This window comes from Pinus tabuliformis, chromosome Q, assembly GCF_031772625.1.
Source record: "Pinus tabuliformis cultivar Carrire ecotype Pingquan chromosome Q, CPIR1, whole genome shotgun sequence".
Taxonomy (NCBI): domain Eukaryota; kingdom Viridiplantae; phylum Streptophyta; class Pinopsida; order Pinales; family Pinaceae; genus Pinus; species Pinus tabuliformis.
The window spans coordinates 1159805976-1159878064 of NC_142296.1; positions in this window are offsets into that span (position 1 = coordinate 1159805976).

A 72089-nucleotide genomic window follows, 5' to 3' on the forward strand; every position below is an offset into this window, starting at 1 on the left:
AATTAATGCTAATAATTCTTCACTATTCCCTTGGAATTCCTTCAAACTAATTTTTCAAACCAATCTTATGCAAAATTTAAAAAAAAAACTACACACGTTTTTTTCACTTTGTAAGATCTTGATATTGAATCTGTTGTATCTCTATAACTATCAATCTCGAATATTTGAAATCTTGTCCTGAGGTATCCCTTTGATTCCTCTTTTTAACCCCATAAGTCTGATCAAGATTGGATTCTCCAAGCAAGAGTTATGCCAAATCTCCCATCGTGACCTGATTATAGACTAGTTCAGTAGAGAGAACTTGTATGACATGCCATGTGTCACTATTTCAAAATTAGTACCTAAAATGAATACACCGAAAACTACAGGTCGTCCTCTTTCTGAAAATTCTTACGAAATTTCAATCTAATGCTCAAAACAATAGTTATGACGATTTTCCCTAGGTCACCTGTTTGGAATGTAATTCGAGAGTCTGCAAAAACCCTAACTTCCTAAGATCATATATTCGCAAATATAGCGAGCCAAGCTTTGAAATTCAAACCTAAAGTTCAAAATGCTTTCAGCTCAAATGGTTTTTGTTTTTAGCTTCTGAAACGTCGCAGAAAAAATGTTATAGCGAAAATTCCACGATGATCTGTTTAGAGTAGCAAAACCCTTAAATCTAAAGCTCTAATACCAAATGTTAGGAAACCAGCTCACAAAAAGATAGAAAAGATAGATCAACGCCTTAGAATTAAGCCTCTTCGAGGGGTAAACCCCCTTGACATTACACAAATGAACAATTCTTGGATGATGCAAATGACTAAACCTCCCTTCTATATATAGGAGTCTAAGGGGTCACAATATAATCAAGCCTACATAACAGTAATAACATAAGGGCACAAAAATAACAATAATGGGTTTCTATGGGGCATACTAATAAAAATATGGGGACAATAGGGGCACAATAATAACAATAAGGGATACAATGACAATAGCAACGGGGGAATCACTAGTATTAGAGGGGCCTAACAGCCTAGGAGCTAGAAGACCCTTCCTGAACTAATAAGCGCTGAGCATCTTGGATCTTAGCGAAAATATGAGGCAAACGATCTCCATTGCATAACTTGCATGGAAATTTTTTTTCTTACTCTTTTTTACCCTCTCCAGCATCATTGTCGGGTTTGTTTTCATTACCCTTTCCATCCTGGTTCCTTTTCCTACTTCGTCCTTTCTTCTTCCCATCAGATTGTTAGTTTCCTTTGGGGTTAGAAGTTTGGATGGCATTTATAGATGTAGGTTGAGAAGGCATAGGCACTGATGGTCATGCCTACATAGAAGAAGCAGTTTGTAAAGACAACTATTACAATTGATTTAATAGGTTAGCTGTGTTAGCATCGATTGATACAACTAGCCTGTCAACATGGGGACTTGGCTTCACCTTGGCTATATCAAATTCAAACCTAGGAGCATCAAGAAATTTTTTTTGAAGAACCCTAGATTGACAATATATAAGTTCTAACTACTGGGCTCTAAAAATAGCCTGTTCCTCGGTGAACACACCGGAGAGGGATAAATCCTTAGAGATGTCAGGTTGTAAAGATTTAAGGAACCATTCAAGAAGGAATTCTTGTGGAATATCATCTTTAATGAGACTCTTCATTCTCCTACATTCCTAGATGTGATTTGAAATGTGGGTCGTCTGGTCCTAGTGAAAATTAGCTAATAGCTCAATTCCAACATCATAGCGGATAGGCAACTGAAAATGGTTCAAAAATATTATATCCAAATTGTTAAAAGAAGCAAAGGTGTGCCTAGGTAGTTCAATGTACCAATTAGCCTCATTTCCAGTTAGGGTACATTGGAATAATCTCAACCTGATTGAATCATCTATCAAGGAGTTTGATGAACACCATAAGTGGAAAGTGGTTACATGGTCACCCAGATCTTCACCAGTCTTCCCTTCAAATTTAGGTATATCTGAGGGAAGTTTGGTTGGGACCAGAGGGCAGGTAAAATTATATCTAATCAGATCATTAGTCAATTTAGAAAGATCTGTAAAATTTAACATTGACATAAAAGGTAGTCGCGGAGGACCCTGAGGATTCCACTCGGTTTGGGTGGAATTCCCAATGTTCTAAAAAGAATACCCTAGATTTGTGAAGGCACAAGGTTGCCTAAAGTAATTTCTAGACCCACCTGAACCATAAGGAGCTCCTTATGGTCTAGAAAAAAACTAGGTTTTGACCAACTCCTGCTGAAAAAACTAGAGAGGTGTTAAAAGGAGCAAAGAGCCCTTGGCAAGGGTTCCATGCATGAGCATAGGTAGAAAAGTTCAAGAATGAACTGACAGAAGAATACGGCATATTCCCTTGTTGTCCAAAGTAATACTGATTCCCGGCTCCAAGTCCACTAACCGCAGGGTTTTTCCACCCTTGAAAAGGATTATAACTTTGACTCGTAGAGGGAAAAGGTATTGATTCTAAAGATGGCTTGGAATGTCGTATATGACCACTCCCAAAATGGAAACCCTGAAAGAAGATGACCCACTTTCCATGGAATTCATAGACGTGGAGGAAGCCGATGGAATACTTAACGAAACCGAAGGAATTGCGCTGGTTAGCATTCCAAAAGGGAAAAAGCCAATGCTAGAGGCAAAATCTTGGGTGCCCCCACTCGAAGATGGAATGGAGGTAGAGCCAAGTATAGTAGTTCTAGGAGTAACGAAAGGTATAGAAATCATTCCTCCTCCTTGTATGGATACAAGAGTTTGCATACTAGTAGCACTCATGGTGGACGCCATGTTCCCAGCAGTGGTCATCGAAGGAAAAGATCGAAATAAACCTGGGCTTGAAGGCCTGTCGGTCGGAGTCCTGACATATAATAAAACGTCCGAGTAATCGAGAGGAAGAGGAGAATTAGGATTCAAAAGAGACTCAGGAAGTTCTTCGACCTCAATAACTTCTTTCGACTGGAAAAGGACTCTCGAAAGAACTGGAGTGTTCCTCTCCAACTCTCTACTTGTACCAAGTCTATCTTGTGAATCAATAACTCCAATCGGAGGATCAATCTTCGATGTGTCTGCTGCCACTGATTGAAAATAACTGGAAGAATTGCTCCTATGCCTTCAAGGAGAAGGCTTAGCACTCATAGGTGAAAGCCCATGAAGCCTCCTAGATTGACGAACTGGTCGATCAACCACTTTTAATTATTTTTAAGAAATCTAATTAAAGACTCAAAAAATTTGTAAAGCTAGGACAACTAGGAGCAAAGATCACTCTCTATAAAATCCCTAAAGATATAGTCAATCAAACTACTTCCAATTATTTTCGCTTTGGGTTATGAGGGTCAAACACCAAAATACAAGAAATTGAAAATCAAGGACCTTCCAAAAATAGTCTGGGGTAATGGTGGCTCGTGCCTACTAGCGAAGGTAACAAGAACAGTTATGCTGACCTCTAGACAACATCCTTTGTTGGTGCAAGCACCCAAGCTTCACAAGGGTACCCTCCAGAAGTACTGATGAATGTGATGCAACATTTGCCTCATGTGCCACAGGATTCCCCTCCACAACCACTTATGTGATCCCTGGGAAAGGCAACTATGGGCACCAGTCCGTATCAAAATCTAGGCGGAACAGTTGTGAGGGGGGATCCAACAAGTAGGAGAGGGGGTATCTATCTTCCTTGTCTTCACTCTCCCTCGTTCTTAACTCCCAGTCACAGATCTTTCCTGGTATTTCTAACGACACTGGATTTTGCTCGTTATTCAACTTCTATGTTTGATAATTTGAGCAGCCTTGGAGAGTTAACTCTCCACTCACCTATTCCAAGGCCCTAAAGAACTTAAACTTGTTGGCGTTTGTTGATGACAAATTAAGAAGTTCTAGTTCTTTTTATTAAATCGCTTGATTTTAGAGGGTTGTTCTTTAAGTCAAGAGTATAATGAGAGTTAAACTGATGATGTTTTCGACACAAAAGAAACCAATAGAAACTTAACTATATGCATGTAGTTATTTTATTTCGATGAAAAGGGGTTTCTACTTGGTTCTATGAAAAACTTATATAAAATATATATATATAAAAAAAAAAACACTTTTCTTTTTCTTTTCTTTTCATAAACACTCCACACACACTCAAAATCTAAAAATACTAAGAATACTTATGATGCAAACTAATCTAATTCAAATTTAAATGACGATGCAAGATCCTATGAATACTCACACTATAAGAAAAAGTTCTTCTTTATAAGGTCAATAAGCCAACTTGACAATGAAGAGGGCAAAAATTTAAAAACAAATTTCCCTCAAAACCAAGCAAACAAATTGAAAAAGAACACAATTGCTCAAAAACAAAACCAAAAGAAACCAAAAAACCAAAAGCTTGGAAAGAAAAAGAAAGGCAAAAGCTATGTTTTTTTCTTTTTCTTTTAAGGAAACTAAAGAAATTTTTGAGGTCACAAAAAGAACTACTAAATTCCAAATATCAAGAAACAAGCACAAGGAGTCCTTACACTTCGCAAGTTATAAAACTCATTAATAAATGAAACTTGAAACAAGAAGGACTACAAATTCGTACAAAATGATCTGAATAGTAGCAAAAGACTTCAACAAACTGACAAAATGTCAAAAAGAAAACTCTCAAGATTTCCAAAGAGACACTCAAAAAGGCATGAAAAACCACAAGGTCAACCAAAAGGGAAATCCAAGCAAAGAAAATTGAAATCCGGGTTATAAAAAAAATCAAAACCAATTTCTTGTTCTGGAAAACTAGAACATCCAAGAACTTCAAACAAAAGCCTTGAACCCAAGACCCAAAACAAAACCCTACTCAAAAAGAAATCCTAGGCCAACTAGGCTTTTCACTAAGAAGGAGATTCGAAATCGAAAACTTGCAAGAGAACTAAGTTCTACAGACTGTGGATGACCAGAAAGTAGCAAAAGTTACCAGGCAACAAACCTAACTAAGCAAAATATTTTGAAAAAACAATTCAAAATTATGTATACGCGACTATGTAAAGACACAGGGGCGTGCAAAAGCATTTCAAACATAGGAAACTCATGTATACGCAAGTCTAATTGAGGAAATGAGCATGTATATGCGACTGTACTCCAAGAAAAGTGTGTATAAAAGACTCAATCAAGAAAAACAAAAAATCAAGGCCTGATACAGAAGATCAGACTTGATGCCTAGTAAGATAATAAGTTAATGACACTGTAAAAACAAGCAATCAAGAAAATAAACCCTAATCGAGAACAAACAACACAAACTAGGGAAAACAAGAATGTTTTCCCTAGTGCAGTCGCCGATTCTATTGCAGGTGGGAACACCCTAGGGTTTTGGGTTGAAAACCACAACAGAGTGGAGGGCATACAACAAAAAGAAATGCTCAGACAAACAATTTAAATGCTTAAACTACTAAACTAGGAAGAAGTTTCCTTACCTGAAGGTCTTACGTTTGGGTAGATCCCACAGGGTTTAAACCCTTTGCTTCTTTTGATGCCTTTGAAACCTATAAATTATCGAAAAAACGCATATGCAATAATAGTAACAAAAAGCATGTTCGTGATATATACGTTAGATCATATACAAAAATGAACAATTACACATTAATACATGGTTTATAAATAAATCACAACATGGATCAATGCATAAACACGATAAATATCAGGAACAGAACAATATTTATTTATTGATGTAAGCTAAATGAAAGGTGGAAAACTACAACCTAAGTCTTCCTCTAGCTCCAAGAAGAACTGTCATCCGGATCCGTCCTGTCATGGCCTGAGCAATCTTCCTCCATCAATATACATAAGGATATCATAAGAGGGATGAAGGATATATCAAAAGAGGAAACAAGGGTTTCCTAAAGTTAGGGGAGTGCAGGAGGCACGGGGATTTCTTCAGACTCGACCATGGATAAATCAACTATAATATCAATATCTCATCTCTCTTCCCCTTAGGCCTTACCATGGAGGTTTATTTATACTTCTCCAAATTAGTTTTTTCAGCTGGGAAACAGTTGGGCCACGGGCTTCAGTCAGTGAGTAACAGGTAAAACCCGTAAACTTCACATGAATTTAAGGAGATTTATTATTTTTAAGTGTTTTAAGACATATACGTGGGTTGGGTATATACTAAGCCACGTGTACACGCTTTTAACATAGAGCAACATAGTGTATAAGAAATAAAACATTGTTTTTTAGAATTTGGACCAAGTATGGAAAGGAAGGGTTGCCCTAGGCCATAACCGGAGCATCAGACCTACCAAGGGTGGTAAATGGTGTTATAACACACAAGTATTTGAAATAATTATGCATCGATGAATACAATGATGGATCAGGATCATGAGACCTGAAATGACTTTCCATTGTATGATCTACTCATGGATTGACTAGATCTAAGTATTGATGCATGTTTTTATCTCTGAATATTATGATCTACATCTTTCTGAAGTTCTGAATAGCTACACAATTTTAGGTCAAAATTTGTAGATCTGTACGTAGGTTGGTCTCGGTGAAGTCGCTTATACACGCGAGTTCGCTTCTTCAAAGTTGTGTATATAAAGGAATGGTTTTCGTTCATAAATGATTGATCAACCTGATCAATGTTGTTATATCTCTGTTATCTATCAATGATGTCCTCATGTTGACCTGGGTTGAGTGATAATGTCTAAAGTAGAATTGATTGAATGATGAAGTTGAATTTGGTTGCATCTTGATTGGTTTAAAAGATTATTAATGCTACTAACTGAATGAGGGTTATGTAAGCTAATAGAATATTTCAGAATAACTATGGTCAACTCTATGTCTGATTCAGAATTACAAGTTTTTAGTATATTGAGAACTGTAAATAAGTTGCTCTCCAGAAAAGTGCATATACACACAGGTTTCCTTAAGTAAATTAGCGTATACATGTTGGCATATGAATGATCAGGGTTGCATTTGATTATGTGTGTTGATGCAGTATTCTGAGTTTAGTTTTTTGTTCTAGTTATAGTGATCTCGTTGTTATGTTTGAATTAAGATGGTATTTTCTTTAGTTGATCTACAAGTTACGATGTATTAAAGCAGGAGGATCTAGTGTGGAAATTTATGAAACGCGGTCCAAGGATTTTTCTGTGGGTTGGAACCTTCAGTGAGGAAGTTGAAGCTTCCTACTAGTAGTAGATGGTAATGAGATCAAGGGGTTGGAGCTCCCTTCTAGTAGGAGATGGAGAATGAGTGAAGGTTGCAGCCTTTAATAGGTGGGTCTTTGCGTAATGGCATGAGTCTGCACCAGTACAAGAATGTAAGAAGTTTTTTATATTAATGAGTTTGAAGACTGAGAGGATAGCAACATTGGTTTTCTCCCACATTGGGTTTCCACCTTAGTGTTCATGTGTGTTTTTTATGTGTGATACTTTATTTCTATTCTTAATTCACCTTCTTACTGCTTATCAAATTCCTGATAAATCTCTTACATTCTAGTTTAAGTTTAACAGATAAAGCATTAGTTGTTTTACAAGCTTACTAAGCATACGCTAGTTTATTTTACAATAGTCGTGGACATACGTGAGTTGGGTTCATTAAAGTCACATATATATTTCATAAAAGAAAATTATCATTGTGATTTTTTTAAAAACTGATTCACCCACCCTCTCAATATTTTTCCCAAAAATTGGAATCAAAGCAAGTCCTTCAAAAGAAGTTTGATTGCTTGAAGGAAGATCTACCAAGATGAGCAATCAAGATGGAACAACATCTATTAGACCACCACTCTTCAATGGAAATAATTTAATATATTGGAAGACAAGAACCAAATCATATCTTCAGTCCCTTGGAGCAGATGTTTGGGAAATTGTGGAAGGAGGCTACCAACATCCAGCCGTAGTTCCCACAGATGCAGCATAAAAGAAGACATATGAAACCAATGCCAAAATTGTCAATGCATTATTTGGAAGTTCGACATAATCATAATTTGTCAAAGTTATGCAGTTAAACACAACAAAATAAATATGGGATAGAACCATTCAAATCTATGAAGGCGATACCAAGGTAAAATGTCCTAATCTCCAAACTCTCATAATTCAATATGAAACTCTCAGAACAGATAATGATTAAAGTATTGCTAATTTCTTTCTACTTATAGATGATATTGTAAATCGCATGAAAAATCTGGGTGAATAAGTAAAGGACATCACTTTAGTAGAGAAAATATTAGGATCTCTAACTCCTAAATTCGAGTCAAAAGTGTCTACCATTGAAGAGAAGTAGGATCTGCACACTCTTACTGTTGTTCAACTTCACGAGATCCTGGCTGCTTTTGAAATGAGGAAAGAGGTCCCTCAGAAGTTAGAGAAGTCGCATTTAAAGCATTTGCAAAAGGAAAATAAAAGGAAGAACACAAGGAATTGGGATATGTATCAGAAGAAGACGAGGTGAACTTTGTAAAGAAACTTCAACTAGGCACCGAAGGTTCAGAGGTAAGCTTCCCTTCAAATGTTTTGCTTGTGGTATATTTGGTCATTATGCTGCTAAGTGTCCTCATAAAAACAACCATGAAAAAGGGAAGGATATTGCAATAGGTAATTGGAGACAGTTTTACAATAGAATAAGTTATTATACTCATGAAGATAGTGATGGCTTGTCAAATAGTGAAGAAGGAGAATCTGATCAAGATCTTAAATTACTCATGGCTTTTGAGAAAAATACTAATGAGTCTAATGATAAATTTGTGGATGATTTAGAGGAAAAATATTTCTTTGAAGATATTACTCAACTCATAGAAAAGGAAAAGCATAATGAAAAGTTAGAATGTGAAGTAGTAAGTCTAAGAAAGGAACTTGAGAAAATAAAAACTTTGAATCTTAGATTTTCTAAAGGGTCTGAAACCTTAGATGAAATTATCAAGGAACAATTCTCTCCTCTTATGAAGACATGTATTGGATACACTAAAGAAACATCTCAAATATAAAAGTCTTTAGCCACCACCAGAAGCTATCTAAATGCAACAAAAACTAGTTAGCAAAGCTTCAATCCTCAGCAAAAGGCATTCCACGGGTAAATCATGTTCACTCTAATCCAAGGATGCACAACAATAGAAGCACCAGTCAAAAGGTAAACAACACTAGACGATTCTAGATCACAGAAATTTCTTCATTAATGAACAATGTTTCTCATGTCATAATTTTGGTCATAAGGCTTCTCAATGTGTTGCATACAAAACCATCATGACAAGAGAAGAAAGAAAACAAAGGAATGAGGCAGGAGTCAAGAAGAACACTTATAATAACTTCTCAACTCTTATATATGATATTGAATGTTCATTTTGCGATGACTTTGGACATGAAGAATCTGAATGCAGGAGCAAATTACAACCAACATCACAAAAAGAGAAAATATCAATAAAGTCTAAGGTATGGAAAAGGAAGGAGTTAAATTCTAAAAGTTGTGACATAGAATTGTTTGTAGAAGGACAAGAAAATCAATGATACATTGATAGTGGATTTTCAAAACACATGACAGATGATAAATATAAACTTATTTCATACAATGCTTTAGAGAAATAAAATAATGTTACTTTTGGAAATGATTCACCTGTTGTCATTAAGGGTAAAGGTTCTGTTTTTCTAAAATAAAAGGTTAAAGCTAGTAATGTTATGTATGTTGATGGATTAAATGTTAATTTGTTGAGTGTTCGCCAAATGTGTGACCAAGGAAATGAGGTGGTATTCCGATCAAAATAATGTGTGGTTCGTGAACTTGACACAGGAAAGACCATAATAAAAGGAACAAGAACCCCAAGCAATCTGTATGTATTGAAAGGTGGCCAAGAAAAGTGTTACCTAGGCAAGGTAGAGGAAAGCTGGTTATGGCAGAGAAGGTTGGGACATCTAAGCTTCTCTCAAATAAGAAAATCAAGCAGGCTCAAATTTGTTTGTGATATAGGCAACATCACCCTACCAGAAATTACCATATGTAAGTCATGTCAATTCAATAAGAAAACTAGAGTTCAATTCAAAGCCAAATAAGGATCAACAAGTAAGCCTCTTGAACTTATACATACTGATTTGTGTGGACCAGTAAGTAAAAATTCACCTTGTGGAGAACAATACTATATCTTATTCATTAATGATTTTTCTAGAATGTATTGTATCGGTTTATTGAAACACAAATACGAAGAATTTGATAAATTTACAGTATTCAAAGCATTAGTTGAAAATGAATTAGATCTAAAAATTAAATGTCTCATATTTGACCGAGGAGGAGAATACATATCACATGAATTCTTTGATTTTTGTGAACAACATTGCATAAAAATATAATTTTATGTAGCTAAGACTCCTCAACAAAATGGTGTGGCAGAAAGAATGAATAGAATTGTTCAAAAAATGGCTCATTCTATGCTTGATGATGTTACAGGGAAAAGTGTCTATTTAGAACTACTCTATCCCACTAAGGTGTGACAGCTACCTTAGAAACAAACAGAGAAAAACTACTTTTGTATTTCCTTTATGAATTATAGATAGAGAGGACTAGAAAGAACCAACCTGTGTCTTGTGCTAATCCTTTGATCCAATCCCTCTCTTCTTTGATGGTCTCCAGCTACCTGCTCCCTTGCATGCCCAGCTTCACAAAGTACCTGTAAGATCACAGAAGCAGAGCACTATACAAAGACATGGATCTATATTCATAAACAACTTAGGATCAGATTTAAGTTAACCATACAAATGTAACTAGCATCAATGATACAAAAGCATGGAGGAAAACTCAAACAGTTTTTATTGATAAACAAGAAAAGATCCAGGAGGAGTTACAACCTGTGGTTCCGACCCAGCATCAACCTCCCAGCAAAGAAGCCCCTCTTCACCTCAAACAAAGCATAAATCACCCAACAATCTGATGTTTGTCTCTAGAAACCAACAGCAATTCCTTACAATATGCAAAATTCCAGCCTCTGGATCTCTGGGATGAGGGATCCATATATAGATATGTGTAAGGAGGATGAGTTAGCTTGTGATTTGATTAGTGTCTTCTCTCTGTCAGTTCTTGATTCCACTTGGAGACTGAGGGCCTCTTACTCATCCTTGGTCGAATTCAGTGAGGCAAGTGTCACAGGAGAAGATTCTGGAAGCTTCCATTGCCTCTCCACCTCGCGGAATGACACTGCCATTTGTCATTTCTCGCCCATCGCACCCTACAGAAGGGAGTTTTGAAATGCAACGCACCCTCACAGTGTATTTAGGTGCAATGCAACGCACTTAGCCAGTGGAGCAGCTGAAATGATCCTGTTTTGACCAATTCTGAGTAGTTTCTGGTAGAGAACTTCTGGGAGAAGCAGTAATCTGTTGACCTTGTTCCTTTAGGGGTTAGAACAACACTTTTAGGGACTTAGGATCCCTTGGTTTATGGACATTTCATGCTTGGTGTTGTAGGGCACAAAAATGTCTATAACAGATGAGTTTGGAACTCCTAACACCTTCTGGGGTGAATCTGCACATACCACAGTAAATATTATCAACAAGGCTCATATTCATGTGAATAGTGATAAAACTCTATATGAACTCTGGTATGGTAAGCCTCCCACTATAAATAATTTTAGAGTTTTTGGAAGCAAATGTTTCATAAAAATTAATGATGAAAAACTTGGTAAGTTTGAAGCTAGATAAGATGAAGGAATACTTCTTGGTTACTCATCTAGAAGCAAAGGATACAAATGTTACAATAAGAGACTTTGGAAAATTAGTGAATGCATTGATGTTGTGATTGATGAAGCATGAAAAAATCCCAAAAAGGTAACATCAGCCAAAGAGGATGATGATTATGAATGATTTCCCACATCAAAATACAATGATATAGAAGAAGAAATTAATGAAGCAGTAGAAGAAGACACATCAGACAAAAAAAGGCTCCATCCATGTATGCTCAAAAGAATCATCTCAAAACTAAAATTCTAGGAGAAAATGAATTTGGGGTACAAACAAGAAGAAACCTTGTAGGATCTTCTAGTTATCTAGCTTTATTATGCACCATTGAACCAAAAAATGTAAATCAAGCTAGTAAATATGAATGTTGGGTTAAGGACATGAATGAAGAACTTGATCAAATTGAAAAGAATGATACTTGGGAATTGGTTCCAAGGCCTCATGATACAAATTTTAATGGGACAAAATGGATATTCAAAAATAATTTGAATGAAAATGGAGAGGATATTAGGAACAAAGCTAGACTTGTTTGTAAAGGTTATGCTCAATAAGAAGGTGTAGACTTTGAAGAAATATTTGCACTAGTAGCTAGACTTGGAGCCATAAGAATGTTTCTTGCACTTTCAAGTTTTCAAAATTTCAAATTTTATCAAATGGATGTAAAATTTTCTTTTGTTAATGGAGATCTAGAAGAAGAAGTATATATTGAACAACCAGAAGGATTCATTTTGGGGAATGATGAAAACCTTGTATGCAAACTCAAAAAGGATTTATATGGGCTAAAACAAGCTCTGCGGCTATGGTATTATTGTCTTGACAAATATCTTCAACAACAAGGTTTCACAAAAGGATCTACATAGAACAACTTGTACACAAAAATTGAGGGTGATAAATTGCTAATTATTGTTGTTTATGTTGATGATATCATCTTTGGCAGTAATGAAGAATCTATGAGTCAAAACTTTGCTTCTGTTATGCAGCAAGAATTTGAAATGTCTTTACTTAGGGAACTAACCTATTTTCTTGGTCTACAAGTGCAACAAGCAAAATATGGCATCTTTCTCTCACAAACGAAATATCTCAAGCAGATCCTGAAGAAGTATGGGATGGAAGATTGCAAGCCTATATGTACTCCAATGATGACAGGATGCAGCATAAGTTCTAATTATGATTCTCCCACTATAAACCAACCAGAGTACATGTTTATGATTGGAAGTAAAATTTATCTAACAGGTACTAGACCAGATATCATGCATGCAATGAGGACTGTTGGACGTTTCCAAGCCAATCCAAAGGAGTCACATCTTCAAGCAATAAAGAGAATATTCAAATATCTCCAAGGAACCCAAGACCTTGATCTATGGTATCCTAAAGATGTAGATCTTACCCTTCATGCACACACAAATGCAGATTGGGCGGGGAATGTTGATGACCAGAAAAGAACTAGTGGAGGTGAATTTTACATGGGGCCCCGATTGGTATCTTGATTCAACAAGAAACAAAGTTCCATTGCCTTATCTACAGTAGAAGCAGAATATGTGGCTACATCTTGTTGCACAGAACTTCTCTGGATGATGCAAACATTAAAGATATACAAATCAAATTTTCTCCACCCATCTCCATCCTATGTGATAATACAAGTGTTATCAGTATTTCGAAAAATCCTGTTATGCACTCCAAGACCAAGCATATTCCAATTAAGTATGACTTTCTACAAGAACAAGTGCTTCAAAAAAAGGTTAAATTGGAGTATGTTCCCTCCAAAGAACAAGTTGCTAATATATTCACTAAAACTATTCCCAAAGAAGCATTTGAATATCTCAGACAGAGACTGGGAGTTGTCTCTGCCTCATTTTTTTGTTAATCTAGTCTGCTTAGTCTATAGGTGAAATTTCAGAAGGTTTCTTTCTGTACGCAGGTTTCATGAAGTATAGTCATGTATATATGCGATTTTCTTTGTAGACAGTCATGAACGTTTTTATCTGATAGAAAAATAGTGGGACGAACTCAAGATCGGCCTCTGACATGCTACTGACAACTATGATTTTATTTTTTGGTCTAATGTTGATGGGTATAGTTTGTTGATATGGTATTGAGTTATGCTTTTCTTATTGATATTTATCTAATTGATGAAGATGGTTTGATGAATGAGTTCTTGACAATGAACAGGTAGCACAGTTTTAGGGGGAGCATTAGCCTTGCAGAATATAATGCATTGTTGGTATTATGGTTGTTGAATTATGCTACTATTAAGATCTTTTGGTCTCAGTTATTAATGTCATATCTGTCATTTGATGTAAAGGTCATGTGGAGAGCTATGATGTAATAATTTTCATATTCAGTCATGTATGGACTTTTGAGGTCATGTAAAATATGTAATCCCACTTGGTTGGGTGTTAGTGTCAAAAATATAATCCCACTTGGTTGGGTGGTTGAGTCAAATGTCTATCTCCACTTGGTTGGGTGATTGATGTAAGTATGAGTCCTTGGTGATAGGAAGGTCATAATCAGTTGAGATATAAAGTCATGTTCTTCATTTAAAAATATTTCTAAAGATTCAGCATGTGCTCAGAGGAAGCATGGACAGTATAGTGAAAATCAGATCCAAAGGGGGAGCTTTGGTCTGCCCTTTTCCCTTGATGTCAAAGGGGGAGAGTATCTTGGTGTTTGACTAATAGTTAATTGATGTATATAACATGTTTCTATAGGTTGAGGTGAACAACACCAACATGGCTTCCATCAAGTCCAAAGGGGGAGATTGTTAGCATTATGCTGCATGTGTTGTCCTTGATGGAAACTCACTTGTAACAGAACAAGTATATGGTAACTAGATGAATCCACAGGCCAGTTTAGAGGTGACAACATGATGGAACAGAATAACAAAATGATGGGAAAAAGGTTTACAAATCAAAATCAAAATTTTGATAAAGGTGAATATTTGAAGATCCATACGCGGGTTCATCAAGGCTATGTTGTGTATGCATGCAGGTTTGGTGAAGCAAAGTCACGTACAGTTTTTGCACCATGGTATTCTAAATACCAGGGGTCTTTACCATGGTATTGGGCCATAGTAATGAGTGCAACAACAGATATTGAACCCGTGAAAGAATACCATCGGCATAACTAAGGTTTTGACCCATGGTATTGGCTAAGGCTCTAACTATATAAATAGGTGAATATCAAAGTGATAACTATGCATGTGACATGGTTTTTGATGAATACTTCAATATGAAGTATATTTTCATTGTAAGGGCCATAGTTGACACATAGATCTAAAATAATTATGCACTGATGAATACAATGATGGTTCAGGATCATGAGACCTGAAATGACTTTCCATTGTATTATCTACTCATGGATTGACTAGATCTAAGTATTGACGCATGTTTTTATCTTTGAATATTATGATCTGCATCTTTCTGAATTTCTGAAGTGTTGCGCAATTTTAGGTCAAAATTTGCAAATCTCTATGCAATTTGGTCTCGATGAAGTTGTGTATACACGCAGGTTCGCTTCTTCAAAGTCGCGTATATAAAGGAAGGGTTTTTGTTTATAAATGACTGATCAACCTGATCAGTGCTGCTATATCTCTGTTGTCTATCAATGATTTCCTCATGTTGATCTGGGTTGATTGATAATTTCTGAAGTAGAATTGAATGAATGATGAAGTTAAATTTGGTTACATGTTGATTGGTTGAAAAGATTATTGATGTTTCTAACTATATGAGGATTCTGTAAGCTAATAAAATATTTCATAATAACTATGGTCAACTCTTTTTCTGACTCAGAATTATAAGATTTTAGTATATTGAGATCTGTACATAGGTTTCTCTACAGAAAAGCGCATATACATGCGGGTTACCTTAAGTAAAGTAGTCTATGCATGTTGGCATATGAATGATCAGGGTTGCAGTTGATTCTGTGTGTTGATGTAGTATCCTGAGTTCAGTTGTGTGTTCAGGTTATAGTGATCTCATTGTTATGTTTAATTAATTTTTTATTTACTTTCGTTGATCTAAAATTTGTGATGTATTAAAGCAGGAGGATCCAGTGTGAAAATTAATGAAACGTGGTCCACAAACGTTGCTGAGGGTTGGAGCCTTCAGTGAGGAAGTCGACTCTTCCTCCCAATAGTAGATGGTAATCAGATGAGGGGGTTGGAGTTCCCTTCCAGTAGGAGATAGAGAATGAGTGAAGGTTGTAGCCTTCAGCAACTGGGTGCCTGTGTATTGGCATGAGTTTGCACCAGTACAATAATGTAAGAAGTTTTTGATATTAATAAATTTGAAGACTGAGACGACAGCGACGATGGTTTTCTCCCACATTGGGTTTCCATCTTAAATCCTAGTGTTAAAGAGTGTTTCTTATGTGTGATACTTTATTTTAGTTCTTACTATACATGCTTACTACTTATCAAATGCCTGATAAATCTCTTACATTATGGTTTAATTTTAATAGATAAAGAATTAGTTGTTTTACAAGCTTACTAAGCATATGCTAGTTTTTTTTACAACAGTCACGTACATATGTGAGTTGGGTTCAGTGAAGCTGTGTATATATTTCAGAAAAGAAAATTATCATTGTGAGTTTTTAAAATACTGATTCACCCCCCTCTCAGTATTTTTCCCAACAGAATGCCCTTCTTTAGACTGACGTGTCACTTCTAGGGTCGACTTGTGCTTGGAGGCTCATAGGACTTTTGACTTTCTAGACTCAAAATCAATATCTTTTTCATGTTACAATTTTCCCAAAAGGGTCTTATATAATTGAAAATGACTCTCTTGACTCAATAAAATTATTCTTTTGACATGAAAAACCATAGAAGCATGAAGAAAATGCTTAACCTAGATGACCATCAAAATGGAGCATAAAAGCGTTGCTTAAAATAATTTTTTTCTTTCCTTTTTCTTTTAACATAAAATATACATAATGACTTGAGTACATTGACCATTATGAAGACTGAAACTAGTTACATTTTCCAACATTCCCTCTTAACTAGGGAGGTATTCGTAATTGTACAATTGGTACAAGGTTATTCTCAAATTGAATAGTTCTCATAAGAAGAGTTGGAATGGTAAGCCATCTTTAAGCATCAACATCAAGACAAACATTGTTGACATATTAAGGCCTTAACTTGACAAGATCTTTCTTATATAAGAGCATAATATTGAGAGGCTTTATGTGAGATACCACACTACCTTTACAAGGTACATACCCCATATGAATATTCACTAGGTATGTCCCTTTAGGACTATTCTTATCTTTGATTCCCAATCCTCAAAGAATATTTGTCCTCTTCGACCACTCTTGTCTTGGATACCTCTCCAATTCTCAAAGAGTGTCAATCCACTTCCTATCTTGTATTTTATATCCTCAAGGAAATCACTGATGCTTATCCAATCCTCCATCCACCATTCTTTCTCCATGGCCTTCACTTAGACGTATGATTGTTAGTCTTGGCCTAGTGCATGACACATGAAGAAGATAATACAAATGTGATGTTTATCATCACCCCCTCTCAACCAAAGAGGAGATCCCTATTCAAGATTTATTTAGGGAATAGATCCTTACTCATTCACAAATAATAAGGAGACTTTATACCACCTCTAAAGTATAGAGGATATTCTTTCACTTCCTTTCAATTGGGAAGTCATAACCACAAGCTCTCTAGCTTGTTTCCATAAGTGTATCAACTACCATTTTTTCATAGAGATAGTTGCATGGCTCCTTCTTTCCTTTGTATCTTGACATATTGAGATTTCTTACTTCCTCGATGTTGTGGAGCCATCTTCTTCCTTCAATCTTGTGATATGATTTTGGCCATCAATCTTACATATCACTTTCCTCTAGTCATGATCAGTGAAGGAATTATGTTGAGATTCATCAGACTTCAAGATAGTCATAGCTCCCTCTTAAACATGAAATTTATCTTTGTTGATGTAGAAAGATGAACAATAGGTTATATTCTTGCACTGCTACCTTTAATTCCGAGATTATAATAATAAAATCTTGTGTTCAAAATCCTTTAAGGATTACCGAAAATAGTCACTTAACCCTTATCTTCTTTGAATTGATTTTTAACATCAACAGTTGAAATTTCTTCAACTATCATCATGTATTTCAACATCCTTCTAGGTAGAAAAATAGTATGTTAACTACATAACAAAATCAAAATATTAATATTAGACTTACCTTATCATGATGGCCTCTTAATTAAATCCTTTGAGATCAATATCCTTTCACATGATCCATCTCCATAAGAATCTTTTTCCATGCATTTATTTTAATTAGGGTGCCCATGGATAGAACTTGATTACCAAGCTACAACATCTTCCTTGGATTTTTTATTGTTAACTCCCTTTCTTTCTTCTGAAGACAATATATGATGTTGATCAATATTGTCATATTTGAGCCATGCAATCTTGTGAGAGAGACTTGATCTCCATCCATTCCAAAGCACATCAAATTTCTTCCTTAAAGAATCATACAACCATAAGGAAGACTTACCAAGAACACTTTTATATTCGACTCTTTCCGCAATATTATTGTAGATATGAACCTTACCCTAGAGAAGAGTTACTTAAAATATGCATAAGTTTGATTCCATACAATCATTTGGCCATCCTTTCTTAAATGATATTACTTCTTGTAACTATCAGAGATAGGCTCCTTTTCCCATGAGTAGAAATATTTTCATTATGCCCTTAACACTGTAATTTGACCATCTGCATTCCTTCATCTTTTAGAACTATTGTTTCCATACTATATGCAATATATACTAGTTATATCATAATTCTCTTTCCAAGAACCTTCCAAAATGATGGTTCTTATAGGATCTTGATGATCCCTTTTTGCAAAATGACTAATGTTAACATGATGTTAGAAAATGCTTGGATGAACAATTATATGCAATGTGGTTCCAATCTTCTCACTATTTTTAATCTATATTATTTTTCCCAAATAAATTAATCAAGTATATTCTAATGTCGCTACGATCATGTGCCTCTATCTATGATCCCCTGCTTTTACAAAAACAAATACTTCTTCTAGAGAATGCAACAATGCATGATACTCTAATTTTTATTTAATAAAAGAAAGACAAATTTCATAAATAACATTGTATGGAGCTTCCTTCAATATTAAAGATCCTTGGGATCTTCTCCTTTCAACGTCTTCTCAAGTTATCCCTTCTCTTCAGTTATGTGAGCTTCACTTCTTTCCTTTCTTTTGTTGCTCTGCTTGTTTGGACAATCTCCCTTAAAGTGACCATACTCATTTCATCCAAAGCATTGAACCTTGGACATACCTATCTTTTTCTTAGACTTTCCAAACTTCCCTTTCTTTCTTCAACTTCTTGGACCTTGCAATAAAGGCTTGAGTTTTTTCATTTGATTTGGTGTCATGCTTTGCCTTGATCCTAGATTCTTCCAAGATACATTGAGCCCATAACTCATTAAAGGGTGTAGTATGCTTTTTAGAGTAGATATTAGATGCAAAATTTCTCCAATCAGGTGGCAAAGCATATAATACACAAATGGTCATTTCAGAGTTGGAAACAGTTTACCCCAAGCCCTTGCAAATGATCTCTTATTTGTCATATATTCATGAGAAAAGTGGCCATGCATTCATCCTTTGACTTCCTTATTCTCTATATTTTATTTATCAAGGTAATATTTTGACCCGATGTACTTATATAGTACGACTTTACCAACTTATCATACATAGCCTTGGATTTCTTCAAGTCAGCAACAAAGGAAATAAGGTTATCTTTTATAGATTCAATAATGATTCTTTGTGCCCTTACTTCTCCCTTATTGTATTTTGCTAACTCTTGAGTCTTCTCTTTTTCTAGTACAACTACTTCACCAAGGACATATCCCATGACTTCATTTTTTGTGAGTGCCAAGTCAATGCTCTTCTTCCATGTAAGAAATTTGGTTGATCCAATGAGCTTGTTGCTTTCATTACAAAATTTAGCCATATGGTCTGTAGATTGAGACATAGAAGACAATATGATGCTTACTTGTCAACCAAGATTCCTCCTTGATGATGTATCTGACTATCTTGATGCTTTCAATACCCTCAAGGAGACTTCAAAGATGCCCTAGAATGATGACTTCTAGGATGATAATCCCAATATTTTTTTTATGCTTTTTTTCCTTCAAATATGTCTTATAATGAGTATTTCAAGAGAGAGAGATCAAAATTATTTCTCAATATAGAGCAACCTTCCTTTAGGATGTTCCTCCAAAATAAAAGATCCTTTAAGAGAAATAAATGTTCTTCTTTATATGAGGGATTAATAGTAGTCTTTCTTCCTTAAATGAGAGCTTGATCCTTCACGAGATGATGAGATCCTTGATGTAGTGATCTTCATTCTAGGTTTTGTTCTTCTTTGTGTCCTTCTAAAAATGATTACCAAGTAATCCCTTCTTATGTCCATAAGATGGTGTTCTAGATGCCTTCTCTTTGTTCGCCTTAGCTTTGATACCGTGTTAGAGAATGTAGTAGGGAAACTATTAATTAAACTTCTCCTTAGCCTTAATGATTGATTGTGAACTTTATTTATCTTCTTGTGTTTATTTATTAGATCTTTTTCATTAAACAATTATCGCGAGAAAAAACAATAAAATACAATGGACACAAGAATTAGGCTCCAAGCTAAGGAAAAACCCCAAGGGAAACCCAAAAAATATCTTCTCTTCTTATAGAATCGACTTCAAAAGAGAAAACCAAGATCGAAGACCCTAGAACAAGTCCTCCTCCAAGAACCTATTCACCCCTCCAAGAATCCCTTCAATTAGGTTAGAGATCAACCAAATTAACAAATATCAATTCTGCTTCAACCAACTTCCATGTCCAACTTCGATCCCCAACTTCGACTTTACAATTTTGACCTACAATCTTTTACCTTGTAGTAGCTGCAGAAACACCATATTCTCTACATGTGAGTGAAAGATGACCCAAAAACATATTTTTCTTATTCTTCTTGATTTCTCCTTTCTTCCTTGACCTTTGCTCTAGCTTTCTTGACGTTCCTAGCTTCATATCAAACATCTTCTTGACAGATCGAATTGGTGACTAAATATGGTCGAATCTACTTCTATTTATAGGCTTTTTTTGAGGTCGAATACCCTTCATTAGGCCGAATTATCACTTCCAGGGCCAACTTATGCTTGGAGGCTCATAGGTCTTTCTAGACTCAAAATCAATATCTTTTTCATGTTACAAATTTCCCAAAAAGGATCTTATACAATTGACAAGGACTCTCTTAACTTAAGAAAATTATTCTTTTGACACAAAAAACCCTAGAAGCGTGAAGAACATTCTTGACCTAGATGACCATCATAATGGAGCATGAAACCCATGCTTAAAATATATATTTTTTTCTTTTTTTTCTTGTAACATAAAATATATAATAATGACTTAAGTACATGGAACAATTATGAATACTGAAACTAGTTACATTTTTCAACAATAACATCATATTAACCTTAGAAATTATGTATAGAGAACAATAAACATCAACAATGCAATGAAATAGTAAAGAACAATAGAAGAAAATCATACACAATAGAGACACCAGCATTTAGGTTAGAGACAAGGGCAAAACCCCACAAGGGGGAAAACCCAACCATATTATTCTTCTATTAATTATTTATCAAAGTTCGGTTGAGGTACAAAGTAAAATGGTATACATTAATCAAATCAACCCTCTTAGGGCCAACCCAAGTTAGTTCATAACTTCGTTTGTGAATTGAATGATCTGATCTCTAGAGAGTTACTACCATATCACTACCTAGTGCCATCATCATGTATTATAAGAGAAATTTTGTTGACATCAAGGTCACTTCCATCAAGTTAATAAGAACATTGGTTACTGTCATATATCAATGCCACTTCCATACATATAGATCATTGTCTCACCTTGTATCTACCATTGTTTCATTGTATGTGGTTCACTATCCATACATCATATTGCAAGCCACAAGAGCTCAAGATATGATTCATAACATAGATGCAAGCCATAACATAAGATATATGACTCATAACATAAAGGTATGCAAAACATAAAGGGTATGAGAACCATAAAATAGGAAATCCTCTACACAAATGTGTGCCATAACAATGAACATGTGAGCCTCTAAAATGTAGAGCATTCTTGTGTGCCATATATAATATATAATGATCCCCATAGAAGTGTTGGCCACTGAGAAGAATAACGAGCCACAATTAGACTATGAGAAACATCAAGAAGTTAATGTGAGCCTTAGATGAACCATAGAGAATGGCAAGCCAGAGTATAAATAATGCAGACCACAAGAACATACATGTGAGCTACTGAAACATAGTGATGATGCCAATCGTTGCCACTGTTCATAATGATGTCACCATTCATAGACATGCCACTATGCAATGAGCACATGAAAACACTGTGTATCATAGAGTCATACTATGTATATGATGCCATTATGTGATGATCAATATCACATAGACGTGCCAATCCAGGAAACCAATGTGTATATGATGCCACTGTGCGATAAGAAATGTCACAGAATCATGCCATAGGAAACTAAACATATATGACGCCACTGTGTGATGAGAAATATCACAGATTCATGACATAGAGTTGTGCCATAGTAAACTAATGTGTATATCATGCCACTGTGTGATGAGAAATGTCATAGAGTTGTGCCACAGTAAACCAACGTGTATATGATTCCACTGTGCGATGAGTAATGTCACAGAGTCATGCCATAGGAAACCAATGCATAAATGATGCCACTGTGTGATCAGTAATGTCACGGAGCCATGCCAAAGGAAACCAATGTGTATATGATGCCATTGTGTGATAAGCAATGTCACAAAGTCATGCCAAATATAATAGCCATTAGAGTGTATTTTTCGTGCGATCTAGTGAGAAGAACATGCGAGACAAAGTCATTATAGCCATGTGAGACATTTTTATGTAACATAAATCATAGCGAGCTAAGGTATGCGATCAGTATAGCAAGCCAGAGAGTGACTATACGATCCTTAGAGAAATTGCCATATAATTATAGATTCAAATTATCCATATGGATGAACATATATCCTATAAGCCATACCATCGCATTATTATATAGGCATTTTATTCATGTAATAGGTCAACCACAAATAAAGCCGAATTTAGATACTTGGAGGGAAACATAATTAAAATGTATTTCTCTTAAATATTTATTTTCCAAATTCATTGATGATTCTTTAATGTTTATTTTCTTAACTAGGTTTTGCCACCTTAATTAATTCCTTTAACCAATTTAAATTCTTTCTTTGGGGTGAGATAGGTTTCTCTTGGGGTCTTAGGGTTTCTGTTAGGTCCCTATAATACTAGTGATGCCCCACATTAATATTGTAGTTGTATCCCTTATTAATATTGTTGTGCCCCTATTGTCCCCATATTGTTATTACTGTGCCCCATAGAATCCCTCTATTGTTATTTTTGTGCCCTTATATTATTATTGTTAGCTTGGCTTGGTTATATTGTGACCCCTTAGACTCCTATATATAGAAAGGAGGTTTTGTCATTTGAATCATCCAAGAATTTTTCATTTATGTAATGTAAAGGAGGTTGCCCCCTCGAAGAGGCTGAATTCTAAGGCATTAATCTATCTTTTCTATCTTTTTGTGAGCTAGTTTCATAACATTTGGTATCAGAGCTTTGGATTCTAGGGTTTCGCTGCTCCAAATAGGTCATCGTGGCATTTTCGCTATAAATTTTTTCTGCGACATTTCAAAAGTGAAAAAAAAAAACCCCATTTGAGACTAAATCACACTGAACCTCAGGTCTGAATTTAAGAACTTTTCATGCTATATTTGCGGAGATATGATTTGAGGAAGTTGGTCTTTTGCAGACTCCTGAATTACATTCCAAACAGGTGACCTGGGGAAAATCGTCATAACTTTCTCTCTGAGAATCGAATTGAAATTTTGTAAGAATGTACAGAAAGAGGACCGACTGTCGTTTCTTATATATATTTTTTAGAGCCAAAGGTCAAAACAGTGACACGTGGAACTTCATACAAGTTCGCTCTTCTGGAAAGGTCTATAATCAGGTCATCATGGGAGATTGTGCATAAATCTTCCTTGGAGAATCCAATTGGGATCAGACTGGTGGCATTGGAAAGAGCACACAGAGGGCTACTACAAATCTCAATTTCAGAACTGGGTGATCTGAATTTAAAGAGATACATCAAAGCTCCTACAAAGTGAAAAAATGTGTGTAGTTTTTTCTAAATTTTTGCATAAGCTTGGTTTGAAAAATTAGTTTGAAGGAATTCAAAGGGCATAGTAAAGCATTGTTATCGGTAATTGATGCCATGAGGAAAGAAAATGCAAACACCTAGTAAGCAACCTTAAAGCTCTAGTATGAGGCATGAAGAAGAGGAAGAAATGCAACATGATATATCAAAATTATGAGACCAAGTGCAACAAGTGTCACTTGCACAAAAAGTAATAGAATCTAAGATGGATGGTTTAAAGAAAGATGTAGAAGCTAAGATGGATGGTTTAAATAAAGGAGTAGAAGCTAAGATGGATTTTTTAAAGAAAGTTGTAGAAGCTAAGATGGATGGCATGGAAGTTAAGATGAATGGCATGGACGCTAAAATAGATGGCATGGATGATAAGATGGAAGAATTGAAGATAAATATGAATAAGTTGCTACAAGAAATGGTCACTACTGGTGAAAGGGAAGTAAAGGAAACTCTTGATAAAAACAAAAGAAATGTTAATCATGATCCCATAGACTCTAATGTTGGATCGAAGACCCACCATATTCCAAAAGTCGATATGAGGAAGTTTGATGGCAAGGATCCCGCAACATGGATATTACAAAGGGAGCAATATTTCGATCTCAATAATGTGAAAAACACACAAAAGGTACGTATTTCAACTTTATATTTGGAACCAAATTAGTTTGTATGGTATCAATGGCTTTGCTCTCGTAAACAAATTATCACTTGGGCAATTTTTACGGAAGAATTGACAGCACATTATGAGGACACAAAAAGCAACACTTTTTTTAGCCAATTGATAAGTCTCAAACAAAAGGGTTCAATAATGGAGCACATTGAGGAGTTCCAAAAATTGAACATAAGGGTAAAAAATATTCCAGAGGAGCATAGGATTGATGTGTTCATAGGGACTTTAAAGGATAATATCCAACATGATGTCCACCTTTGGGAACTTGATTCATTAGAGAAGGCATTTAGGTTAGCAAGGAAAATGGAAAGCAAAATTATGGCAACCAGGAAGCATACCACTCACAACTATAAAGATGGAAGTGTTGCTGCCCCTAGCCTTCCACAACCTATAAGGTTGACACCACAACAATTGGAAGAAAAAAGAGCAAAAGAGCTTTGTTACAGTTGTGATAGCAAATACACTAAAGGTCATAAGTGTGCTAAGAAGAAATTATTCTGCATAGATTGTGAAGGGGAAGAAGAAAAGGAGCAAGAAAGGTCAAAAGAAGAGGATATACTCCAGGAACAAACCCTAGATAAAGAAGAAATGAATCTGACCATATCTTGTAATGCATTGGTTGTAATTACTACTCCTCAAACCATCAAGATAGAAGGACAAATCAAGAAGGAAAAGGTAATAGTGTTGATTGATTCAGGAAGTGCCCACAATTTTATTCATTGCAAGATAGCAAAAGAATTGAATTTCTTCCTATATCCAGCACCAGAGTGTCAAGTGATGGTTGCAAATGGAGGAACAATAAATTGCTCTGGAAAGTGCCATAATATCAAGCTATCCATGGGAGAATATGTATTGAAAAGCCCAATGCTTTCCATTCCAATGGGAGGTGCTGATGTTATACTAGGATTCCAATGGCTACAATCCTTGGGTACAATAGCTTTTAACTTTCAAGAAATTTTCATGAAATTTTATGCAGAAGGAAAGGAAGTTGAATTAAGGGGTATTGCAGGGAGACTGAGCTAGATAATAAGCTCTAACGGTATGACAAAGCTTCTAAAAAAGGAAAAACGAGGTGTAATTGCACAATTATGTTCGCTAGATGTTTGCACATCGAATTCATCTATTGCTCCAAATCTCCAAAAAGTCTTGGACAATCATTCCAAGGTATTTGAGACTCCCAAAGGTCGCCCACCTATTCATGATCATGATCATGCTATTCATTTGATTCCAGGAAGTGTTCCTCCAAACATCAGGCCGTACAGATATCCCTATGCCCAAAAGAGTGAAATTGAACGTATGGTTGTAGAAATGCTTGAGGCTGGTATAATTCAACCTAGCCAAAGTTCTTTCTGTGCTCCAGTAGTATTGGTGCACAAGAAGGATGGATCATGGCGCATGTGTCCGGATTATAGCGAGCTCAACAAGCTCACTATTAAAGATAAGTTTCCCATTCCTATCATTGATAAATTATTGGATGAATTGCATGGATCAATTTACTTCACCAAGTTAGATCTTCGTTCAGGATACCATCAAATCAGAATGAAGACTCAAGACATTCTGAAAACAACATTTAGAACTCATGAGGGTCACTATGAGTTTTTGGTCATACCTTTTGGCCTTACCAATGCACCTTATACATTTCAAGGTTTGATGAATTCCATTTTCAAACCCTTCCTTAGAAAATTTGTGTTAGTATTTTTTGATGATATACTAATCTACAGCAAGTCTTGGAAGGATCATGTTGAACATGTTGACAGGGTGCTACAACTATTGGAGGAGAAACAATTATATGCAAAAAGATCCAAATGCTTCTTTGGAGTACAAGAGGTGGAATATCTCGGTCATATTGTATCTCTTGAAGGTGTTAAGGTAGACCCTAGCAAAATTAAAGCCATTAAGGAATGGGAAATCCCCACATCCATAAAGCATTTGATAGGATTTCTCGGGTTGATAGGGTATTATCACAAGTTTGTTAAGAATTATGGAAAAATAGCAGCACCTCTAACAACATTGTTGAAGAAAGCTGCATTTTCATGGACTCCAGAAGCAACAAAGGCCTTCGAAGATCTTAAAGAGGCAATGTGCCAAGCACCGGTCTTAGCTACACCAGACTTCACAAAAACCTTTATTGTGGAATGTGATGCTTCTGGAAATGGAATTGGTGCTGTTTTAATGCAAGATGAAATACCCATTTCTTTCGAAAGTCGTCCAATCAAGGGAAAGTATTTACAGAAAGCTATTTATGAGAAGGAAATGTTGGCAATATTACATGCACTTAAGAAATGGTGACCCTACCTAATGGGAAGACACTTCAAGGTAAAAATGGATCATGATGGCCTTAAATACTTTTTAGAACAAAGATTATCCTCTGAAGAACAACAAAAATGAGTCACAAAGATGTTGGGTTATGACTTTAAAATAATATACAAAAAAGGGAAGCAAAATGTTGTGGCAAATGCACTCTCAAGAAAGGATGAGGATGTGGAAGCATTGTTGTGCGCCATTTCTATTATCCAACCAGATTGGATAAACAAAGCAAGGGAGGAATGGAAGAATGATGAAGAAGTGTGGGAACTTATTCGAAAGTTACAACAAGATGCCAGTACATCTGATACATTTAGCTGGAAAAATGATTCGTTATGGTACAAATATCGCTTATACCTCTGTAAGAATTCCCAACTCAAACAAAAGATTCTTTTGTAATTTCTCCCTTAGGAGGGCACTCAGTATTTTTAAAAACTTACCACAGGGTTAAGAAGGAATTTTTTTGGGATGGCCTTAAATCGGATATTCAAAAGTTTGTGGCAGAATGTTTGGTATGCCAACAAAATAAAGTTGAAACAATTAAGACACCAGGTCTATTACAACCTTTATCCATTCCAAGCCAATGTTGGGAGGAGGTTTCAATGGATTTTATCATAGGTTTACCCAAGTCTGAGGGAAAGAGTGTCATCATGGTGGTAGTTGACAGACTTACCAAGTATGCACACTTTTGTGCATTATCACATCCATTTAAAGCCAGTACAGTTTCCACGGAATTTATGGAAACAATTCAAAAGCTATACGGAAACCCAAAAATTATTGTAAGTGATAGAGATCCCATTTCTACAGGAAATTTCTGGACAGAATTATTTTCTTGTCTTGGTACTCAGTTAACTCATAGCTCATCTTATCATCCTCAATCTGATGGGAAAACGGAGATAGTAAACAAATGTTTGGAAGGATATCTTCGTTGCTTTGTATCTGATAAATAGACACAATCGGTCAAATGGTTGCCTCTGGCTGAATGGTGGTATAACACTTCCTTCCATACTGCAACAAAAATGACCCCATTTATGGCACTTTATGGATATCAGCCACCATCCATCACATCATATTTAAGAGAAAATTCTAAGGTTCAAGCAGTGGAACATCACATCGAGCATCAACAACAAGTTCTCCAACTCTTAATGGATAACCTCGTGTTGGCACAAAATAGAATGAAACAACAGGCAGATCAACATCACAGTGAAAGAAGTTTTGATGTAGGTGATTGGGTATTCCTACGGCTACAACCATATAAACAAATGTCCCTCAAGCAAGCTAAGAAGGATAAAAAATTGTCACCAAAGTATTATGGTCCGCACAAGGTGTTGCAAAAGATTGGTACTATGGAATACGAATTGGAGCTTCATGCAGCTTCTCGAGTGCACCCAGTTTTCTATGTTTCATGGTTAAAGAAGGTTATAGGCGACAAGCTCCCAATTCAAACAATATTGCTAGAACTTGATGAGGAAGGAAAAATTATATTGGAACCGGAAGCAATCATAGAAATAAGAACTCAACAACTATGAAATCAATCCATTTCAAAGTATCTCATCAAGTGGAAGAACTTATCCGCTGAAGATTCCACATGGGAGGATGATAATTTTATACAGAAACATCCAGAACTAATTAAGCGTTGAGGACAACACTTTTTTGAAGGAGGGGGACATGTTAGGTCCCTATAATACTAGTGATGCCCCCCATTAATATTGTAGTTGTATCCCTTATTAATATTGTTGTGCCCCTATTGTCCCCATATTGTTATTAATGTGCCCCATAGAATCCCTCTATTGTTATTTTTGTGCCCTTATATTATTATTGTTAGGTCGGCTTGGTTATATTGTGACCCCTTAGACTCCTATATATAGAAAGGAGGTTTTGTCATTTGAATCATCCAAGAATTGTTCATTTATGTAATGTAAAGGAGGTTTCCCCCTCGAAGAGGCTGAATTCTAAGGCGTTGATCTATCTTTTCTATCTTTTTGTGAGCTGGTTTCATAACAGTATTCCTTTGGGGAAATTCATCCTGAGGTTTCCCAAATTTCAACACATATATTTAGTCAACCATTTTTATAGGTACAACAATTTTCTAGGAAAAGGATTATGTTATAAGCCTTTATAACCAAAAACAAAAAAAAAAGGACTCACATTGATTTTTCTTGTTGTTTCTATGCTATGTCTTTTATGCTATGTTTAGGTAGTATTTGATTATTTTTTCATAGATGCTCTATTTTATATATACAATGATTTATTTTGTGTTATTGGAAATATTCATTAGAATAATTTTATTCTTAGATCCAACCTTCACTTCGATAGCAAGAAAATTGAATTATATAGCGAAAGATTGCATCATGAACATTACAAGGAGATTTAGGGAAATGACTAGTAAGTGGTTTTAGAATTAGCATGTGTTTATTATCATTAATTTATCTTTAAAATATATATATATATATATATATATATATATATATATATATATATATATATATGTATATATATGTATATATATGTATATATATGTATATATATATATATATATATGTATATATATATATATATATATATATATATATATATATATATATGTATATATATATATATATATATATATATATATATATATAGATAGCTATGTGTTAGCATTATAAAAAGAGCTATATTGTATTTGCATCCACGTGAGTTAGGTAACTTAGGGTTTTAAGTCTTTTAATTGTCAAGTTGAGTTTAGCATTATTTTTGTATATAAATTATATTTCTTTCTTGAAATAGATCATTGAGAATTTTATTTTCTTGATTGGTAAGTAGAATAATCTATACTCCATCTTGTTTCTTGCACATATTATGCCTATAGCTCACAAATTTACGAATCAGATTAACAAGTAAATGGTTTATTCACAACAATTAAATAACCCAACAACATTTATGATCAGAACATTATAATAAATGATAATGAATTCAATGTGCTTGATACATATTATTTATTATATGCAATATTCAACCCATATGGTCCTTTATTTGTAGTGTTTAAATCTATCCAACTTATTTGAATTATGGAAGATTCAGTCCACAAACAAGTGTTGAAAGTTTCAACAATTTTCATCATATCCAAGCTATTTCTTCGACTAGTTGATTGTTATATTTGATCCAATTATTTTTAGCTAATATAATTCCTAAGTTGACCCATCTATTTAGTCTATTCCTGTGACTCATTCAAAAAATTAACCAAATCCTTTGCTAGTTTACTAACCAATCAACTTGTTGACCAATTAGTTGATTGCACAATAAATTTCTTATACTAGTGAACCACTTAATTGATTATCTCCATAAAATTGAGAGTTTTGATGAACCAACATAACCTTAGGTTTCAACACCCCCCCACCCCGCCCTTCCCCCCACCCCATCAACACAATGTTTTGGAGGTGAAATTAGGTCATCTTGACACTCCTTCCCCATAATTCCATATCCATAAAGTCCTATCATATCACATAGATTAATGAAATTGTATTTATATAATGGATTCATAAAGATATCATAAATTTGATTATCTATTTTGCAATAGACAAGATTGACAACCTTCTCTTTAACAACTCTCATAAGTAGTGAACATCAAGTTTGACATTCTTCATTTTACTGTGTGCAATAGGATTTTCAAAAAATGAATTGCACTTTGATTGTCAAAATAAACACTAGTCAAGGCTTAAATATTTAAGGAAATCTCTCATAAGAGTTGACAAATATAAATGACCTCTATCCTTATATTCATGGCTCCACTATATTATACTTTCGCAATCACCAAAGAGACTACACATTGTTTCTTGCATGACCAAATCATGTGTCCAACACTGAATTGAAACACATAGCCAAAAGTATATTTTATGTCATCATTATCCCCTTCCCAGTAAGAGTTAGTGAAGTTGACCAACAAATATGGACTTCCATAGTATTTGATACCAAAATGAGAGGTACCCTTAATGTAATGAACAATTTTCTTTGAAACTTTCCATTGGATTTCTTGTAGGTATTTCATATACTAGAAATCACATTAACAACAATGAAAACATTAGATTGAATATGAGCATAGTAAATAAGCTAATGATTAGCTATCGATAAAGCATATCATAGAGTTTCAAAGACTGCCACTCTTTATTAAATTTGATACCCGACTAAAAGGTTGTAGAAATGGATTAGAATCATCCGTCTTAAATCAATTTAAGGAATCCAATACATATTTAGATTCAAAGAGAAATATACCATCATGTAATAGTAAGCCTTGAAGACCAAGATAGAAATGGAGAAGACCAATATTTTTATAGCAAAGGTGTCAGCAAGTCGAATCTTCAATATAATAATTTTATCAATATTATTTCCAATGATGACCACATCATCAATATACAACAATAATCAAAGTATCACCATTATTGTGTAATACAAAACGACTATGATTATATTCATTGCATTTAAACCCAATATTGATAAAGAATTGATTAACATTAACATATCAAGCCTGGGGGGGGCTGCTTCAAACCATAAAATGACTTAAATAATTAGTTGGTATAATCTGAATCTATCACAAAACCAAGGGATTTATCCATATATATTTCCAAATAAGTCTTCATGAAGAAAGGTATTGTTAACATCCATTCGATCAATTTGACATCCAAAAAGAACAACAAAGCAAATAATGAGCCAAACATAATTCATCTTTACAACATGGGAAAATGTTTTATTCTATATGATTCCTTCTTGTTGTGAAACACAAATTGTGACTAAAAAAGAATTATGATGCTCCAAAACACCCCTGAAAGTGACTTTGGCCTTATACACCCAACAACACTTCACGACGTTTTTCCCTTGTTGTTGAGAAGCTAAGTCCCAAGTGTGATTCTTCAAAAGAGAATCCATCTCAGCCTATATATCATGTTCTCATTCAAGTTGTCCTTGTGCAGCAATATAGGAATATGGATCACAAGTCTCCTAAACATGATGCATTAAAGAAATACTAGCATGCTACTTTTGAATGTGATTATATTATCTTGAGGAAACATCACCAACATCAGGTCCAATGGCTTCAATTGTTTTACTAACCCACAAGAGAAAATAAGGAGTTTTTGAATTGATATTTACTTCAAACAATTGGTTAGGAGAGGTTATGATTTTAATCAAAGATGATCAATGGCCAATCGACTTAGAAATAATGGTTGATTGAGCGATTGAGATATTGGAAAGAAATGGACATTCAATCCATTGTTTGCAACAATATCAAAGGGATCGTTGTGCAATATTCAAGAGGAATAATTGAATAAATTAATGCCATAACACTTCTCATCAAAGATTACATTTCTCCTAGTAATGTTTTTTTTGTTTAATATTAAATAATCAATATGATTTTGACTCTTTAGTGTATCCATTCATAATGTAAGCATGAATTTTTGCATCCAATTTCATTCTGCAATCATAAAAAATATGCATTTAAGAAATAGATCCAAAGTTTATGAGGCAGATGACTAAGGGATTCTTACCACACAATTTATTGAATGAAGTCATAGAATTGAGAACTATATGGGAACATGATTCAAAAGATCATTGGCAAATTGGACAAACTCATCCCATAAATTAGTTAATAAATCTTTGGCTTGTAAGAGATATCTAGTCATCTTGACTAGGTTTTGATTCTTACATTTAGTGACACCATTCTAGTAAGGACTATGAGGGGAAACCAATGTCAATGGATACTTGAATGAATAAGGTATTATTCAAATGGTTCATTCACATGTTGTTGGATAATTTAATTATTAGTTAGATTACTTGTCATTAAATTATCAAACTCGAGGTTTGTCAACTTGCAAAGTACACTTGCACAATATATGTTAGTAATCAACTTTCAATCTAAGAGTAAATTAACCTATTGAAATGATAGCAAACCTACTCATGAAAAATGTCTAAGATGAGTATGCACACACTTTCTTTTTCAAAAGATTGAAATTCGAAACTTGGAAAGAAGTCTTTTAATCTATGAAATTGAAATGACAATTGACATGAAAGTAAACTTATTCTATTGACATGAAAATAAATCTCTTCTAATGACATGAAACTAAATCTATCTTTTAAGAAAAACTTTTCCAGATAACTCACATTGATCATTTAAGGTTGACGCATTTCGAACCCCTACTGAGGTTCATCATCAAGGCAAATATGGAAAGAAAGATCAACAGACAATATTTATAGTAGAGATGCAATGGTAAAATACTAACAACCATTAAGATAAATAATTAATAATAAAATGGAACGTTATAGGAGTCTAACAAATAATAAACAATTTATTATTTAATAAATTAATAACCTATTTATTTATTATTTTTATTTAAGGAAACATATAGCAATATTTTTACTGCTATTATCATCTAATTTATAACGAATATAAAAACAAAAATCTAAATAAAAATTAATATTATTATAAATTCCATTCTATTATAATGGGAAATTTAAGCTATAATCATTCTTTAAATAATAAATATTATAAAAGAAATTAAAAAGAAAAGTAATGAAAATCTATTATTATTATTAAAAATAAATTAATTAATTATACGAAGAACTTAATAAAAGAAAAAAAAGAAACAAATGAATTCAAAGAATCCACAGAAAGATTGAATTAGGACACAAGAAAAAAACTAAGGAGGAGACCAAGGATGGAAGAAAAGGAAGGGGGCCTAGGAAAAAAGGGATGGAACCCACGAATTGTTGATCTTCCATCCATCATCCCCATTTAGAGTATTAGATCCTTTTTCAATCTCGATGGCTTCCCTTAATTTACGGTGATGGAAATGATCAATCTTAGAAAGGAACTTGGAATCCTCTAAACATGTGTGATGTTTTGTCTTATCAGCATGTTCCATCAAAGCAGAGGAGCGATTCCTATAGTGTTTAAGGTAAGTCGTGTGCTCTTGAATCCTTTGATATATGGAACAACTAATCTCTCCAATATAGGGGGTTCCACAGGTCCAACATGGAATCAAATAAACACCCTTCATGTTTTTAGGATTTGCGGAGTCTTTAATGAATCTTAAAGAGCCATGAATGGTTTTTAAGGGTCTAAAGGTGGAAACAACCTTGTTCCTCTTAAGAATCCCAGGAATCTTGTCCATATTCCCTTGGATAAAGGGAAGTTGGACACTAGAGACCACTTCAACTAGATCTTTCTTACTCCTAAGACAGGGATAATTTTAAAAAATATTTGATACCATGGTATCTATTATAACCATTTTTCTTAAAGAAATTAAGCTGGTAGGTTTTTTCATCCATAAGGTGATCCTTATTAGAAACCCTTAAAGCCCAAGTGGCCAGTGTGTTGAGAACACCTAGCTTTTGGGCTAGATAGTGATGGGAATTTTCATGTAAATATTCTTCAGTGTGGGTTTTTTTACAAAATACTTGGCGAGAGAAAGAACCGTCATCTTTTTTAGAGACAAGCATATTAAGAAAGGGAAAGCTACTGTCAATTTCAGATTCCATGGTAAATTTGATGGAACTATATTGATTGTTGACATGTTAAAAAACAAATCCAATTTCTCACAACCATGGGGCCATAAGATGAAGGTATCATCAACAAATATTTTCCACAATTTTGGTTGAAATTGGGCAGAAGCTAAAGCTTTAAATTCAAAATCCTCCATGAACAAGTTCGCAATGACAGGAGAGGGGGGATAACCCATTGCTACCCCACAAGTCTATTCGTATAACTCTCCTTCAAAGCTAAAGAAAGTCAAGGTAAGGAAAATCTCCACAAGATTGGTTGTATCAGGGTCATTAATGTGATTGATTACTTCAACAACTTCATTAATATGTATTTTGGTGTAAAAGGAGAAAATATCAAAATTAACCATAATATCACCATGCTCAAATTTAACCTCTTTTAACTCACTCATGAAAGAGAAGGAATCCTTAACAAAATAACTAGAACTACCCATCAAATTCTTAAGCTTTTGGGCTAAATATTCAGCAAGGAGATACATAGGCCCACCTATTATATTGACAATGGATCTAAGGGAAGCCTCTTCCTTGTGAATTTTCTGAAGCCCATAGATTCTTGAAGTGAGAGGGTTGCTTTCAATAAGCTTGTGGCTTATGGAACTAATGGATTAAGTATATTTTATAGCCAAGGCCACAACTTTTAAAAGTCAAAACTTGAATCCCTTAAAGCTTTGAAAAATAGCCCCAACATTTTGGTCCTTAAAGCTGACAAAGGGGGTGAGGTTGTAATCTTAGAAAGAGATGATTAATGAAGAAAAATATTAGATCACTTGTGCAATAGTGGGAGCTATAGAAAAATCAATAAGAACCCCCTAAAAAAGGTTACAAAAGTTGTTGCCTTGGATACCAAATCTAATAAATCCGTTAGTTCCATAAGACACAAGCTTATTGAAAGAAACCCTCTCACTCCGAGAATCTATGGGATTCCTAAAATTCACAAGGAAGGGAATCCCCTTGGATCCATTGTCATTATAATAAGTGAGCCTTTGTATCTCCTTACTAAATATTTAGCCCGAAAGATTAAGCCTTTGGTGGGTCATTCTAGTTCTTTTGTTAAGGATTCCTTCTCTTTCGTGGGTGAGTTAAAAGAGGTTAAATTTTTGGTGATATTATGGTTAGTTTTGATATTGTCTCCCTTTACACCAAAATTCCTATTAATGAGGCTATTAAAGTAATCAATCACATTACTAACCCTGGTACAACCACGCTTGTGGAGATTTTCCTTACCTTGACTTTCTTTAGTTTTGAAGGAGAGTTCTATGAATAAACTAACGGGGTAGCAATGGGTTCTCCCTTCTCTCTCATCATTGTGAACTTGTTCATCGATGATTTTTAATATAACACTTTAGCTTCTTCTCAATTTCAACCAAAAGTCTGGAAAAAGATTTCTTGATGATACCTTCATCTTATGGCCCCATGGTCACGAGAAATTAGATTTGTTTTTTCAACATCTCAACAATCAATCTAGTTCCATTAAATTTACCATGGAATTTGAAATTCATGGTAGTTTTCCCTTTCTTGAATCATGTGCTTATCTCTAAAAAAAGATGATTGTTCTTTCTCTCACCAGGTCTTTCATAAAAAAGCCCACATTAAACAATATCTACATGCAAATTCCCATCACTATCTAACCCAAAAGATAGGTGTTCTCAACACACTAGCCACTCAGGATTTAAGGGTTTTATGAATATCACCTTATGGATGAAAAAACCCATCTCCTTAATTTTTTTAAGAAGAATGGTTATAATAGATACCATGGTAGTAGATCTTTTTTAGAAGCTAGTCTGGGTCCTAGGACTAAGAAAGAGTCAGCTAAAGTGGCCTCTAGCGCCCAACTTCCTTTTATCAAAGGGACTACAGACAAGATTGCTCAGATTGTTAAGAGGCACAAGGTTGTTTCCACCTTTAGACCCTTAAAAACCATTTGTGGCTCTTCAAGATCCGTTAAAGACCCTGTACATCCTAAAAACATGAAGGGTGTTTATTTGATTCAATGTTCCTATGGAACCCCCTATATTGGAGAGATTGGTCATTCCATATATCAGAGGATTCAAGAGCACGCACCTGACCTTAGACATTGTAGGACTCACTCTGCTACTTTGGTGGAACATGTTGATAAGACAAAACACCACATCTGTTTATAGGATTCCAAGGTCCTTGCTAAGATTGATCATTTCCATCACTGTAAATTAAGGGAATCCATCGAGAAAAAATGTCTAATACTCTAAATAGGGATGATGGATGCAAGATCAATGATTCGTGGGTCCCATCCCTTTACTCCTAGGCCCCTTCCTTTCCTTCCATCCTTGGTCTTCTTCTTGGTTTATTTCTCGTGTCCTAGTTGTGTCTTTCTATGGATTCTTTGAGTTTGTTTATTTTCTTTTTACTTTTATTAATTTCTTCGTATAATTAATTAATTTATTTACTTTTTATAATGATAATGATAATAATAATAATAATAACAATAATAATAATAAAATTATCAATATTTTTCTTTTTAATTTCTTTTATAATACTTATTATTTGGAGAATGATTATAGCTTAAATTTCATATTATAATAGAATGAAATTTATAATAATATTAATGTTCATTTAGATATATGTTTTTATATTTGTTAAAATTAGATGATAATAGTAGTAAAAATATTTCTATATGTTTCCTTAAATAAAAATAATAATTAAATAAATAGATTATTAATTTATTAAATAATAAATTGTTTATTATTTTTTAGACTCCTATAATGTTCCATTTTATTATTATATTATTTATCTTAATGCCTATTATGATTTTACTATTGCATCTCTCCTACAAATATTTGGTCTATTGATCTTGCTTTCCATATTTTTCCTAATGATGAACCTCAATAGGGGTTTGAAATACGTCAACCTTAAATGATTAATGTGATTTATCTAGAAAAGTTATGCTTAAATCATGAATCACAAAAGCCTCCAATTTTAGATTAAATCTATCTTTATCATCAGGAAATAAATCTATCTTAATGACTGAAAACTAAATATTTGAAAGTAAATTCAATCTAGAAATCAACAAATCCTATACCAAGAAAACATTGAATTCTTTATCTATGAATTCTAAAGGCAACATATTCTAAAAATAGTGAGAGATCATTTGAAATTAATAATGTTTGTATTGTCAAATTAGAATCATTCATGACTATCTATGAATATAAAAGCAAACAAATTGAAAAGCAATGAGTGGATGACATGAAAGCAATAATGTTTGACCTGCAAAAGAACACAAATGGAAGGAGCATAAAAGAGTGTAAACATTGCATCTAATTAAAAGACTTAAAATGAGTCATAAAAGAAACTAATCTATCCTAATAATATAAATAATTAAAATGCATATCATACTCATTAGGTTCCCATTGTAAAGTGCATGAGAGATGGAAATTTGAGAAAACTAGTGATCAAACTGTTATAGACATTTTTGGGCACTACAACCCCAAGCATGAAATTTCCATAAACCAAGGGCTCCTAAGTCCCTAAAAGTGTTGTTCTAACCCCTAAAGGAACAAGGTCAACTGATTACAGCTTCTCCCAGAAGTTCTCCATGAAAAACTGCTCAGAATTGGTCAAAACAGGATCATTTCAGCTGCTCCACAGGCCAAGTGCGTTGCATCTCACCTAAATACACTGTGTGGGTGCGTTGCATTTCAAAAATCCCTTCTATGGGGTGCGATGGGCAAGAAATGACAAATGGCAGTGTCATTCCACGAGGTGGAGAGGCAATGGAAGCTTCCAGAAACTTCTCCTGTGACACTTGCCTCTCTGAATTCGACCAAGGATGAGTAAGAGATCATCAATCTCCAAGTGGAAGCAAGAACTATCAGAGGGAAGACACTAATCAAATCACAAGCTGACTCATCTCCCTTACAGATATCTATATATGGATCCCTCATCCCAGAGATCCAGGGGGCTAGAATTTTGCATATTGTAAGGAATTGCTGTTGGTTTCTTGAGATAAAACATCAGATTGTTGGGTGATCTAAGCTGTGTATGAGGTGAAGAGGGGCTTCCTTGCTGAGAGGATGATACTGGGTCAGAACAACTGGTTGTAACTCCCCTTGGCTCTTTCTTGTTTATCAATAAAAGCTATTCAAGTTTTCCTCCATACTCTTGTGTAATTTATGTTTGTTGCATTTGTATGGTCAATTTACATCTAATCCTAGATTGTTTATGATTATAGATCCATGTTCTTGTATAGTGCTATGCTACTGTGATCTTACAGGTACTTTGTGAAGCTGGGTGTGCAAGGGAACAAGTAGCGAAAGACTATCAAGAAAGAGAGGAATTGAACCAGGAGATTAGCGCAAGACAGAGGTTGGTCTTCTTTGTTCTTCTCTATCTATATTTCATAAAGGAAAAAATGAAAGTAGCTTTACATTGTTTGTTTCTAAGGCAGCTATCACACCTTAGTGGGATAAGCAGTTCTGAGTAGACACTTTTCCCTGTAACAAAATGGCGACTCCGCTGGGGACGAATTAGTTTGTTTGTTTATCTTCCTTGTTGTCTATTTCATAAACTTACAGATGGAGTCTGAAGTCGTGCCAGGTAGCTTTTGAACTGCATTTGCTATGCAAATGCAAAGTAGATAAATGTCACTTCAGTCAATCTTCGGGATCTGTTTATGATTTAAACAACTGATTCACAAACTCTCTGATTGCCCCTTGTGGTAGCTCTTAGATCCTCCTTAGATCTACCCCTGATTGTTGCATTACTGATTACCATTTTCTCGGCCAAAACCCATGAACTGAACTGCAAACTGTGACCCGGAACCCAAGCAAAGTCTTGTCTCTGGCCCAGCGTAGGTATTGTTCTGAGAATCTGAAATTCAGCGCACTTCCCGAGTGTAGTAGGTGCGCTGCATTTCAAATTCCCTGTGTTACAGGTGCGCTGATCAGACTAGGCATTGTGCAGTTTTGGTTTCTGTGATTCATTCTTTCCAGTTCTATTCATGAATTTTGCTGCCTGTGATCAGTATATCTTTGTTTGAAACCCCTTTTCCTTGCTATTATTCCACCTCCTTTGTACAAAAGAACTACAAATGTTTTTATGTGTTTGTTGAGTCATTTCCAGTTCTCCTTTGCAAAAAGTAACATAATCGCACTGTCGTCCTTTGATTTGAAAGTGTCGCAAGTGTCGTTTTTAGGCATAGGAAAAAGTTTGATTGCTGTAGATAGTCGATTATCCTGTTACTATTGTTTTTGGTCTGAATTTGTAATTTTTCTAGTGTCGAAAACAAGATTTCCAAATCGTAAGGTGTTGTGATTGTCTCCATTTTTTATTTCGAAAAGAAACTTGTTGATAACTGTCGCTTGAAAAGTAATTCAAATTTGTGCATCAACTTCCTTTTTATCATTTACATACTAAGAAAGTCGAAAACAAATACATGCATGTGCATTTGCATTTAGATAGTCTGATTGGTTTGATTTAGGAAAGTGCATTTAGAGTGTGCTCTTTGCTCTTTGTGAAAGAATTTTGTCTTTCTTTCCTTAGTAGCTAGGATTTTCATTGCACAAAGAAGATAAAAAGATTGTTTATCATCTTAGATTGCATTTTAGGAATTATACTACATCTCGCGATGAACATGAAAGGCAAACTTCATAAACAAGATCAACTATAAAATAAATTCAATGAATCTAACAATGCTTTGGAACCTAACGCACAACATTTAGAAGTCTAGGCTAGAGACGTATTCTGGCGTCGTAAAGCCTGGTAACTATTGTTCTCACTAATGGTTGGGTGATTCCTCCACTTTGAGACGATAAGTGCCAGTACGAACTTGTGCTCCCACGTACCGTCGAGTATATTTTGGGAGACCCCAATAGGCTTAATCCTTTATCCATAGGAAGTTGTGTCTGCCGCCCTATCGATCGCAATGCACTGAACACAGCATTCGGGAAGATTGATTGTCGTACCGTAAAAAGTATTCTGCAGTTTTGCGATTCGTTTGGTAATCCCTCTACCTAGATTTCCAGAGCAGTCCCTTTCGTTCCTTTTCAGACTCTTTAACGGAAAAGGTCCATCTGAGCACTTGTCACTTCAAGCTCATTAAAAATCGAAGGCGACTAGAGTCATCTTTTGTTTTTTCTCGACTCTTAAAAATTGAAAAAACAAGTTGTGTCAAAGCATCTAAAATTTATTTTAAATGGAATAATCATCACCTTTTCCTACATTGATCTTAGGTTGAAGAAAATGGAGTCCACCAACCAAGGAGTTCCCCTTGGAGGAAATCCTAGTCCCTTCTCCTCTTGGGGAGATGTTGGTGCACCCCATATGGCCACATTGTCGCTTCCAGGACTGACAATTGGCTTGCCCGTATGGCTCTTCTCAACCGCTATCGTTCAGAACACCGCAATTCCTGAATAGTCGAGTCAGCAACTAGACGAGTCCAGAGTTACCCACCAACCTTCTACTTCCTCCAATTCTTCCTCTCCTCCTTCCTCTTCGCTTGATGGGGCTAGTAAAGCCAAAAATCAAGTACCTGAGAAGAAGAAGGAAAAGAAGAAGAAAGAGAAGAAGAAGAAGGAGCCAAAAGCAAAAGGGGGCAACCAAGCGTCGTCTAGCGAAAATCCACACACTGCACCGACCAGGCCTAAATCACCACGTGTCATTTGCAAAGGAGACCACTATCATAGAGATTGTCCTTGCATCCCTCGGATCTTAAGGGACTGGTCTCCTCGTTTGGACAACCCGCTGTCGTCAACCTCTGATGATCATGTTGAAAACACACCGTCGACTAGTGAAAGTGAAGCCCCAGGACAAAAAGGAAAATATAGATTTCCTTGTAAACTGTGCGAAGGCGACCATGCCATCCACCGTTGTCCCTTCTTAGACGAGGCGAAAAGAGTTTTGGACGATCGTCCGGTTTCACCGTTACGACTTCCTCCTGGATATAAAAAACTCTTGCTGAGTCCGTCACTAGTTGAAAAACCGGCTGACCCGCCCAGATGGTCGGCTGAAGCATCTATCATTGAAGACAAACCATCTGAACCCATACCAGACGAAAGTCAAAAGGTCGAGGCGGCAATTGACCCGGTCTTGCCTTCAGAGGTTCCGTCTTCAGATGATATAATCACATAAGAGAATAAGGATGACACCGTCCAAATTCTTTTCGTAAGCACAGACTCCGATGAACATAGGGGCAATTTACCCGTTCCTTTACCGCAGGAAGGAAATTCATCAGAGTCATACCTGGCCGTCTATTCGGTCCCACCTCCAAGCAACCTAGTTGTCTCCTTCGATTGGAATCAACTAGGCAGACCCCGTTTACCAACTAGTGTACCATTCCACATCATTGTTCAAATATATAGGATGGTTATGGCCGGTACCATCGTAGATGAAGGGGCTTCTGTGAGTATCCTTTCCTCGACTGCTTGGAAAGCGCTTGGTTCGCCATTGCTTTTTCCTGAAATGAGAAATCTAACAGGCTTTGACAAAGGAACCAGTCGACCGTTAGGGATCCTTCCCAATGTGCCCATAACATTGAGAGGGAAAACCATTCAAATGAACGTAATGGTAGTTCAAGGACCCTTGGATTATAATCTACTCCTTGGACGAGACTATATTTATTGCATGGGAGCGATTGTCTCCTCACTCTTTAGAGTAATGTGTTTTCCGCACGAAGGAAGAGTGGTCAAGCTCGTAGACCAGCTTTCATTTCCCGGATCACACAGAGCAAATAGTCATATACCATCCCTGAATGGTCTTTTCACACAAGGAATGTCTCATCAATCTCCAGTCCGTCCGCCTGATGAGCGCGAGTGATTCGGGGGACATGACTGAAACCCAGGGGGCATGCACCCTGGTCTGCTTCTGCAAGAAAACTTCGGGTATAGGGTAGGTTTCCGCGAGAGAATATGACTAGTATGTACTCTCATTCGTGATTGGAAGAGAGGATTATTCTGGAATAAGATTCTCTTGTCAAAGTTATGTGGGTTGGAAAGCATCGCCACTCACCTTTGTTTATTTCGATAAACATCGCCGAAGAAGTGTTTTGTTTACGCCGTAAATAAAACAATCTTTGGTAACCTGTAAGAGGTAGACCTCTCTCGGTAAAACAAATGTTTTAACAGAAGGAAGAAGGGGTAACCTTGAAATTCTGTTTTATACCTGGGGGCATGCAAACCTTTTGGCGTGCAAGTGAAGAGCGACTATTTATTTTTTCTAAATTTGTAGGTCCTCTAACGCTTTAAACTCATAGGATTGGTCGTTTCCTAACTTGCATAAAGGAAGGATGTGGGGCAAAACTCTAAAAATTGTCGTTTTTATATATGAGACATTCTTATTATACGACTGGATTAATCGAGCAGTTTTAGGACATAGTTCAAGCTCGTTAAAAAATAAACATAAGTCATGAGCAAATGTTCCCCCCCAGTGTTTAAGCTCAATAAAAAAAAATGAACCGATTTCCCGGTAAATACCATCGTGAATGTAGTATTTCAACCTTTAAAAGCCTTGGTCGTGTTCTCATCATCACCTCCACTCTGTATTGGCCGATCATTCACCTCCATTTGATTGTTTACCCCTTTTTGAGGAACCGCTGCGAAGAATGATCTCACTAGCCATCCTTGTGACACTGTCGTGATTGGAAAATTCCAAACCTTACCTGGAATCAGCTGCTACCCATTTTATCACTCGTTCCTCAAAAGACGAGTCTCCTTTAAGCTCTTTTCAATCGACTCGTAAAATATGAAAATATTGCCAAGCCATTGGCCTCTCCAGCTCGTTAAAGGGACCGAAAGTGCTATCCCTCCTCTAAATTTTAATCTTTCTTGGACCTAAGGGATTATTACACAAAAAGATCGAGCGCTTGTTTTGTTCAGTTCGTTAAAAGGATTGAAAATTCATCCCTTCTGTATTGTTTTATACTTTTTCGGACTTAAGGGATTAGATGACGAAAAACGAATTTTGGAGTTTCCCTTACGTTCCTTTTCAGACTCTCTAAAATTGAAAAGGACCGAGTTATCTTTGTCGTTAAACTCGCTAAAATTTTAATAGCGACAAACTTGTCTATAGACGAGAACGAGTTTCACTATCGCTAGGCTCATTAAAACATAGCGATGGGTTTGCCTGAAGGGCAAATTATAGAACAAGCATATGTTATCCTCCTCAAGCTTGACAAAAATAAAGAGGTACTGGTTAGCAATGACTGGGGAAAATTTGGAAGAAAACTTGAAGAAACTTTGTTGGTAGCAAGTCGCTCTTGAACATGACACTTTCACTCCGCATCCAAGTCGAGTTGGGTTGTTTCATTCATCGGTCACATCACCATGGTCCCATCACACCATCCACATTTGGGGTTAATGCTACCAATCCATCATGTCAGTGTAGCCGATATGTTCAAGAGAAGTCATTCAGAGATTTCACCTGTGTCTCACCCGCTACAATACATTCATACTCCATTCTTTCATGACCGCCACCCTGAACTGTATGTCATCAGATCGTTTTCACCTCCATTAAAATTATTTGCTCCATTCCGTGTCACTAATGTGGGATTCATTAAGGCCCTCCTGTGACGGATTGCTTCTTGTCGACATCAGTTCATTATCCAAGAAGTTAATCTAGGAACACCCCATTCAGTACTTTGAAGCTTGCATGCCTCAATGGCAAGTTTCTCACTTCCGACGACAGGTTTACATCAATGAACTTTGACTAAAATATTTTACGTGGTGTTCGACGCCAAGTCCTTTATTCACACCACGTGAATTGTACTGCAGTACCTTGAGGGTCATTATCATTATCGGTGATTCCTCTCACGCTTGTTAACAGCTTACATCATTGGCTGGTAATCAAGCAATGTCTTTCCATGTTCGACTCCAGAACATCTCTCACATGGATAGACTTGTACTTTGAGTGAAGATCAAACGAGGTTGAAGACCCCGGATCTAGTTTCATCCATCCGGGCTGCGATATATATTTAGGGAAATAAAGACATCAAATGTACATCATTGCTGCACAGATAATCATCCAATCAAAGGGATGATGGCTCTACCAGAATCATCAGTCTACACTCAGACGATTGTCTGTCCTATGTACATGAAAATGAATTTATAAAGCTGAGCATGGGAATGCCCTCCTCAGCTAGATCATGAAAATATTATGAAGATAATGTATTGTATTGTATCTTATTACAGGTCTCCTCCCAGCTTGAAAGAACTTCGGATCCTCATAATAAAGCATTTCACCTGACATCAAAAGATTAACGACCTCATGCTTTAGGGGGCAACTGTTATAGACATTTTTGGGCACTACAACCCCAAGCATGAAATGTCCATAAACCAAGGGCTCCTAAGTCCCTAAAAGTGTTGTTCTAACCCCTAAAGGAACAAGGTCAACTGATTACAGCTTCTCCCAGAAGTTCTCCATGAAAAACTGCTCAGAATTGGTCAAAACAGGATCATTTCAGCTGCTCCACAGGCCAAGTGCGTTGCATCTCACCTAAATACACTGTGTGGGTGCGTTGCATTTCAAAAATCCCTTCTATGGGGTGCAATGGGCAAGAAATGACAAATGGCAGTGTCATTCCACGAGGTGGAGAGGCAATGGAAGCTTCCAGAAACTTCTCCTGTGACACTTGCCTCTCTGAATTCGACCAAGGATGAGTAAGAGATCATCAATCTCCAAGTGCAAGCAAGAACTATCAGAGGGAAGACACTAATCAAATCACAAGCTGACTCATCTCCCTTACAGATATCTATATATGGATCCCTCATCCCAGAGATCCAGGGGGCTGGAATTTTGCATATTGTAAGGAATTGCTGTTGGTTTCTTGAGATAAAACATCATATTGTTGGGTGATCTAAGCTTTGTATGAGGTGAAGAGGGGCTTCCTTGATGAGAGGATGATACTGGGTCAGAACAACTGGTTGTAAATCCCCTTGGCTCTTTATTGTTTATCAATAAAAGCTATTCAAGTTTTCCTCCATACTCTTGTGTAATTTATGTTTGTTGCATTTATATGGTCAGTTTACATTTGATCCTAGATTGTTTATGATTATAGATCCATGTTCTTGTATAGTGCTATGCTACTGTGATCTTACAGGTACTTTGTGAAGCTGGGCGTGCAAGGGAACAAGTAGTGAAAGACTATCAAGAAAGAGAGGAATCGAACTAGGAGATTAGCGCAAGACAGAGGTTGGTCTTCTTTGTTCTTCTCTATCTATATTTCATAAAGGAAAAAACGAAAGTAGCTTTACTTTGTTTGTTTCTAAGGCAGCTATCACACCTTAGTGGGATAAGCAGTTCTGAGTAGACACTTTTCCCTGTAACACAAACACCAACCATATCAAAGTGAACTAAAGTGGTATTAATTGCATCAATCATAACAATATTGTCAAGCCTTAACATCCAAAACTCTACATTTAAGCATGATCATAGCTCCAAAAATTTTCACACCTTTTGAGAGGATAAGGCACTCCTATTTATACAAAAACTAAGATAAATAATTCATAAATGTAGATCCATAAATCTCTCCTAAATCCACAAATATCTCATGTGGTTACAACCATGTGTTGACATCTAGCAATTAGCATCTCTTCATATGCTCTCACAACTCTCTCCTAGCTTTGATAGGAGACACTTATGAAAACTTCCATGATTCTTCTCCATGTGTTTGACTAATGAACTCAAATCTTCCTCAAATCATCAATAGTTTAAAGAGGAAATTCGAATTTGAGTCTTGGAGGCCAAATATGATTGTCCTTGAATCTTCAAATATGCCTACACACATTACAAAACTATCCAACTTTCATATATAAGTGAATACATGTCATTTTTTTAATATTTCACCATAAATTCACTCAAAATACCAAAATAAATGTATTGGAAAATAATGTCTAAACCCATATTTAATTATGAAGATGGTCTTAGTGCATGGTTATGGAGTTGTGGAATATGGTAAATTCCAAATCAAAGTGAAAGAAAACAGGGTGAAATCAATGACATTTTGGAGACCCAACAATCCCCCAACTGAAGATGTTGCATGTCCTCATGCAAATTTTCATTGATTCTAAAGTCATTTTCAATCACTTTTTATATTTTTTGTAGCCTTGAAGATTTTTCAACAAGTCATGCTGTGACTTGAGATATTTTTGCAAGACTTACATATTTTGAAAATTATTCTTTATTTGAAATATATCAAAGTGACAACTCTTATGGTTGGTTCTTGTGTGGAAACCATAATTATTTCAAGTGTTATTTCTTGTGTGACAAAACTTTTCTTTTATTCTTCTTCTTTTTGCAACAAAGACTATTGAAGAATGTATTCAAAATGAAGACATATTAATATACACATCAATCAATCCTTGCACATAATTTGAATCTTTTACAAAATATATCCATATTTAGAGATCCTAAAATAACAACAATATTCAGTTGGGAGAAGCATGCTGGTCAAGAATGTATGAGGTTATGGAATATAGAAATGAAAAATGGTAATGAGTATCCTCCCTCCAAATAAAGTTGTTTTGTCTTTTGAAAATGGGGAAAGCAATATTACATGGGAAATTTTCCAAATACATGTATTTTATCATTCAAGGAATTAATAATTAAAGACTAGAAAACAACATATCTTCACCTACTTGAAAAGTTGATAAGTTATGCATTTGTGAGATCTTGGTTGTTATTGTTGGATCATGGAATGTGAAGTGAAAGAATCTAATCTTCTTCTTCTTCTCTTGGTTGTATGAATAGTGGATGAAATCTGAAATTGGAATATTTGTGCCCTCTTATTGCTAGAACTAATGCTACTGTTGGTGAAATCATAAACTAAATCTCATTTATTGGAACATTTCTACAAGTTGTTGAAATCATATAGCATTCATTCATATCTGGAACGTGGCATAATTCTTATCTATGTGAATAAATTTTGTTCATGTCGAACATAGAAAGAAATTGTTGGATTACCAACCATTAATGAATGTGGTTAACCAATACAAGACTACTCACCATTAATTTCAATGAGAGTCAAGATGCCATAATACATCTTACTAGGTACGAATAAATGAGTTGAAGTCAAGTCACCTAGAAGATCTGACAAACAAGGGACATTGATGTATTCCCACCACTTATTGGTGAGAATACGTGTCGTTAAGGCATGCAAGCCTCAAGCTACTAAAAAGAACTCTATTCTCGAACCCAAACTCTGTATTTTTTCCCGGGGAAAAGTATCATAATTTTCATTATCAGGAAAATTACATGTTGTAAATGCCATAGGCATATGAAGAAAAATGATTGTGGTCATATGAGAACAGTTGTACTATTAAAATCTATATAAAAAAACCCAGTGTAGGGTGTGTTGATAGTATCTAATCATATACAATATTATTTACATATTCAAAATTTCACCCATGGTGATTACTATTCTGTAGACAAAAGTTAATAACAGAAAATATATAATTTAAGGCTTGTTAGGCCTCTGCAGTTCCTGATCCATGTATGGTCTATGATAATACTGGTAGATCTATTTAGGTGTGTGCTCCTTTATCATCCATTCCCCTCTAGGATGATTCATTGCCACTTTTGAGAGCTTTTCTGCGGGATCATTGTGCTCTCTGTAGATATGAGCACATGAAACATGATCAAAATGTGTTTTTAAAAACAAAACATCATCCAATATGGTTCTGAGTGTATATGCATGACATGTAGAAATGCAGTTGAACCAATTAATAACAATCTTGGAGTCCCCATAAAATTGTAAGTGTCTGTAGTTTTTGTTTAAAGCAAAATATAAGAGATGGTGAAGTGTAAGGAGCTCCATGAAGTTATTTGTGCCATCTCCCAACCCCAAACAGATGTGATAATAATGTGACTATGATATATGGAGAATAATGCCAGTGCCACAACCCTGTTCCTATGCTGATCCATCGAAATAGGCCCAAGGGTGCTCTTTGTCTATAACATCCGGGGTAATGTTCTGAATCTTGAAAACCTGTTCATCAACCAGAATTTCCATGTAGTAGTTACAAATCTTGGGAATAATCAAAGGCCAGACGATCCGCTTCCCACAGAAAATACTGTTGTTCAGACTCATCCATATATGCCAGCATACCATTAGTGGAAGGTTTTAGGATCTTGGGTCTGGTGCTTCAGCCCACCACTAGTTCCAGGCTTTTAGTATATCATCGCTAGCCTATGTAAGTGTTATATTTAGAGTATGTAAAACCTGCATCTAGACCCGTTGTGTTGTAGGACAGGAGAGAAAGAGATGGTAATTTGATTCCTCCTCCTCACGACATAATACACACCATGTAGGTCCCTGCCAAGCTCATTTTCTGAGGTTTGTTCCGGTTGGGGTTTTGTCCATAATGATGTTCCACATCAATAGACGAGTACGTGGCGGGCCTTTTAGCTTCCATATGCTACTCCACCAGCTATCCAATGAATCAGGCTTATGGCTAGCATGGATAATAGGATATCCATCCTTTGGAGTATAGTTTCCCTTCTATGGATACCCCCAAATCAGTTCATAATCCTCGTCCCTTAATCTCACATGGGATTCACTTAACGCCACCAAAAAACACCTCCACTCCATATGCCATTGATCTGGTATACCCAAGGCCTCCCCTAATAACCACGCTTGCTGATATATAGTGGTGTTGTGTAGGTCCCTGATCTAAGCGATGTATGCCACTCCATTATGATTTAGGAAAGCAATCAAGCCAGGAGGGAGATGGTATGAGTTGCCGCAACCAATCCATGGATCAGTCCCAATGCAGACAGACATATCGTTGTTTATCTGCCAAGTAAGATCCCTTCTTATAATGGGAAGTGTATTTATAACAGCCCTCTAAATCACCGATATTCCTTTCCTATTCCAAGCAGGTAACCTTAACTAGTCCATGACTGAGCGCGACCAAATGTATTTATAGGTAACCACCTTTGACCAAAGGCTCTTATGCTTCAGAAGCAGCCATCCTAATTTGGCCACTAGTGCTTATGCAAAGGCCGAGAGGTTTTTGAGGCCCCAACCGCCCCATTTTTTGGGAGTTACAATTCTACTCCATTTGACCCATGCATAGAGTTTTCCATCCTTGTGACCCTTCCATAAGAAGTGACAGCAAATAGGCTGGATCCTTTGTAAAATGCCTTGGGGGATATAGGCCAAAGACATCCAGAACACCGGTGTAGCTTCCAAAACCTATTTAATGAGCACTAATCTACCAACTCTGGATAGTAGACGATGGCTCCAAATGTTTAATCTTCTCTCCACATTAGCAATCAACCATGTCCAATTAGCAATTTTATATCTATATGCTTTTATCCTGAACCTCAAGTACTTCAACCCATCTTCCATAATTAGGTTTTGGAAGGGGAAATGTTGGAGTGCATGATAAGTCTCCTGTTGAGTACAAACTGAGAAAGATATAGTGGATTTGGCCTCATTAATTTCCATCCTAGTTGCAGCATTAAAAAGATTCTGTACTTCAGAGAATGTGTTGTTGTCCTGTATGCTTCCATCTAAGAAGATCATAATGCCATACACAAAGAGCAGATGTGATAGAGTGCATTGTTCTGTGATCTTGAGACCCTTGAGTCTCCCGGCTCTTTTTTCCGATGCAATCAGTCTACTTAAGCCTTCCATCACAATAAGAAAAAGTAGTAGATAGAGAGGACACCCCTTCCTGATTCCTCGCTCTGCCTGAAAAGAATGGGAGACTGATCTGTTGATTAAGATTCCAAATGATATAGATGTAATGCAGCGCATTATCCATCTGATAAAGATCAATCGAAGCCCAGGTGAGTAAGGATCATCCTTAAGAATAACCAATTGACCCTGTCAAAGGCCTTTGAGAGGTCAATCTTGAGCATAACCCCTTTAAGCTTCTTTTGTTTGATGGAGTGTAAGGCCTCTTGTGTCGTTCTAATGGCCTCATGGATTTGTCAATTTTGTAGGAAGGCAAACTGTTCCGAGGAGGTGTTTTCTGATAAGATCGGCTTGATGCGGTTAGCATTAATCTTCACAATAATTTTGTATAGACAATTACACAGGGATATAGGCCTAAAGTCATTGAAGGACAGTGGGGAGTCCGTCTTGGGAATGAGGGCTATATAGGTGGAATTTATAGGTGCAAACATTCTGCCCGATGAACAACATTCCTCAATCACATCGAATAGATCCAATCCAATAATGTCAAATAACTTAAGATAGAATTCCACAGATCAACCATCCGACCCCAAACTTTTGTCTTTCTTAAACCACTTTAGGGTTCCCTCTAGTTCCCCCATAGTAACAGGTCTTATGATATCCTCCACCAAGTCAGGTTCCACGAATCTGGGGAAATGCCCAGCAATGCGAATGATATCAGCTAATGGTGTGCCTGGTGGGGCTTTGAACAGCTGCTTGAAGTGAGAGTTTCCCAGTCGTACCAACTGGTTATATGTTTTAGCAATCAGTCCCTGTTTCGTGGTCATCTTCCAAATAATGTTGTTGTCTTTCCTTCCATTTGCAAATTTATGGAAGAATTTAGTATTTCCATCCCCCGCTTGTAACCAAATTTCCCTGCTTCTGAGTCTACAAGTTTCTTCTCGGTCCAACAGTATCTTTGATCTTTGGGCTTCCAATCTCATAAGGTGTAGTTTTGTTGCGATAGAGATTAACCCTCTTCCTTGTTCATCTGTTAGAGAGGCCATCTGATTTTCAATGTCAACAAGGGTATGTTCCTCCGTGACCTTTTTCCTTTTGGCCCAATCTATGGATAATTTCTTGAGCTTTAATAGATTACTACAGAATCCTTCGACCTTCCTCTGGACATTTGTTAAGGGATGGGCCTTTCAAAATTCCAAAACCAACCTGAGATATTCAGGATCCTTTAACCAAGTCGAATTGAACTTAAAAGGAGTCCTAAGTTTTTTGAAGGAGCCAGCCACTTCCAAATAAATAAGGAAATGATATGATATTCATCCAATGCCCACCCATTTTCTGTAGTTTGTGAGGGAGGTAAGCAGATCTTCATGAATGAGGTACTTGTCTAGTCTCCTCTCCAGAGAAGCATCTCCAGTCCTTTTGTTGTGTTAGGTTGGCATCTTCTTATTCATAGGGACATCAATAAGACCATATTGCTCCAAGAGGGTGCCCAGTTGATCCGAGAGTGGATCTAGCTGTGAATGGTGTCCCCGAGACTCTTCGTGTCTGATGGAAAAATTTAGATCTCCCCCTAGAATAGTGGATTGATCTATCAAGGGGTTTTCTAGGAGTTGCTGCCAGAAATCCATTCTATTGTGATTGGGAGCATAAATGTTCGCAATATGGATATTTCTTCCCAATTCAGCAGAAAAAATATCCATTCCCAGGAAACCCCTACCTCCCCAAGCTGATGTAACTTTTATGGATTGAGGATTTATCCCAAGGGCTAACCCCCCGAATCTCCCAGCCACGTCCAAGGCTTGAAAGTGCCACCCTGGTAGGATAGATAGAAGGGTCCTAACAATATTCACAAAGCTACCTAGGGTTTCCTAAAGGAAAATAATTTCACAAGGCTCACATCTCAAGAGCCTCTTAAGGGCTAATTTTTTAGAGGGACTAGTTAAACCCCTACAGTTGTAGGAGAGCCACTTCATTGGGGAACAATGCCAAGGGAGTCTGGTGCTCTAAGTACCCTTTCAATGGTGTTCTGTCTGCCCTGGCAACATCATCCCCAACAATATTAATGGCTTTGGAAATCTTGGAAGGCCTCCCTTGGGCAGGTTTATGCTCAACAGTAGAGGGTGTGATACCGAGTCCAAAAAATTCAGGGTTTGCCTGGTGGTGGGAACGGAGGTTGTAGGAGTGTGAGCCCGAAGTAGATGGGGAAATAGGATTGTGATGGAGCCCCTGTCCAAGGACAGCAGGAGGGGTGGTGGAAAAGATAGGTAACAGATGATCCAGTGCACAAGTAATGGGAGAGGTAACCAAACAAGGTGAAGATGCAGATGATGCCAATGTGAAGAAATGTTGATTAAAATTTAGTGCAGAGGATAAGGGAGAAGAAATTGTACAAAAGAAAGAGCAGCTGCTGCAGCAAACTAAGATCTAGTTAATGGTCGGGAGATTGGCGGCATCTGGGAGCCACTGGATCATTGAACCGTGACCCCAGCCCCATCCTTCGGATGATCCGAACCTGTGGGCTACTCATCCACAATCAGGTCTTCTGTCTGTTGATGTTTTGTTCCCTTAGTAGTAGTCAGAGTAGTATGCATGATCAGTGGACAGTCTTTGAAAAGATGTCTGACCTTATGGCATCTTCTACAGCTGAATGGGACACCTTCGTAATCAAGATTTTGTTGGCGGGAGAAATGCCTCTAATGCAGGGTAATCGTTTCTTCCATGCCTTCTCTAGTATCCAAATAAACCAGGATGCAAGCCATAGTCATATTCCCCGACGTTTCATAAGACTGATCATGTTCCAAATAGGTGCCAAACACATCGCATATGCGCTTAAAAAAAAATAGGGTCTAGTATTGCATCGGAAGACCTAGTAATCTAACCCAAATCAACCCGTCTCCCATCTGTTCCCTCTCAAGATGAAATAAGGGATCCCATATTTTTAGCAAAATAGGTGCTAATTCGATATGCCAGAATCTAGAGAGTATCCAGTCCATGTACTCCTCCCTACGGAAATGAAGGGCAAACCATCCTCGCGCGAGCACTCGAATGGTGGGTAATTCTTTAAGTAAGGAACCCCAAATCTCCGTGGTCCAGAGACGAAGTCTCTCCACAGTATAGTTCTACCCCCTAACTTGGCTAACCAAGACTTTCTTGGTGGTATCAGCAACTTTCCCCATCGAGAGGTCTTCTCCCAACGAAAGATTGATGTCCCTGTCAAGAGCTTTGACGCACCTTCCTTTCTTAAGCTTCTTAAATCTGCGAGCCGTCAGATAGTCTCGAAGAAGACCCCGAATGCCCTGATTTACCATCTGTGGGGAGGATGGGGTCGATTTAGGGTTTGGGATCAGGGAGCTAAAGTATCCAGAATGGATAGGTGCGCTAGGAGATGGGCCACCAAGATTTAGGGTGCAGCCGGATTATGCAGGGACAGGGTAGGAAGTAGTCCCATCAGGGGGTTTCCAGAGGAGGAAAGGTTGAAGGGCGAGGTGGAGATGTGGGGAAGATGGGGCATCAGTGCATCAACTGTGGGCGATGGTTGCATGCATGTTCTGAGCAAATTCAAGGTAGCCAGGGAAAGTGGTGGGAAGTCCAAGCAAGAGGCATCATCGATAATGATCGAGGGTGGAGGATGGGGCACAAATGGCCCAGGTCCGTCGAGGGTAGAGCTAGGAGCAGACAGAGGTTACAGAGCTGCGGCAGAGGGACCAAAGCCCGAGACGGTGCACTGATGAGACCAAATGACCTCATGGGGATTGGGTTCCTCGATATAGTCCACCTCGTCCAGGTCCATTGCAACCGATAGGAAAACGGCCAATGGAGGTTATGGATAGCGAGAAAGTCGAGAGGACCACAGGAATGAAAAATGCTAGAGAGCCCACACGAAGAAAGTAAAGTTGGATGGAGTCTAGCGAGCCGTGAAGGTTAGCCCTGACTATTAGGGGTCTGGCTACAGTGCCACAGTAACTCCATGATCACTGCCTTCACCCAAACTATGTATTGTAAGTGAGATGAATGACTTTATTCATGGGTTAGGGATGAAATGTAAGTGTGGCAGGAAAGTATTGATATTGTAAAGGGAAAATAGGTTTGAAGTCATGATCTAGTAGTAAGAAGATGGAAACTCTTGGATGGAATGTAAGCTTAGAAAAAATAAAATGCATGAGTAGCAATGACATGAGGGATATGGACTTGACTTCCTCATGTTCTTTCTAAAAAAATTTGGTTTTTGGAAACCGCTTGTGCATAGATTGATCTTCTTTAATCATCCTGAAAACTGCAAAAGCTTAGCACTAATTTGCAATAAAATGTAAGATTCTCAAAGGAGAGAGATGACCAGTCTCCCTTCTGATATATATGCAACAAATTTATAAATAGTGCTAATAAAACAAATTCAAGGAAGAAATAAAAATGAAATGCACTTTTACTTGTTGGGAAGTGATGCACCTTGGACTACTCATCAATGTTTTGTTGATAGATTCTTTAGCTAATATTGAATTTAAGTGATTGAAAACTAGTTTAAAACAAATTCATATCATAAACATGGTTTTAATGATTTGATGTTTTTTCCAAGTCCAATTGCTGCAAAGTCTTAAAAGAATAGCATTCTTTTACTATCTCAAATGTTAAAGAAAATTATCCCATCATGTAGTGCGCATTGATATATTTACAACAATTCTTGAATCGCCTCAAATGGACATCGCATGAGAAAGTTATGCTCTTTTGAAGTTTTTATGAAATAGTAAAAAAAACGTTGTGCAGGTGCCACATGGCAATGTTGAATGTGCATTGACATGGCATGTTGACTAAGTGGCGAGCTGACAAGATAGGGTGACGTGGTAGACAACTTGGCAATGACCATGCAATGTTGATTGATACTATGCTACCACATGGACAAATCCATTGTCGCCACTTGGCAGCGAAATTATCACCTAATTAAGCATTGTCAAATAGTTAACAACAAATTGCCTTTGCTAAGGATTTGAACTCATGACCTCCCATTCACAAACCAAACAAATTATCAACGCACCACACAACTATTTTTGCGAAATAATATAGAATAATCTTTATTTAAGTTTTAGAAAATTAAGGATGCCACAAAATAACAAACAAATCGACAAAATGATGGTGGTAGAGCAGTCAGGGGGTAGATCTGAGATTTCCATCTAGGAAAAACCGTGCAACCACTACCTTCCAAGTCAAGATATCAAATTCCACTAAGACATTTAAATTCTACCTCCCTGCAAAAATGGATCTGTCAACCAAACCGCCAACTTATCATTTTATGAATCAATGTTTTATCACTCTTTCAAAACTCAAATGCGCAGGGTTTTTTAATTTCCAGTTAGATAAAGGTCGAAGCAAGACTCGAATTGGAACCCACAACGACTTGCTTGTACCAAGCGTATGGGTCTTCCCACTGATTGCACTTGTTTATGTCTTCATTTTATTTTTCATATTGAAAGGCATTGTGGATTTTTATTTGGTTTTATTTTTAATACATGGTTTGTATTTTTAATGGTTTTATTCTTTGTATTGTTTTGTTTTTATTATATTTTGTTTTGTGTTTGTTTTATGTATTTTGTGCATTATAAAACTGCATGGGTTTGCCCTTTTTTTTATGTTTTATTTTTTATTTTTTTATGTTTTATTTATTTTTTCTTATTTTTATGTTTTGATGGTTAGGTTTTATATGCATATCTTTGTTTTTTTATTTTTTATATTTTTGTTTGTTATTTGTTTTATTATTTTTTTTATATTTTTTTCTTTTAATTGTATTTTTTTCTTATTTCAATTTTTTTTTTATGTTTTGTTTATTCTGTTTTTTAATTATTTGTTTGGTATTTCTTAAATATTTTTATTTTCATGTTTTGTTTCCATTTTCATTTTTTATTTAATTGTTTTTCTTTAAAAATAAAGAATTTATTTTAGAAATTATTGACAAAAATTCTAATTAGGTTTTTTTTTTAATAAAGAAAAATTATTGAGCAAATTTTGAGACAAAAATAAATTGAAAGTCAAAGATCAAATTTTTAAGTAAATTTTTTTAAAATGAATAGTAAATTTAGTTCCTCTAGTTATTTATTTTCAAACCTATGAATTTTATCTTGAAATTTCAAAGCTAACTTATTCAATTTTCCTTTTTGATCTTCGTGGTCACAACCAGGCGGGAGAACCGAAATATCACAATTCTTTATTCATTTGAAATCTAAAACTTGAAAAGCAAAGTAAAAGGAATTGGTATCAAACCTCAAATTTTAGCATTCGAAACTCCTATTGTCTTCCTTCTTCACAAACTTCACTTTTCTTGTAGATATTCCTGCAAGTGGTTAGTGAATGAGGTGGATCTTAATGCACCACCAAATGAAAAGTTCCAAGAAAATAAATGAAAGTAAACTTCAAAAACAAAAACTCAAAAACTCACTAAGCTTGGTTTTATTTTTCTTATTATACCCTATTTTATTTTGAAAAGGAAAATATTTTTTTTTTTTTTAAGGGTAGGAGTATTTCCAATGAAGGCATTTACGAATCAAGATATCTAATATGCTCACATCCAAATTTAAAATATATATCTCATTGTCCACCACGATATGAGAGACCAATTATACATTTGGATTCCACGCAAGGATTTGTTGAAGAATGGAAGAATGTTGTGGCCCAGTCACTGTTTGGAACCCATCTTCAATGTAATCCTTGTTTGGCTCCCATCTTCACCTAAAGGATGTAATGTGTGCCTGATTTGAAGAAAAATCTAGTTTTTGTGGCTATACTTGAAGGCTGTGGATATGATGTGTTGTTCTGTAAGGGGAAAATTTTTCCGAAGCATGTTGCTACTGGAAAAGTAAAACAAATTGGTGTTCAAGTTAAAAATATCTACAAGCTAGAGGTAGATTTTTCCATGCATGCAACCTTACCTCTAGGAGTGAGGTGGGGCGATGTAGAGCCTTAGTCCCAAAGTTGCAAATATTTGGGCAAGGTCCATAGGAGAGAAGCAACAGTTGCAAAATACTCTTCTTATGAATCATTACCCTTCCTACACGGGCCCACAGTATTCAATAGCATAAGGATCAATGTGAGTTGTAGTCAGATCCTGGGCGACAAGTGTAATCTAGTAGAAGTCAAAGACTGAGGAGACAGTTGTAGCTTAGAGACATAGTTAATTTAATATTTTGGATGCTTCTCAGTTGTATTTGTTACAGTAGAAACAACAAAAGTGAGATGGAGTGATAGTTATGTTACAGTATATGCCACTGAAGTAGGATTGAGGTTGTGTAAAATCCTTTTCTTGCTAAGAGAAAGTGTTAAATTGTAGAGAGAAAAGGCTTCATTTGACTTGTGCCTTAAGTCAAATGGAGAAATTTAAATTTCCACATCAACAAGATGACTTGAGTTACTATTAGCAAGAGTGACATGTCCAAGTCACTTAGTTAATTCATTCAATTCGAGTTTATGGGCACGAAGTAGAGTTGTGCATGAGTTGATTGCTAAGATCTAGCAATCTAGTGGAGTTATAGTTAGTGAAACTCAGTTATCTGAGCTCTAGTAATTAATAGTCATTAGGAGCTCATTTGAGTAGTTGTAACTATTGTTAACTCACTGATGTCTCAGTTAACTAGTCAATTTACTAAAAGTAGCCCTAATCATGCATGGAATTTGAGTTGCCTAGTTGAGTGGAGGAAAAGGCACATTGTAATTATCAATTGTATACTAGTTGAGTGTGCAAGCTTTTCATTAAAGAAGATGAACAATTCCTTTAGGATTTGCACAGGGAAATAAGAGGAAGGTTGAGGTCTATTTTGGCTAAGTTTTGGTCAAAGAAGGTGGAGATCAGTACTGTAGTGTGGGGTGAGCTTCATCAGGGATTGAAGTTGACATTTTAATAGATCCATATTCTCATCTGATTTAATACAAAATAGAGGAGGGTTTTTCTATCTTGGGTTCCCCAGTAAAAAATATTTTGTTCATTGTTATTGAATGATTACATGTCATTGCATGTGTTTCTATTATATGTTTTCCTTTCCGCAGATTGAGTGGAAGAAATTTATGTCTATTGCTTTCAGTTTGAATTCATAAGCAATTGAGAATTTCAAGTTATTTATACAATATCATGGGAGATAGTTATGGATGAAAGCACACAATTTACATCAAGGCTCATTCAAGAATTAATGGTGAAATACAAGATCAAGCACATAGTTACCAAATCATATCATTTTCCAGACAAAGTACAAGTGAAAGGAACAAATAATATTCTTGAGACATCATCACCAAAACTTTTCAGTCACATCTCAAGCATTGGGATGATAGATTTCTTGAGGATTTATGGGTCGATCAGATAACATGGAGAACTAATATTGGCAGCATTTCTTACGATATATTGTATGAAAAGAGAGTATTATTCTCAATTGAGATAGATATCTAGACACTTAGAACAATTGTCCAACTTGGAATCAACCTATCAGAATCATAAAAGTAGAGACTCCCCCAGATTAAGGAGTTGGGCAAACTTTTTTGGGATGTCTTGCACCAAATAGAAATGATACAGAATTAGAGGGAATAGTGGTATGAAAAAATCATCAAGAAAAAGAATTTCAATTTTGGAGACTTGCCTTTGTTAGTTTACTCCAGGTTCAAAGACTTTAGAAGGAATTTTCGTACCAGATGGCTCGGGCCTTATGAGATTGATACTTTCTATGATAATGGAGCCATAAAAATTTGAACTATAGAGAGGAAATAAGTTCCTTTATGTCTAATGGACACATGATTCATTTATATCATCGACCCTTAAATAAGGAATCTTTCCTACATAAAATCACAAGAGGATGGCCCAATAGTGATATGGAGCTTATTCATAAATAGAAGATTCCTTCATGATAATTCATTTCTATTCCAACAATTAAAAAATAAAACATATATGAAAACCCCATAAGGAATACATGGGGACATTCCATGTGAAAACCAACTCCAATTGGCACATGACATGCAAACAAAATAAAAGAGAGAGAAGGTCACTTCACAGTTTTGTAATGGTTATGTCAGGATCCTTCTCCAATGAAAATGATTGTCAAATATGCAGGGAAGATCGTTGTTGCTGATCAAGATTTGACGCAATTATTATTGTTACAAATCTTGTCATTGCAACTCTCATTGCTACAACTCCTATTACTACAACTCCTCACGTTGAAACTTTTGTTGTTATAACTCCAATCGCTGCAATACTCATTGTTACAAATCCTCCAACTACAACTCCTGCTTCTGTTGATACAACTCTCGCTGTTGCAACTCATCTTTTTCCACTTCTATTTCTATCGCTTCTATTGTTACAACTCCCACTACTACAATACCTCTTTCAATAACTTTTTTTTTGTGACTTCTATTGTTTCAACTTTGATGAGAATGCATAATTTGTGGGATCAAATTCTAACTCAACCTATGTATGAAGGTAAATCCACCAAGGTAAGATATGGTAGGTGTGTTTTCCAACGTTTCACATAATGAATAGGTATTAAGTGGAAAGACTACTTGTTTATTTTTACTTATTGCTTCCATTCCCTTGCATCATACTCCCAAATACGTAAACACACCCCCCCAAACCTGGAAATTGTCAAAGCCAATTTTCTTTTCGTATCAGTGACATTTAAAGAAGCGGAGTGACAAAAACCATGGGAGGATCACTTATCCACCAAGAACCTGCTAAAATAGTAATTTTGGAGGCTTATGACCATGTTCAAACTATATTTTAGGAGGGAGGATGGATGGAGTATGTGCACAGGTTGAAGGGTTACAATGATGAAGTATCTAGAGAATTTTCCCTAAATTTTAGGGCCAATAGGTCTATGGTTGCATGAATAATTATGGAGGTGATAGAGGAAATTATGGCAGAAGTGACAAGAATTCCACAAGAAGAGGAACCATGGTATTACAAGAAAATGTTCAAGCCCAAAATCCTCTAGCATTTCTAAGAAACTAGAGTGTATTTAGTGCGGAAAGGAGAAGGGTTTGACCACTAGTCCTTGCCACATCCTTGGAGAGACATAGCCTCGGTCATATAGATTTATATCACATGCAAGGGGTGTTATGGAATCATGTACCTCCAAAAAATTTTCCTTCTCGATCACCTCAAGCATGGTTGCACTGTTAATATGTCATATTTCTTGCTCGAAAAATTCCACAACATGGTGACCCAAGCACATAAGTTGAAAAATCCACAAGATGTTGTTTCACATCATGGAATTATTAGGTTACTTGTGGAATAAGCCTTGGGAAAGGAAGGAATAAGTTGGTAATAAGTTGTTTCAATTTGAGCAGCTGCAAATCCATCACATGAAACTAAAGTTGTTGCAACTCCACCCAGAAATGATGACAATGCAACCACAAAGGATGATTACATTATAGTGACTCCCTTGGCTAGAAAATACACACTAGTACTTGGCGAAGGATAAGGGATGAGCACTTCAAATCCACAAAAAGAAATCAACCTTGATATAAAGCTAATCAATATTAAGCCAACTACCAAAAGGATGAGAGGTTTTTGGAAAAGTCCACCCTATGTTTCAAAGAAGAGAATAACTAGGTACACTCCTACCACCACTCAAACCCTCCGTTCTCCACAAGAACTAGTAGGGGTAGAATAAATTACAAAGCAACATAAAAGTACCACCCTTGCTAATACACAAGAGCTAGTAGGGGAAGGTGACCTAGGGTTTGAAGAATTGGGAATAGATAACCTTACTTCTCCACAGGAATCAGCAAGGAGTACTATTGGATAAGGACGTGTTGCCCTATTTGAGGTATATTATGAAGATGAGTATGCCACTCCAGTGAAAAATATGTTGCTACTTCTATGGTCATAATTTCTCCTACTCCTGTGGGAACATTTGTTTCCAATCCTATGGAGGCCGGTGTTGCTAACCTCAAAGATTACCTTCCTTGTAGCGAAATCAGAGTGCACTCACAAATAAAAGAACCTCCTTTGTGTGTTATATCAACATGATGTCCTTTTATTTCATGACAAATCCTGGAACATCAATGATTTTGTGGGGGAAATTCAACTAAGAGCTTTTGATTCCTTTTTAACCAGCCAAGTTGACTAGGATGTAGCTCATAAAGCTATAGAAAATAATTGTGACAACAAATTATTGATAAGACTTGGATTTATTTTGCCTTGAAAGGAGAATTTTCATTCAAGAATAAGAAGGATTCCATTGCATGTTACATGGATCAAATAAGCATACTTAAAGAACTTGTCAAGTAAGGATGCAAATTAAGGTGGAAATAGGATAGGGAGGACATCAAGCAAAAACATCCATTCAATCTTAGCAATTTGTAAATTTCCTTTAAGAGAATGCATAAATATGTAATTTGTATGGGAGAATGTGGGGACATTTGAATTGAATTAAATTTCCATTATCCTATGATATGGTTCCCATAAAAGCCTTACAAGAAGGAATATAATATGGCTAAGAAAAAGGAATATTCCTATTGGAAAGTCATACGTGAAAGAGGAGGATCCCTTCTTCTAGATGAAGCAAGACAAGTAGATTCTGGCCTTAGAACATCCATCAAAGCCTTTTTCTCTTTGAATTTGATTGATCGTTAGTTGCATAAGTGACATGCAACAATTTGGCTGGGGGGAGATGAAGGGTGTCCAAATTAGAACATTTTCAACAACCACCCATAACCTTTTTTATGGCATTCTTCCACTTTCCATTCCTTCCTTATGAATTTTTCATCCATTATGACCCTATTTATAGTGTCAGTATGAATAATCTCTTTTTTGTCCATTTTTGTTCTTATTCTTATGCATTATATTGTCAAAAAACTATCTTTCATACTAACAATGTCAGTTAGAATCAAAATTCAGTGGTTCCAACTCCTCTGTGTCAATGTTGCAACACTATTTGTAACCCCACAACAAGTGTTTCAAGTTGACACATAGGTGTTGCAACTCCTTGGACCAAGGCAGAAAAGTGTTATGACTCTTCTTTATGCCATTGTTGCAACTCATGTACATTGTTTCAACTCTCACCCAGCCACTTACATAAAAGAATGTTGGAACTCGTTTGTGACCAATGAAGCTACTACAACACATGAATGCAACATTGTAGATGGAATTCTTGCTAGACTTTATGTGGTTAGAACTCCCATTGTTACAACCCTCATTACTGCAACTTCTTTTGCTGAAACTTCAACATACTATGTCAGCTCGTCAATCAATGCTTTATTTATATTATCAGCACAAATCTCTCATGATGGAAGATTACAGAGGAAAGTGGTTGACCGATTAAGAAGGACAACTCAATTACCAATGACACCTAGTTGATATGTGTTAGATTTTTTATAGTTTGTACTAATTTCTAAATAAGTTGTTGTAACATGACAAGCTCCCCAATTATCTCAAGTTGACTGTCCAATACTTCACTTATTTTATATAGCAAGGATTTTTATATAAATACTTAGCTTACTTTGAAGCCCAAAAGGGAAGGAGAAAAGAAAGGAAGAATTTAATGTTAGTTGTTGCATAATTTCTCTATTCATTGTAATATTAGAAAAACTCCTTTGTTCCAATAGTTCAATGTTAATTTCATGATAATGTAACTAAATATTTCACAATACCTCATCTAAGGAGGTAAGTCCCCCTCCTTAGCTTGGTATTGCTTGGTAGCATTAGTAAGTAGTTAGTATTTAACGTTCTATTAATTTACAATTAATTCTTATTGTTGCAATTGTGTTAATTTTCTTTTACTATAATTTCAATATTTTCCAATGTTGTAGTCATTTTAATTACTTGTTGTTTCAACTCCAAGTTAATTAATTCAAGTATTAATTCTAGAGTTAACGATTGACTAACAAGCTTGAATGTTTTTGGAAATTTTAGTTGTTGTTGCAACTCACTTGTAGCTTAGTTTTACTTTGTTTTCAATAATATTTTACGATTAAGAGTTGTGTGATGTTTACAAGTTGTTTCTAGGTTATTTAATTTTCATTCATTGCATCATAGGCATGTGTCATTGCATATTTGTTACAAAAAAACAAGAATATCATTACACTTGAATAGGTCATTTCTAGCAGTTGACATGTTTATTATTTTGTACCTGTGTTTACCTTCATGAATTGTGATTTATTTTCCCTACAATTAACCTTTTTGCAAGAGTGTTTTAATTCCTAAAGAGTGTGGAGTTTTTACTTAGATCAGTGACCCGAGAAAGCATATTTATCTTGTACTATGACAACCATCATATAACTACAATTTCAAGACACATAACGTGTTGCACTAGCATTTATTATGCATGGTAGTTTGTAAGTACCAAACGAATCTCGGATTGACAATTTAAATGTACAAATAATTAACTACTCACTAAGATAATTAGAAGTAATTTAAAATCCCATGATTTTTGGCTTTACTGTCAAGGAACTTTTAATATTACTGATTTTTGAAATTTTCAAAACTTGATTATTCTCAATTTTTTTTTCTTTTAGTATGAATTATTAGATGCTTAGGAGTAAATTCCAACTTAATTCTCACGATGAACCACATATGATGGTTTGAAACATTAATAAAATAAATATCAATGCGATGGATATAGAAACAAATTATACACAAAGTCCAACTTGGTATATCCATAAATAAAAACCCCCATACTAACACCATAAGCCATTCACAAGAGGGAAAGAAACAAGGTAAACCAAAGTACTTGACACCAACATCAAGCTCTCTTGCCAAGAAAAAACTTGGATCTTTGACTTCCATTGTAAAGAATCCTGCAAAAAAAATGGGAGCTAAACAAATATCTAATATAATATAATATTTTATTTTTGATAATAATTATTTCTAACTCATTGGGCACAAGTCTCTAGAGCATGAACAGTACCCTCCTGAAAATCAGTTCACAAGTTCCAAACAAACCTCAGATTGATAATTTAAATGTACAGATAATCAATTTCTCATTAAGATAATTAGAAGTAATTGAAAATCTGATCAATATTCATACTTAGAATAGGAACATGATAGACATTCAAGATTCTTCCACATTGAAAAGGTACGTCATAGTGACCAGCAATGTTGAGTGAAAAATATTCATCTAGAAAAATATTTTTCTCAATAACTTTATCCAAGGAGGAAAATAGAGAAGCATCCTTTTCCATATGATGAGTGCATCAAGAATTGACTTTTCAATCATTGTATGTGGTGTGTGTAGAAATTTTGAATAATTTAACACATATTCAATGGAGATTATCCTGATCATGTACTATTGCGGAAAACATACACAATACATAAGCTCCTCTACGTTGATCAACAATATAGCAACATCAATAACAATAAAACATCAAGAGCATTCACACATTAACACAGTATGTATCCCGGGGAAAGCATCTCGCTAAAAACCCCAACTATCTGTATATTAATGATTGAGTCATGTAACATTACATAGCATAATACTTCTCACAAGTATCTCCACCTCTGTTACACACAATACAGCTCAGATCTGATCTCCAAATCTCTTCCGCTGCTTGCCTGCCTCCACTGCTCAATACCTGCTCAAGAACTGATGAGAATTGCTTCCCAAACTCGATTTTCACCTGCAAAATAGTCACACACTCTTTGTGGACGTGAGAAAAGGCTAAAATGCGGGCCAAATACGTGAGCAAACTCATTGGCATACTCAATCCTTTGATTGTGCAAGATCTGGTGCACAACTATAGTCACAACTGATAGCAATCTGATTCTCTACCACTTGTCCCTGTTGAACTGAACATGCACTGACATGCAACTGAGTTAACTGATGTATTATTTAGTTGTATTATGAGTTAATAATTAGTTTAACAACTCATCATTAGTCTATCTGCAGTTAGACTAACTACAACCAATTTAACTAAGTTAAACTGAACACAACTCCATCAACTGTACCTCCAGTCCACTAAACTCAACTCACTTGAGTTCTAACTGAAGTCATGCATGCAACAACTCAACTGACTCATAAGAAAAACGAATTTCCTTCTGACAGCTGCATGTGCCACTTCCGTGGCTCAAACTGAAGTGCTCCAAGAGAATAAGATTAAGTTTATAGTCCAAATATTATTGTGAGATAATAATATTTGACTTTTCTATTTTTGACAGCCAGTCTAAAAATAGACTTGATCACTCACACTGTGATCACTCACACTTTCATCAAAAATAGAAGTCCATCTATTTTTCCCAACTTGATCAATCATCCATAAACATAGACATGATCCATATGTCTAAAAATAGACATAGTCTAAAAATAGACTTGCGCCAAAAATAGCCTGCGGGCCCACTTAGTGAAGGCGACTCTTTTCACTAAGCTCCATCATCTTGTTGCAATCTCAACACTCCCTCTCGACAAGATATGGATTATCAGCAACCCCTATCCTGCCTCGGTGGTACTCGAATTTGCTCCTGGTGAGAGCCTTCGTCAGAATATCAACATCCTGATCCTCCGTTGGAATGTACGAAAGTAACATGATCCTCCGCTGTACACAATCTCTGATATGATGGTACCTGATGTGCTTGGACCCAAAAAACCTGACCAGGATCATCCTCATCCACATAGATCTCTGCTTCCTGCTGTACCAAGAAACTACTGTCGATCTAATATTGAAGACCCCTCCTGATGTGCTCTTTCTGTCTGTTGGGCTCCCTGCCCAATCTGCATCCGTGAAGCCACATAGCTTCACCTCATCCTCCTGTCTGTACCACAAACCATATCCCGATGTGCCTCTCAAGTAGCGCAATACATGCTTGCCCGCCTTCCAGAAGAGCTTGGTAGGCTTAACCATAGCTTGTGAAAGCTGGTTAACTGCATAGCATATATCAGGTCGTGTATTGACCAAATACATCAGCGACCCCACCAACTGTTGATAAACAGTGGCATCCACTTCTTCTCCCGAAGTGGCATCCTCCTTCCTCCAACCTCCAGGAAGAGGAGTATCAACAGGCTTGCAGCCATGCATGTTGAACTTCTCCAGTATCTCCCGAGCATACTTGCCCTGAGAAACAAACAGTCCACCACTGCGCTGCCATATTTCCAATCCTAGGAAATAGTGAAGGAGGCCCAAATCCTTCATCTCAAACTCTGTAGCAAGATCCTTCTTGCATGACAGTATCAACAGCTCATCACCCGTTAGAATCAAATCATCAACATACAGTACAATGATAAGCAACTTACCCTCCACCACAATCTGGTATAGGTTCGGATCCGCCTCGCTCTTGGAGAATCCAAGTCCTGTGAAATAGCTGTCTATCCGTGTGTACCAAGCACGTGGTGCTTGCTTCAACCCATACAGCGCTCTCTTGAGCCTGCACACATGCGACTCGCTGCTGAAGACTTCAAAGCCTTCGGGTTGCTCAATGTACACCTCCTCCTCAATGACTCTGTTGAGGAACGCAGTCTTCACATCCATCTGATGAATGTGTCATCCCATCTGCGCTGAGAGAGCAAGAATCGTCCGTATGGAAGAATACCTTGCGACAGGTGCAAAGGTCTCCTCATAATCGATCCCCTCAATCTGTGAAAAGCCTCGGGCAACAAATCTTGCCTTGTACTTCTCCACACTCCCGTCAGCTGCCTGCTTAACTTTGTAGATCCATCTCGAACCCACCACTGATTTCCCTTCCGGTCTAGGAACAATCTCCCATGCACTGTTTCTGACAATAGAATCATACTCTTCCACCATGGCGTCTACCCATGCGGGATCCTCCACAGCTTCCTCGAAAGAGGATGGCTCAGTCACAACACACTTGCTCATAAGAGCCATGTATCCAGTGTACCGATCAGGTGACTGTCTCTGCCTGCGTTGGGCTGTAGGTGGTCCTACAACTTTCTCTGCATCTTGAGCCAGTCGCTCAGCTTCTGTCAAGCGCTTTCGCCCTCTGATGGTTGGCGCTGCATGAGTGGTCTCTTCCACTCCATGAACCTCGTCCTGTGGCTGATCCACGTCCTGAAGCTCATCCTTAGGAACTAATAGCTCCTCATCTGCATGCAAGTGTAGCTCCCTCTCAAGCGAACACTTCATGGCTTTCTCCTCCTGAAATTTTATATCCCGTCGCACAACAGTTTTACCACTATCTGGAAAATACACACGATAGTTGTGGGGCGTATCAGTGTACCCCACAAATATCCCAACCTCTGCAGTCGGCTCCAACTTCTTTCTGGCATCCTTCGTCACATGCATGTAAACGTTAGCACCAAAAATCCTCAAATGAGAAAGATCAAGCTTCTTACCAGAATAAGCCTCCTCGGGTGTACTCATGCCAAGTATCCTATGAGGACAACGGTTCTGCACATAAACTGCTGTATTGCATGCTTCCGCCCACAAGTGAAGGGGTAGGCCCTGATCATGCAACATTGCCCGTGCAGCACCCACAATCGTTCTGTTCTTCCGCTCAGCTACCCCATTCTGTTGTGGGTTATGGGGAGCTATGAGCTCTCTACGAATCCCTTCTGCCTTGCAGAAATCCTTGAACTCGTCCGAGATGTATTCACCACCATTATTGCTCCTAAGAGCCTTCACCTTCTTCCCCGACTCCTTCTCGACCAGTGCTTTGAATTCACAGAACTTTGAATATGTCTCGCTCTTCTTCTGCATGAAGAAGATCCAGCACTTACGAGAGAAATCATCAACAAAAATCACATAATACCTGTGTTTTGTTGTCGAAGCAACTGAGAAAGGTCCACACACGTCTGTGTGAATTCTCTCAAGGATCATCGTGGCGCGACTATCCTTCTCGTGAAAGGTGGCTTTCACAAACTTCCCCAAAGTACACCCCTTGCACTGATCTGACTGCGCAAGTGTGCCTTTAGGAAGCCCTGTAGTGATCTGTTGCAGTATCTTCAAGGCTCCATGGTGAAGGTGACCCAATCTCCTGTGCCACAACTCGCCATCATCCCGGCTCACCAATCCTTCTGCCTTGCCTGCCATTGCTGCGCATCCATCTACATGCAACTGATAAAGGTTCCTCACTCGAACCCCTATCTTCCGGGTCTCACCAGTTGTCTTGCTGCGTAGGAAGGCCTTTCCCTCGCTGAAAACAACATCATACCCCTTGTCTTCTAACATCGCCACTGAGATGAGATTCTTCTTCAATCCTGGAACATGCATGACTTCCTTCAATACAAAGGGTTTACCAGACTCCCTCTCAAAGGAAATGGTACCGATACCGGTCGCACTGTATCTACCATCATCGCCCATCTCGATGTGCACTCCAAGATCTTTGTCCTCCAGATCAGAGAACAAATCTCTATCTCCCGTCATGTGAAAAGACGCACCACTGTCCAGGAACCACACTGATCCCATCACACTTGAAACCAAGCATGCGATCAATGAAAAATCAAGCTCAAACTGAGAAGCTAAAGCCTCTCCCCCTGCAGATCCAGCAGCTTGCTTGTTCTTCTTCTTCTGCGGACAATTTGTGGCATAGTGTCCATGCTGTGACAGTGAAAACACTTCACCTTGGACATATCCTGCTTCTTGCCTTTCGCACCAGACTGAGAAGCTTTCTTGCTCTTCCCTTTCTTTGCTTTGGCAGCCAAAGCACAGTTCTCTTCATCAGATACCTTTGATGAAGATCCATTCTCACCTTTATTGTTACTGAGTTTATCCTTGAGCGCCAGGTCTCTCTTGCTTTGGAATAACATTTGCAATCTGTTGAAAGACATTTCAACAACACTGCTGCAAATTCGATTTTCCACCAGCTCCAAACTCAACTGCTTCCGATCAACCCTCGCTTGATATCCTGTAAAAATCTCTTCTACAAATCAAGCTGCTCCGATACCATGTAGAAATTTTGAATAATTTAACACATATTCAATGGAGATTATCCTGATCATGTACTATTGCGGAAAACATACACAATACATAAGCTCCTCTACGTTGATCAACAATATAGCAACATCAATAACAATAAAACATCAAGAGCATTCACACATTAACACAGTATGTATCCCGGGGAAAGCATCTCGCTAAAAACCCCAACTATCTGTATATTAATGATTGAGTCATGTAACATTACACAGCATAATACTTCTCACAAGTATCTCCACCTCTGTTACACACAATACAGCTCAGATCTGATCTCCAAATCTCTTCCGCTGCTTGCCTGCCTCCACTGCTCAATACCTGCTCAAGAACTGATGAGAATTGCTTCCCAAACTCGATTTTCACCTGCAAAATAGTCACACACTCTTTGTGGACGTGAGCAAAGGCTAAAATGCGGGCCAAATACGTGAGCAAACTCATTGGCATACTCAATCCTTTGATTGTGCAAGATCTGGTGCACAACTATAGTCACAACTGATAGCAATCTGATTCTCTACCACTTGTCCCTGTTGAACTGAACATGCACTGACATGCAACTGAGTTAACTGATGTATTATTTAGTTGTATTATGAGTTAATAATTAGTTTAACAACTCATCATTAGTCTATCTGCAGTTAGACTAACTACAACCAGTTTAACTAAGTTAAACTGAACACAACTCCATCAACTGTACCTCCAGTCCACTAAACTCAACTCACTTGAGTTCTAACTGAAGTCATGCATGCAACAACTCAACTGACTCATAAGAAAAACGAATTTCCTTCTGACAGCTGCATGTGCCACTTCCGTGGCTCAAACTGAAGTGCTCCAAGAGAATAAGATTAAGTTTATAGTCCAAATATTATTGTGAGATAATAATATTTGACTTTTCTATTTTTGACAGCCAGTCTAAAAATAGACTTGATCACTCACACTGTGATCACTCACACTTTCATCAAAAATAGAAGTCCATCTATTTTTCCCAACTTGATCAATCATCCATAAACATAGACATGATCCATATGTCTAAAAATAGACATAGTCTAAAAATAGACTTGCGCCAAAAATAGCCTGCGGGCCCACTTAGTGAAGGCGACTCTTTTCACTAAGCTCCATCATCTTGTTGCAATCTCAACACTCCCTCTCGACAAGATATGGATTATCAGCAACCCCTATCCTGCCTCGGTGGTACTCGAATTTGCTCCTGGTGAGAGCCTTCGTCAGAATATCAACATCCTGATCCTCCGTTGGAATGTACGAAAGTAACATGATCCTCCGCTGTACACAATCTCTGATATGATGGTACCTGATGTGCTTGGACCCAAAAAACCTGACCAGGATCATCCTCATCCACATAGATCTCTGCTTCCTGCTGTACCAAGAAACTACTGTCGATCTAATATTGAAGACCCCTCCTGATGTGCTCTTTCTGTCTGTTGGGCTCCCTGCCCAATCTGCATCCGTGAAGCCACATAGCTTCACCTCATCCTCCTGTCTGTACCACAAACCATATCCCGATGTGCCTCTCAAGTAGCGCAATACATGCTTGCCCGCCTTCCAGAAGAGCTTGGTAGGCTTAACCATAGCTTGTGAAAGCTGGTTAACTGCATAGCATATATCAGGTCGTGTATTGACCAAATACATCAGCGACCCCACCAACTGTTGATAAACAGTGGCATCCACTTCTTCTCCCGAAGTGGCATCCTCCTTCCTCCAACCTCCAGGAAGAGGAGTATCAACAGGCTTGCAGCCATGCATGTTGAACTTCTCCAGTATCTCCCGAGCATACTTGCCCTGAGAAACAAACAGTCCACCACTGCGCTGCCATATTTCCAATCCTAGGAAATAGTGAAGGAGGCCCAAATCCTTCATCTCAAACTCTGTAGCAAGATCCTTCTTGCATGACAGTATCAACAGCTCATCACCCGTTAGAATCAAATCATCAACATACAGTACAATGATAAGCAACTTACCCTCCACCACAATCTGGTATAGGTTCGGATCCGCCTCGCTCTTGGAGAATCCAAGTCCTGTGAAATAGCTGTCTATCCGTGTGTACCAAGCACATGGTGCTTGCTTCAACCCATACAGCGCTCTCTTGAGCCTGCACACATGCGACTCGCTGCTGAAGACTTCAAAGCCTTCGGGTTGCTCAATGTACACCTCCTCCTCAATGACTCTGTTGAGGAACGCAGTCTTCACATCCATCTGATGAATGTGCCATCCCATCTGCGCTGAGAGAGCAAGAATCGTCCGTATGGAAGAATACCTTGCGACAGGTGCAAAGGTCTCCTCATAATCGATCCCCTCAATCTGTGAAAAGCCTCGGGCAACAAATCTTGCCTTGTACTTCTCCACACTCCCGTCAGCTGCCTGCTTAACTTTGTAGATCCATCTCGAACCCACCACTGATTTCCCTTCCGGTCTAGGAACAATCTCCCATGCACTGTTTCTGACAATAGAATCATACTCTTCCACCATGGCGTCTACCCATGCGGGATCCTCCACAGCTTCCTCGAAAGAGGATGGCTCAGTCACAACACACTTGCTCATAAGAGCCATGTATCCAGTGTACCGATCAGGTGACTGTCTCTGCCTGCGTTGGGCTGTAGGTGGTCCTACAACTTTCTCTGCATCTTGAGCCAGTCGCTCAGCTTCTGTCAAGCGCTTTCGCCCTCTGATGGTTGGCGCTGCATGAGTGGTCTCTTCCACTCCATGAACCTCGTCCTGTGGCTGATCCACGTCCTGAAGCTCATCCTTAGGAACTAATAGCTCCTCATCTGCATGCAAGTGTAGCTCCCTCTCAAGCGAACACTTCATGGCTTTCTCCTCCTGAAATTTTATATCCCGTCGCACAACAGTTTTACCACTATCTGGAAAATACACACGATAGTTGTGGGGCGTATCAGTGTACCCCACAAATATCCCAACCTCTGCAGTCGGCTCCAACTTCTTTCTGGCATCCTTCGTCACATGCATGTAAACGTTAGCACCAAAAATCCTCAAATGAGAAAGATCAGGCTTCTTACCAGAATAAGCCTCCTCGGGTGTACTCATGCCAAGTATCCTATGAGGACAACGGTTCTGCACATAAACTGTTGTATTGCATGCTTCCGCCCACAAGTGAAGGGGTAGGCCCTGATCATGCAACATTGCCCGTGCAGCACCCACAATCGTTCTGTTCTTCCGCTCAGCTACCCCATTCTGTTGTGGG